Genomic DNA, 72,089 nt, shown 5'->3' with positions numbered 1-72,089 from the left:
CTTTAAATTGTTCACTCTGTTTCATTGCAGCCATTTGCTAAAATAAAAAAGTTCATTTTATTTCTCATTAATGTAGACTCAGCACCCCATATTGACAGAAAAAAACAGAAATGGAGAAATGTTTGCAAATTTATTAAATAAAAACTGAAATATCGCATGGTCATAAGTATTCAGAACCTTTGCTGTGACACTCATATTTCACTCACATGCTGTCCATTTCTTCTGATTGTAAATATTAATCTGAATTATTGAAGGGACTGTTATGTCTAGGTCTCTGCAAACTTCAGAATAAACAGCACAGCAGCTGAAATATGGGCCTGATAAAGAAATATCATGTCTGCATTTCAAGGCTCGCTACACGCCCAACAGAATTCAACATTCAGACTTGCCATCAGTATTTAAAGTAAACCTTTTCTGATCTTAGCAAATGGCTGCAATGAAACAAAGAGTTAACATTTTAAAAGGGGTCTGAATACTTTCCGTACCCACTGTATGTTCCTCTGAACAAGACCAGCCGACAAAAGCATTCAAGAGCAGCACCACACAGATCAGTCAGCAGTGACACACTGAACCGCTTCTTTGCCCGCTTTGAAACACGCCACAGCGGAGAAGAACCAGCCCAAGGAGGAAGAGCAGACACTCTTCCTCCAGCACCACCAGGTGAGGTCTGCTCTTTGTAACACAGTAACAATACAATATGTACCTGTGATGTAACACAGTAACAATACAATATGAACCTCTGATGTAATACAGTAAAAGTACAATATGTACCTGCGAGATGTATCGTAGTAAAAAGTATGACCGTGTTTAAATACTGCAGTACAGTACCTGTAACTCCACCTCAGTACATGATGTGAATACTTCCTCCAGAACTGGTTCCATCAGGTTAACGTGATAAACAAAGAGAACCCACCTGCTCGTTGCAACCGGACTTCCGGGTTGAACACGGCGTGCAGCAGCTTCCGGTGCCGCTCGTTCTCCTCTTTTAAACTACACAGTTCCTCCTCGTACTCTGCGATCGTTCCTTCAAACAGCCCGCAGATCTCCTGCGCAGCCGCAGTGAGTCGCTGGTTGACTACACCTCTCAGCATTTGGGCTTTAGACATGTTCACGAGCTCAGAAACGTTTCCTCCAGACAGCTCCGTTAAAAACGCTCCGCTCACTCGGCTCCGCTCGGTGTCGCTCGGCTCCGCTCGGGTCCGTGTATCTCCTGCTGGCACGATGACGTCATGAGCTCCGCAGGACACGAGGACACAATCCGGACGTTTCCGATGAAGCGGAACAACACAGAGTCGCTCGCACAGGGTCACGTGGGCATCGTGGGCGATGAGACGCGCCGTTTAGTCTCCAGAGAGTCGCTGCGACTCGCGCCGTGTGGCCGAGTTCCGTCTCCGTCTCCTTCCTGTTGCCACGCGACGCGAGCTTCGTGAGTCTGAGGTTACACTTTCTACAAAGTCCACTTCAACACGTGTGTCCGCACATCCGGGCTCTGGTGGGCAGCGACGTGTCCTTTGTCTCGAGGCTTCCACACGTGTCTCGAGGCGCAGGAAGATGTTTCGTGAAGCGGGTGTCGAGGCGCCTGTTGATGACGTATGTGATGACGAGCCGACTGTACCACGTGACCGATTCAGAGAATGGTTCGTATTTGGTGCTCGATTAGAAATAAAAGTGTCATTAAAGCGCAACGGATTCCCAATCACATTCTGTGGACTCTGGACTTTATTGCGCATTTGTTTGTAAAGTATTCAAACTTCTTTTTTTACGATGGAAGCAGCAAGAAAGACGAGAGTTCCTCTGTCTGGAGCATTTTGAGCTGATCTCTCCTCGTAAGGGATGCACACAGTGGCGGGCCGTCAGGGCCAGCAAGGCCTTCTCTGCTGGCCTAAACATCATCAGAATATATATTTTTTTCTAAATATATTTGCCCACAAATATGTATTCAATTATTTCCCAGAGTAAGAGTTATTCTCTTAATTTCATAGCGTTCCTCTTGGTTGCCCTGCTGCCAGCGCCAGGTTGAGATTTGGAGGGCTGGTCTTTATGTTAGATCTTTTAGCCAATCATATTCAGCCATCGTGTGTTGCCAGGGGGCTAAAATCTGCCCTTAGGCCTTCAGAATCAACATTGCGGGTGCTGGTAGCTTCAAGTGAATGGGAATGAACATTTTGTGTCAACCAATCAGCTTTAGAGTTGGCTCCTGTAGGCCTTCTAGAAGGCCCCAGAACCGGCACAGGAGCAGCTAGCAGGCGGAGTGCTGCACGTCTTTTGATTGGATTACCAATATTGAGAGGCGGGTCCTATGGGCAGGTAGATGCAGAACCTCAGAACTAGGAAACTGAATTTGATAAACGAAATAATTTGCGTACTACTAAGCTGTTTGTTCAACCCACAATGGCGGAAGGAGGAGAAGATATCGATTTGGGAACTCTCATCTTCATCATATTTATATCGATGTATGTGTGTATTTATTAAATACACACACATACATCGATAGAAATATACATATACATGTACGATATGATTCTCTGAATTCTCAGTGTAACTGAGGGTTTTACGTTACTTAATAACACAAGAAACACGACAACTTTATCTTTTTCCGTCTGCTCCTTCACAATAAAAGCCCCGCACCGGAACACTGGTGAACTAATATCTTACATTAGGTTGTTCAGCTGTAGTAAGACGGCATTGAAGGCCTAGATAGAAAATGCACGGCCCGCCACTGGATGCACATAGTAATAATAACTATGGTAATTATTATATCCATCCAGCTTCATCTGTGCCCTGTGAAAGGGTATTTCATAGGCACTGTGGATATGTTGATATTTTTTAAATACAAATGTATAAATTGTTGTCCATAGTAACATAAGCACAGTCTCCCGAATGTGTTTCCACTTTCTCTTTTGACCCCGTCATTGTATCATAAAGAGTCAGAGACAGAAAACACTGGACAGCGCCCGAGGTTTGATCCCAGGGACGGAGAGAACATCGTAATCTGATAGATTTGAGGAAGTAACCACTGAGCTAAACCAGTGCAAGAGCTGCAGCAGGAAAGTGGCTTCATGACATAGACTGTACATAAGAAGCTCCCCTCAAGGGGGCGCTAGAGATCCCAGAGGACTAAAATATCTAAAACACATTTACTCAACCTTTTGTTCAAGTCCTTCATCAAATCTCTCACCACTGGACGACTCTGTAACGGATGTGAAACGGCATAGAAGAAGTCGACTCCGATGGTGGTTTTTCCCAGCATTTATTTATGCTGCAGAAGACAACACAACACACTTATTGCCTTCTGGTCCGTCTTTGCACTTCCCTCTGCAATACAAAACCATTGTGTATGGAAGGCAGGACCACACTAAATACAAATAACAACAATGATCAAAAACATGGAACGTACAAGGGGAAAACAGCGACCCCCAATGGACAAAACAAATAACTGCATGAGCTAAAGTAATTTCAACAGAAACAACGAAAATTCCAACATTGAACAAAAGGGAAACACATACCTGCAGAAGACAACACAACACACTTATTGCCTTCTGGTCCGTCTTTGCACTTCCTATACAAACAAAACAACATTTAGACAAGGAAAACATACGTCGGGACGACCGGATGTGGCCAGACAAACGGCGCCAAAGTGGCTCAATGAGACCGTCACAAAACATTAACTTTGACCGTCCAAATCATACAACAGCTGGACACCGTGATCGTATCAGCGACCGTTACCGTGTGTAACATAAATGGTTACTTTCCATTAAAGAATAGAGCCAAAACAGTGCAACATAATTTTCCACTCGACTCACCCTCTGCAATACAAAACCATTGTGAGGGAGAGACGGACTCAGGAGCAGGAAGTGCAACAGATGGAAAGCAATTTCCGCAGGAAACAGAATTTTTAAAATAACGCGAAATAAAAATGGCTCATTAAAATAAAATTCACAAACACTCAAGAATATTGTTGAACAACAAACAAAAATAAAATACAACACATTGAAAACAAGAAATAACAGAATGTATTTCTAACTCCGTTACATCTCCTCCGCTTGAGGGTTGTTTGCTCTCCTCACAGGACACCAGGAGGGAAGATGTTTGTGATACTTACCAGTAAATTATTATTAAATTGATCTAACGCCTCTTTGTCTGAACTTAACAAGCTTTAGGTTCATTTAACGTTCATTTTTGTTTTATATTTTCATCTTTCACAGCTTTTATTTCACCTTCACGGCTTTTTGAACCCACAGAGCCGTTGAATAAATAATCCCACGTGACGCTCCTCTGCCAATCCGATCCAGTAGGAGACGAAGCAGCAGCGTTCTGAGCAGATGAGTCGTGGTCATGAAGCCAGTTTCCTGCTGCTGCACTGGTTTGGATCACTGGTTACTTCCAGCACTTCTCTGAGGAGGGACTGACTCTCATTCTCTCCCCGGGATCGAACCTCTGGCGCTGGCCACTGTTTTTATTTATTCTGAACTGTACCACAACAGCTGATTTGTACATGAAGGTGTTTTTGAAGAGGATGAAGGTGAAGTCAGCGTCAAATAAATATCAGTATTATATTATAACATTAATATAAAAGTGGAGGCTGATTGATTCTGATCCTTTGTTCCAAAAGTTAAATCAATTCATTTATGTTGATGAATCTGAAGAGTTATATTTCTTAAAGAAAGTTGAAACAATAAAAACAGAATAACTCAGAAATCAGTCCATGGACACTGCTCCATTGAAGAGGCGTGTCAGCCAAGACAGTCCAACAATGTTCAGCGCCTTCAGCATCTAAGGAGCTTTTCGACCACCTTAGTGACCTCTGCCACACTCAAAAAAATAAATTGTTGGTGTTGTAAATTATACTTAATTAATTGGTATATATTCTACATTGTATTAATATGTTTCACTGATTACTAGACTTTATTAAGTAAAAGTTACACATTTTAATCATACAATAAATTAACTCTGCGGGAAGAATAAATGTTACTCCCCAATTTCTCATACTGTTTACATGTTTTATAATGACTGAACATAAACTGAAAAAGGTAAGTACATTTTAATTAATCTAAACATCTATTGCGTTTGAATCAATCGACGCGCGCAATTCGCATTCAAGGCGGCAACGCGACGAGACGAGACGTTGGACGAGACGTTGAAGGAGACGTTGGAGGAGAGCTTCATGCCAGAACAAGTAAGTCGTCTACGTTTTTGAAAATATATGGTCCTTGTTACGCGTGTGAGAGAGAAAGACGTTTGCGAGCCGCAATATTCCAACAGCTGCCGGCGTTATGTTAGTAACGCTCGGTACATTGTTTGAACATACTGAAATAAGACTGAAACATGCTAGCTATGACAGCGCTGTGTGAGCTAATGTTTGCTGTCTGGTTCTCTGTCGGTTTCATTCAGTGGCGGCTGGTGACATTCTTTTTGTTGGGCGGCGCGGTTTAAATAGCACTCGACAATGAGAAGAAACAAGGCTTTGAGTAGAATATTGTAAAAAACAAAGCTTTATTTCAAGAAAACACCGTGCTCAACTGACTCCTGCTCGGTCGGAAGTGCAACTGAAGCCTCGCCATCGAGACACAACTCATGGAGTAGATGGTGGTGTTCGCCGTACTCTTTCCTTTCTTTTTTTAAATATCTTGAACCCAAAATCAACGGTTGGTTGCGCACGCAGGTCCGCTCCACAGGTACACCGCGCTGTTTGGCCCGGCAGGTTTTTGACAAGACGTTTTTGGTGCGGCTGTACACGCACACGCACGTTTGGCCAGCGCCCGTAAAAGGGGGCGGGGCTTTCTCTCAGTGATGATGAGTGGTGATATATTATTTGTAGTCACATTTAACTTAAATGGTTGTTGACAGGGGCTTACTCCTACTCTGTTGCTTCTATGTTCCTCCACACTCCATGCTTCCACAAATGAGTCGTGCTTTCACTGTTTCTGCAGATGTATGCAGTTCATTTTGCATGAACAAGGGGTTCAGTATTGACAACATATTTATTTATTCACAGAACCAAAGCATTGGGATGAAACGAGAAACTATTATCCGCAGCCTTATCCTGTACCTTGGTGAGAAAGAGGAGGCGTTATTTGAAGACTGCCTGGTAAGTTTTTTAAATTGATTTATTCATTTTATTGTATCAAAGTTTGTGTAATGTTTAATTAGCTGTTAGTTAATTAATATGTTGATACCATTGTCTAAATTCTTATTGTATGTTATATACAGGTGGACAGCCGCAGTGATGCATCTCAACACATCGTGAGGATCGTGGTTGTCCGTGGCAACGATGGAGAACATCCCGTTGACGTATCGATCCTCCTTGAAGGCAAGGAGATGTTGGCGGGATGCAATTTATTTACTAAAAGACTGGTTTTAAGCATCGTACAAGGGTTATTGGCACGGTGACAATTTTCTCTTGTGAAGGTTTTGGAGGGGATTCCCCCCATGACCTCAAAGTATTATATTTAGGTAAGATATAATATATGTAATATAAAGCAGGAGGGTTATATCTGAGAGACAATTGGGAGGTCAAGGGTCAGTCTGCAGAGTATGCGTGCATGTGTATATGTGTGTGTGTCTCTGCCTGTGTGTGTCTCTGCCTGTGTGTGTATGTATGTGTCAGAGTGTGTGTCTGTGTGTGTGCGTCTGTCATTCTGTGTGTGTGTGCGTATGAGAGTGTGTGTCTGTGTGTGAGTATGTGTGTCTCTGCCTGTGTGTGTGTGTGTGTGTGTGTGTACGTATGTGAGTGTCTATGTGTTTCTGTCAGTGTGTGTGTGTGTGTATGCCTTTTATATTGTATTGTTTGAATAAATATAGACGTTTTATACTACTTCCGCTTAACAGATAAATCTGACATTTATTTTGAAAGGTTAAAAGGAAGCGCACTTTGTTTTAGGTTAAAATGCAAACTTTATGGTGTAGATTACGGACAGATGCGCATTTTATAACAAGTTTAATCGTTGATTTGACCCGTATGGGACTGACTCTGTTGAGGTGGTGATAGTTTACGAGTTTTAATTAATGTATTGTCACCTAAAGAAAGAAAATAAAGGAGAGTCACCAGCAGTAAGTCTTCACGCCAATTCATATGATCCGTTACAACGCTTATTGCTGTCATAATACGCAGGCGAAACAACATATAACATAATAATAAATAAGACCAGAGGACGCTTTTTACAATTCATAACAGAATTGTAGAAAAGAGAGACAACAAACGGCAAAGATACGTTGATTAGAGACGTAATTGTAATATGTCACGTAATCTGGAGAGAAATACGTTTCAGTCAAACAAAACTGCAAATTGAATTTTAGGTCTGGGGGAACGTAATTTTTGTGATGCAGGGTTACATAAATGTACACAGACTGTAAATGTTCAGCAGCTGTTTCAACATGCATGTTGGTGTTGTGTCAAGTTAGGCACCTGTTCTGTCACTTGATTGCAGATTAAAACAAATGTTTATATATTTGTATTTTATTTTTCTTTATTATCCTAAGTGTGAATTTCTTGACACTGAATTTTTATTTTAGAAAAACAAGAGTTTTTATAAAATTGAATCTTATTTGCTGACAAAATAAATATTTTGAATTGCATTGTGGCTGTGATTTGTGATGTATAAAGATTATGGTTATTTACTCTAAAATTAAGTATGTTATACTTAACACTGTCTAGTAGGATTTACTTATTCCTTCAACAGTAAAAGTTACTTTGTTAGTGTTAGTGCAAATTGTTACGAGGATTTTATTAAGTAAATCCTAACTTATAAAGTATAATAAAATCTACTTAGTTAATTCATGACTCTAAATGATAGATTTTACTTAATAATTTCATAACATTGAAATTTCTGTTTGTGAAAAAGTTAAGTAGACTTTACTTAATTAGCTAAGTAAATATTAGTTATGTTTAAACATAATTAAGTAACAATTACTTAGTATTTTCATGGTTATTTACTCTAAAATTAAGTATGTTATACTTAACACTGTCTAGTAGGATTTACTTAATCCTTCAACAGTAAAAGTTACTTAGTTAGTGTTAGTGCAAATTGTTACGAGGATTTTATTAAGTAAATCCGACAAGTTATTTCTTTGAGTGCAGGTGTTTGGGTGAACCCTCCCCGAGTCTTCAGGAGCTGCCTCCTCTCGAGTGGACATGTTGGCCGGGCTTATGAGCTCCTCAAAGTGCTCTTTCCACCGGTCGACGATGGCCCCATCCACAATAGTGGTCTCTGCTGACCACCAGGGGGTGACTCCTCTGGTTGTATAGAAGTATATGCTTCATGTGTTAAAGCTGTATTCTCTCTACTGACCACCAGGGGGCGAGTCCTCTGGTTGTATAGAAGTCTATGTTCATGTGTTAAAGCTGTATTCTCTCTACTGACCACCAGGGGGCGAGTCCTCTGGTTGTATAGAAGTCTATGTTCATGTGTTAAAGCTGCATTCTCTCTACTGACCACCAGGGGGCGAGTCCTCTGGTTGTATAGAAGTATATGCTTCATGGATAAACCCTGTCTCTGTTCCTGCAGCCCTCCCTGAACCCAGATGGGGGTCTGACTGACGTGGTTCTGCTGAACCGGTGGAGCGTGAGGAGCTCCGAGGTCCACGAGGAGACATCGTCTCCTTCATGTGAGTCCCACGTTTCCTTTGATTAAAGACGAGAAAGCCTCTAATACACAGAGGAACACATTCAACTGGTTTAGTGCAGCAGGAACACTTTAAAACACTTTTCATATTAAAAGCTGCAGCTTTATGAACGGAAGTCAACATGTATATGTATGTAGATATATATATATATTGTAGCGTTATGGAATAATAGGGTTCGAGACCGTTGTATCTCGAAGTATCTTTTATTAGCTTAACCATACATAACACCGTGACTGACTGGATTCAGGTAACTCCAAGAGCAGACTGACGACTGTACACGCCCCCCTCTGATAACACATGCCTTCGTATCACTCCGCATGTCTATAAAGTAGTACCATTACATTACATCACCCTTTCTTTGAGTTATTGTTACGATCTCAGACACTTAGGAAGTAGGACCCAATTGCACGACCCGGGAGACAGAGATAAAGTATTTGTAAGTACTTTATTTTTCGGTTCTGCAGTGAACAAAATGAAAGCGCTCACGTAGTGAGGGATCAAAAACTTTTCAAGAGCACAACATAACCCGACCTGATCATGGCAAAAGACCAGACGAACTGACAAGGAACACTGGGAGACAGGGAATTTAAGCACATGGTAACAAGACACAGGTGGGACCAATCAGGGCGGGCTGACACTGATGAGCATAGGAGACAGGTGTGATGACAGGTGAAAACAATCAGGAAGCCTGGAATGAGAGAAAGCGAACATAAATGACCTGAACCTCTCTAGCATATCTGTCGGTGCACAACAGTACCCCCTCTAGGGCCAACTCCTGATGGCCCAGGCTGATTGTAAAAGTCGTGGATAAGAGTCTTGTCTACGATAAATGAAGCAGCTATCCAGCTTCTAGCCTCAGGACCGTAACCCTTCCAGTCTACCAGGAATTGCTTGCCCTCCCCTATTACGGACCTCCAGTAGCTTACGGACCTTGTAAACGTCACCCCCTTCAAAGAACTGGGGCGGTGGAGGGGGCGGGAACAAGTGTGCTCTCACACACCGGCTTGATTCTACTAACGTGAAACGTTGGGTGCACTCTCAAGGTCCTGGGCAGTTGCAAGCGTACCACGCCGGGTTGATGACTCTGGACACTGGAAACGGACCCACAAATCTCGGAGCCAGTTTCTTTGAGGCGACATGGAGTGGTAAGTCTTTGGTAGAGAGCCAAACCTTTTGGCCTGGACTGTAGGAGGGAGCGACCCTGCGATGAACGTCCGCAACAGCCTTCATCCGAGCTGACCTCCGGAGAAGAGACTGGCGAGCACCAGCCCAAACTCTGCGACAACGTCTGATCATGGCATGTGCCGATGGAACCATCACCTCTTCCTCGTTGTTAGGGAAAAGTGGAGGCTGGAAACCATTGACACAATGGAATGGAGAGAGACCTGTGGCCGCCGTGGGAAGGGTATTGTGGGCAACCTCGACCCATGTGAGGTGGTCACTCCAGGTGGTCTGGTTCCGGGAGGCGAGACAACGTGGCGTAGTCTCTAGTTCTTGGTTCAGACGCTCCGACTGTCCATTTGACTGAGGGTGATATCCTGATGACAGGCTGACGGTGGCACCTATGAGTCGACAAAACTCTTTCCAGAAGGCGGAAATGAATTGTGGACCCTGTCGGAAACAATGTCATTAGGGAATCCATGGATCCTGAATCGTGATTCATCATGACCTCTGCGGTGACTTTGGCAGAGGAAGCTTGGTCAATGGGATGAAGTGAGCCATTTTGAAAATCGATCAACCACTGTTAGAACCGTAGTCTTGCCTCTGGATGAGGGAAATCCTGTCACAAAATCCATCGAAATGTGTGACCAAGGACGATGGGGAATCGGCAGCGGCTGGAGCAAGCCCATCTTAACTTGAGATGAGGTCTTATTACACGCACACACCGGACAAGCCGCTACATACTCGGCCACATTTTTCTTCATGGATGGCCACCAGAAACGTTGTTGAATCCTGAACATTGTTCTTGCTACTCCCGGATGGCACGAAAGCACAGATGAGTGAGCCCAGTGGATGACCTTGGAGTGAAGAGCCTCAGGAACAAACAGCAGATTGTTGGGACACTCGCTAGGCGCTGGATTCATGACATTTGCCTCTTTAACGTCTGACTCCACTTGCCAGGAAAAGGCTCCGATCACCCGGTTAAGTGGAAGGATGGTCTTGGGCTCTACCGCAAGTGGTTCGGGATCGTAAAGACGAGACAAAGCATCGGGTTTTTGATTCTGAGACCCGGGACGAAAAGAGAGTGTGAAGTTGAATCTACTAAAGAAAAGTGTCCACCTGGCCTGACGGGAGTTGAGACGCTTAGCCTTTCTTATATATTCTAGATTCTTGTGATCTGTCCAGACTAAACACGGTTGCTCTGCACCCTCCAGCCAGTGTCTCCATTCCTCGAGGGCAGCTTTTACAGCTAACAATTCCTTGTTTCACGTCATAATTCCGCTCTGCCGTTGTCAACTTCCGCGACAGGTAAGCACATGGATGCATCTTGTTGTCTTCTGCAGAACGTTGAGACAGTACTCCTCCAATTCCCTCATTGGAAGCATCCACCTCGACCATAAACTGGCGCTGGGGATCTGGAATGGTGAGTATGGGAGCTGATGTGAATCTATCTCTGAGAAGTTTGAAAGCAAGATCCGCCTGGGGTCCACTTGAAGGGAACCTTAGGAGAAGTCAGAACATGCAGAGGAGCAGCAACAGAACTGAAATTCCTAATAAACTTCCTATAGAAGTTAGCAAATCCTAGGAACTGCTGAACCTTTTTCCTGGAGTCTGGTGTGGGCCACTGGGATACTGCACTGACTTTCGCAGGATCCATTTGGATATGATTAGGTGAGACTATGTATCCTAAGAAAGACACCTCTTCTGTGTGGAACTCGCACTTCTCTGCCTTGACATATAGCTGATTATCCAGTAGTTTCTGCAAAACTTGGCGGACATGGTTAACATGAGATTTAGCGTCTGGGGAGAAAATCAGTATGTCATCCAGATACACAAACACTGAAATATTCAAGAATTCCCAAAACCTCATTCACAAAAGCTTGAAAAACAGCGGTGCATTGCACAGTCCAAAAGGCATTACCAAGTACTCATAGTGACCATTCTGAGTGTTGAATCCAGTCTTCCACTCATCCCTTGTTTTATTCTAACCAAGTGATATGCATTTCTTAAATCCAACTTGGTGAATATCTTGGCCGTTGAAGCAGTTCAAAGCAGATGACATGAGTGGCAGAGGATAGCGGTTCTTCACCGTAATGTCATTTAGTGGACTGTAGTCTATGCAAGGTCTCAGAGACCCGTCTTTCTTTCCCACAAAGAATCCCGCTCCGGCTGGAGACGATGAAGGACGGATAATCCCTGATTTGAGTGAAGAGGAGATGTATTCATCCATTGCTGTTCTCTCAGGTCTCGAAATCGAGTAAAGTCTCCCTTGGGAATGGGGCTCGGTAAGAGATCAATGGGACAGTCAAAATCTCGGTGAGGAGGTAGCGACAAGGCTTTAGACTTGTTAAACGCTTCTTTAAATCATGGTAACAGGAAGGTACCTTGTGTAGATCAGGATAGTCAGGGTGATCTATAATGATCCTACTAGAGTCTGTTGGTGCATTAACAGGTTGCGAAAGTTTACACCTGCCCTTACAATCCTCTCCCCATTCCTTAACTTTCCCTGAAGGCCAGTCTATGTGAGGATTGTGGATCTTCAACCAAGGAAACCCCAAAATAATCGGGTGCTGAGTCGACTCAAAAATATGAAATTTCATGCTCTCGGTATGGTCCTTATTTATAGTAATCTGTATGGGCTCAGTGCAATGGGTAACTGTGAACAACAAGCGGCCGTCTAAGGCACTGGCACTAACAGGATGAGATAGCGGGACAGTTTTTATTTTTAGCTGTTTGACTAGGCCCCAGTCTATAAGGCTTTCGTCAGCCCCTGAGTCTATTAACACACCCTGGTCAATGGTCTGATTGTTAATACAAATGTCTACCTGAGTAACAGGTCGAGGAGGGAAGTCTGCGGGAAACTTGCTCACCAGCGCCCTCCTTTTGACTGGTGAGCACGATCTTTTCCCGGGCATGAAGCGAGTTGATGACCCGGCTGGCCGCAGTAGAAACAGCAACCCTCCGTGAGCGGCGCTGCCTCTCCTCCAGAGAAAGCCTGGTTCTTCCAAGCTGCATGGGTTCACCGGAGTCATTCGGAAGTGTAGTCCTCAGATGGTCCGGTAACATGAGCTGGAAATCCTCCGCTGGCGGCGCGACCCTCCGAGGCGAATTCTGGAAGCTGGGAATAACATCTCGGTTGCGTCGACGCTCCTCTCTCTTTCGAAGACGGTTATCGATCCGGATGGCCACAGCGATGAGGATTCCAGATCCCGGGTGTCTCCAGTGGAGCCAGCTGGTCCTTTATCGGTTCGAAAGTCCTGTCATGAAGGCGTCACGAAGAGCGGAACATTCCATCCGCTGTCCGCTGCTGCTGTACGAAACTCGATGGCATAATCAACCACCTGACGGTTGAGCTGACGTATTGAAACAGTCTTCTGCTGGCCTCCGTAGCAGGCGATGAGTGGTCAAAATGCGCCTCATAGTCTCTATGAAATCGGCCAATGAGTAACATAGTTCGGTGTCTCTAGACCATTCTGCAGTAGCCCAGGCTGCAGCTCTTCCGTTAAATGAGACACAATAAACGCCACTTTACCATGCTCAGATAAAAAGCTGCTGGGTTGTGTTGAAAATGCAGATCACACTGTACCAGAAAGGCTCTGCAATTGAAGAGTCTCCGGAAAATCTCTCCGGAAGAGCCAGCCGTAACGGGAGGAAACAGCCTGACCTGGGTCGTCAGGTGGAGTATTGACAGGCAAATTCTCAGCTGTGGATGACGTCACCGGAGGAGCAGTCTGTTGATGAGTGAAAAATTATACATTTGGGCAACCAGTAGTTGAATCTGGGTAGATAATTCTTCCTGAACCCCGGCCTGGCGTCCTCTCAGCTCTTGGATTTCTCGGGTGACTTTGTCCAGTTTTTCCTCGTGATGAAAAATCGTCACGCCCTGTACCGACAGAGCGGCGTGAAGCGTTCTTGGGTCGGCTGGGTCCATAATGTGGTCAGTTCGTTCTGTTACGATCTCAGACACTTAGGAAGTAGGACCCAATTGCACGACCGGAGACAGAGATAAAGTATTTGTAAGTACTTTATTTTTCGGTTCTGCAGTGAACAAAATGAAAGCGCTCACGTAGTGAGGGATCAAAACTTTTCAAGAGCACAACATAACCCGACCTGATCATGGCAAAAGACCAGACGAACTGACAAGGAACACTGGGAGACAGGGGAATTTAAGCACATGGTAACAAGACACAGGTGGGACCAATCAGGGGCGGGGCTGACACTGATGAGCATAGGAGACAGGTGTGATGACAGGTGAAAACAATCAGGAAGCCTGGAATGAGAGAAAGCGAACATAAATGACCTGAACCTCTCTAGCATATCTGTCGGTGCACAACAGTTATTTAAAGACATACATTCAATTTCAATATCCATTCAATTTCAATATCTCTTCAGGATATAAACTTGTTGTGGCACTAGCATTTAACAGTTTAATTTTTTTTATATATATTTTTTTCATCAGTGAAACAGTTATTTCACATAAACTTGAACTATTGGGATCTGGGTAGACTACCAGTCACCAACATAGCTGCAGTGGATTATTCTGCCACTTGATGCAGGCTACGTCCTAACTACTGAACACACTCTCCGTATCGGTCTGGTGGTTTTACAACTCTGCCGCTGCGTGTTGAAGTCTGTGTCACAGTATCTTGAGGTATAACTGGAGGTGTGTCTTCATCAGAACCAGATGAACTCAATTCTCCATCGTTCACCATACATCCGTCGCTTCCCTCCTGGACAGTCTCTGAAGGGCTGTGGAGAGGTCTCAGATGACGACGGTTTCTGCGTAGTACTCCTTTATCCGTCTGGACCAGGTATGACCTTGGTGTGTCACCTTGCTTCTGGGTTGACGCAGACTTTGTCCAACCGCTCTCATCATCCAGCTTCACAGCAACGCTGGTTCCAGGCTGAAGGTCTGGTAGAGTTCTGACGTTATTCTTGTCGTTGTAGGCCCGTCTGTAGCTCTGTTTCATCCTCTCATCGCTCCGTCTCACTTTGTGGAGGTCTGGCCATCCAGGTTGTAGATTAGCCTCCAGTGAAGGAACTGTAGTACGGATTTGCCTTCCAAGCATAAGCTGAGCTGGGCTCACACCTGTGGCTTGAAGCGGTGTCGCTCTGTAGACCAAGAGGGCTAAGAAAGGACCGTTTGTTTCAGGATCCGTTTGGCTGTCTGCACGGCTCTTTCTGCCTCACCGTTTGCTTGAGGGTAGTGAGGGCTGGAAGTGATATGTCTGAAATCATATTCTTTAGAGAACTGCATGAAAGCTCTGCCTGAAAATTGGGGACCATTGTCTGTGACAAGTTCATTTGGGCACCCCCATCTAGCAAAGATGTTCTTCAACTTTGCTCTTGTAGTTTCACCGGACATTTCGTTGAGGTAGGCTATTTCTATATATCGTGAAAAATAGTCGACGACTACCAAGTAGTTCTGTTTGTTCAGCTCACATATGTCGGCTCCTACCCTTTCCCATGGTCGATTGGGTAGCGGGGTAGTGATCAGAGGTTCTTTTCTCTGAGTTGGCTTGGACTCCTGACAGTCCTTACATGTGCTGACAGCATCCTGGATGTGCTTGCTTATTCCAGGCCACCACACACTACACCTAGCCCGCTCCCGGCACTTCACTATTCAATTCAATTCAGTTTATATAGCCCAATTTCACAAATTTGTCTCGGAGTGCTTTACAATCTGTACACATAGACATCCCTGCCCCAAAACCTCACATCGGACCAGGAAAAACTCCCAAATAACCCTTCATGTCCATCATGTATGCGCTGTAATATCTCAGACCTCATCATTTGTGGCACTACTATTCTATCATTATACAACACCAGTCCTTCTGAAACTGTGAAGTGATGTCTGGAAGTGTAGTAGTCTTTTACCTTGGCAGGCACCTTGACAGCATACTTGGGCCATCCCGACACCACGTAGTGTTGAACCATCTGCAGTTCTGCGTCCTGTAAGGTCTGCCGTTTGACCACGTCGAGCTTGGTGGGTGAAATGGGCCATGACTCGTGGATTGCTTTCTCATAGGCTTCTATTTCACTGGTCAGCTCCGCGATTTCCTGTGTGACAGCAGCCTGGGGATGTCTAGACAGTGTATCTGCTACGACAAGTTCTTTCCCCGGCACATACACGGCTGTAGGGTTGTAACGCATCATACGTAGTCAAAGTCTCTGACTGTCACAGAATCACACGGGTAAGCTCAAGTGCAGAAGGAACGTCCGACTCTGGGTTTGAGAAACAAATGTTTTACTTGAAAAATGAGCAATTTGACACGAGGGGCAAAACACACAACAATCTGGCAGGGAACAAAGCAAAGACTGGGAGAATATATAAGGTGGGGAAACACAGGTGTGGGACATCAGGGATCAGCGAGACGGGAGTGGCTGGGGCAGGTGACGGGAATGACACAATCAGGAGAGGCTGAGGGCAGGTGTAGGGAATGACAAATTACTGGGGAGACAGACACAACATTTAACAGGGTGTGACAGTACCCCCCCCCCCCCCCCCCTCTAGAGCCGGCTCCAGACGGCCCTGGCTGGTTTGGGTGTCGCCGGTAGAAGTCATGGATGAGGGATTTGTCAACAATGTTCTTTGAGGGAACCCAGGACCTCTCCTCAGGCCCGTATCCCTCCCAGTCGACCAGGAACTGGTGACCTCGGCCCCGGGGGCGGACTGCTAATAGACGCCTCACAGTAAAGACCGGGCCTCCGTCGATGATCCGGGGGGGTGGGGGGGACTTGCAGGGGGGAACCAGTGGGCTGGTCCTTACAGGCTTCAGCTTCGAGACATGGAAGGTAGGGTGGACCCGCATGGTCCTAGGGAGTTCTAACCGGACTGCTGCCGGGTTAATCACTCGGGAGATGGGGAATGGGCCAATGAATCTGGGTGCCAGCTTTCGAGACTCCCCCCGAAGGGTAAGATCCTTTGTGGACAGCCAGACCTTCTGTCCCACCCGATAGTGAGGAGCAGGGGTGCGGTGCTTGTCGGCTGCTTTCTTGTAGCGGTCTGACGTCCGGAGCAACACAGCCCGCGCCTTTCTCCACGTAAGGTGACACCGCCGCACCAGAGCCCGTGCGGACGGAACCGCAACCTCTCCCTCGAGGTCTGGAAACAAGGGGGGTAAGTACCCGTAGACACACTGGAAGGGGGAGAGACCTGTGGCAGAGACGGGAAGAGAATTATGGGCGTACTCCACCCAGTTGAGTTGTTGGCTCCAGGAGGTGGCGTTCTGGGAGGCCATACAACGAAGTCCTGTCTCCATCTCCTGATTGTACCGCTCAGTCTGACCATTGGACTGGGGATGGAACCCGGAAGAGAGGCTGGCCGTAGCCCCCATTTGTCGGCAGAACTCCTTCCAGAAACCGGCCACGAACTGGGGGCCCCGGTCGGAGACCACATCCTGTGGGAGACCATGAAGGCGAAACACCTGGGAGAGCATAATCTCTGCAGTCTGTTTGGCAGAGGGGAGCTTGGGCAGGGGCACAAAGTGGGCCATCTTGGAGAACCGGTCTACAATGGTGAGAATAACAGAGTTACCTTCGGACAGGGGCAGGCCGGTGACGAAGTCCAGGGAGACATGCGACCAAGGCCGCCGAGGCACAGGAAGAGGGTGTAGTAGCCCCGATGGTCACTGGCGGGACGTCTTATTCCGGGCACAGACCTGACAGGCGGCCACAAACTGGCCTACGTCCTTCTCCAGTGATGGCCACCAGAACCGCTGCCTGAGGAAGCTGACTGTCCGCCTTACCCCTGGATGGCAGGTGAGTCTGGAGGAATGTCCCCACTGCAGGACTCTCCGGACATGCTGTTCATGCTCCTTCTTATCCTTGGAAAAAATCTAAATGTCATCAAGGTAGACAAACACAAACTCATTCAACATATCCCGTAGGACATCGTTAACCATGGCCTGAAACACCGCTGGGGCATTAGTGAGGCCGAACGGCATGACAAGGTACTCATAGTGGCCACTGGGGGTATTGAAGTCTGTCTTCCATTCGTCCCCCTCCCTGATTCTGACGAGATGATAAGCGTTTCTTAGATCGAGCTTAGTGAAGATGGTGGCCCCTTGCAAAAGCTCAAAAGCAGAGGAGATGAGTGGAAGAGGGTACCTATTCTTAACAGTGACGTTGTTGAGACCTCGGTAGTCGATGCAGGGCTGCAGTGACTTGTCCTTCTTGCTCACAAAAAAGAAACCGGCCCCTGCTGGGAAGGAGGAAGGGCGAATAATACCAGTGTCAATGGAGTCCTTGATGTAACTGCACATCGCCTGCGTCTCCGGGGCAGATAGAGAGTAGAGGCGTCCCTTGGGAGGGAAGGCCCCAGGGAGGAGGTCGATAGAGCAGTCATAGGGTCGATGAGGAGGAAGACAGGTGGCACGGGACTTGCAGAACACCTCCATGAGGTCCTGGTATATGGGGGGAACCCCAGAGAGGTCTGCATCATCTCTAGGGGGTCCAGACGGTCTAGAAGGCATGTTATGGGAGGCAGACCGGAGACATGAAGAATGACATTGGGTACACCACCCCAGTATGGACCCTGTGAGCCAATTAATGTGTGGGTTATGTTCCAGTAACCAGGGATAACCAAGAATGATGGGTAACTGCGGTGAGTCAATGACATGGAAGGTGTACTTTTCAGAGTGGTTACCTGACATGAGGAGGCCTAGCGGTGGAGTACAATGAGTCACACGACAGAGCAGACTGCCGTCTAGGGCGTGGGCAAGCAGGGGGGTCTCGAGGGGTACCAAGCGTAGCTGAAGTTGCTCTGCCAACCCGCGATCAATAAAGCTCTCATGAGCTCCAGAATCGACAAAAAACGCTAGTTCCAGTGAAACAGTCCGGGAAGACAAGACAGCATGCGTCAGGGGCCTGGAACAACGCGAGGAGGAAGAGGCGTGGCTCACCAGTACTCCTCCTAATGGCGAGCCTGGTCTTTTACCGGACACCTCGCCAGGAAGTGTCCTAGCTGCCCACAGTAAAGGCACCTCCCCTCCTTTAGTCGGCGCCGCCGCTCCTCCGAGGAGAGATGAGTGCAACCCAGCTGCATGGGCTCCTCCCATCCCCCAAGAGCCCCTGTAGGGTCGGCTTGGTGACTCCAACCAGGGCTAGGTTGTAGGTCTGGCCGACGCGGTGGGGAAGATTGCTTCCAGGAACCAGGGGGTCTCCTCTCGGCCTGGCGTCTCTCACCTTCTCTCTCATGCAGACGGTTATCTATTCTGATAACCAGGGCAACCAGCGCATCAAGGTCAATGGGTAGGTCGAGAGGTGCAATCTGATCCTTGAGGTCCTCAGAGAGCCCACTCAAGAAGGCATCTGAGAGGGAGGGAGCGTTCCATTGACTGTCCGCTGCTAGGGTACGGAAGCGGATGGCATAATCTGCCGCCCGGCTGCTCCCCTGTCGGAGAGTCAAAAGTCCCCGGGCGGACTCTCTGCCCGAGGTTCGGTGGTCGAATACCTTTCTTAAGGCTCCGGAAAAGTCAGCAAAAGAGTAGCAAATATCGGCCTGATTGTCCCACTCTGCTGTAGCCCATTCACGTGCCCTCCCAGAGAGGTTGGTGATCAGGAATACCACCTTGGAATGTTCGGTGGGGTAGGACGAGGGCTGGAGATCAAAGGTCAGGCCGCACAGAGAAAGGAAAGAGCGACATGTGGCAGCGTTGCCATCATACCTCTCGAAGGGAGGAACTCGGGGCTCCGGCGGTGCTGGCCCAGCTGGAGACTGGGAACTGTGGCCGGCCTGCACTGGCTCCCTCTGGAGTTGGAGATCCCGGACCTGCTCCATCAACACACTCTGACGGTCGTGGAGACTCTTGCAATCGCCGGGGGGAGAAACTTCTCGATGTTAGATAGACGCTCCTCCTGCATCTGGAGAGCTGAGTGGAACGCGCCGTCCTCTGCTGAGCTATTCATGGCCAGATTGTAACTGTCACAGAATCACACGGGTAAGCTCAAGTGCAGAAGGAATGTCGGACTCTGGGTTTGAGAAACAAATGTTTTACTTGAAAAATGAGCAATTTGACACGAGGGGCAAAACACACAACAATCTGGCAGGGAACAAAGCAAAGACTGGGAGAATATATAAGGTGGGGAAACACAGGTGTGGGACATCAGGGATCAGCGAGACGGGAGTGGCTGGGGCAGGTGACGGGAATGACACAATCAGGAGAGGCTGAGGGCAGGTGTAGGGAATGACAAATTACTGGGGAGACAGACACAACATATAACAGGGTATTACACTGACACCTCATAGGAACTGTGTCCAAATCTTTACAGTTTATCAAGGGAATCAGTGGCTTGTGATCACTCTGTAGAGTAAAGGAATCTAATCCATAGAGGTACCTGGAAAACTTCTCACATGCCCAAACTGCAGCAAGGCACTCTTTTTCAATTTGCGCATAGCGCTGCTCAGCATCTGTGAGTGTTCTTGAACAAAACGCTATTGGTTTGAACTGTTCACCATGTTTCTGAAGCAGGACTCCACCTAAGCCATAACTACTAGCATCTGCACTGACTATGGTAGGTTTATTCACATCGTAGAATGCTAGGACAGGTGACTCTGTGATGAGTTGTTTTACCTTCCTGAAGGCCTCCTCCTGCATTGCACTCCATGCCCATGTCACATCGTTTTTTAGAAGGTCGTTGAGGGGTTTTGTAACCTCAGACAGGTTTGGCAGGTACCTGCCTAGGTAGTGTATCATACCCAGGATCCTTCTCAGATCAGTGACGTTGTTGCTCGATGGTGTGTGCGTATGAGAGTGTGTGTCTGTGTGTGAGTATGTGTGTCTCTGCCTGTGTGTGTGTGTGTGTGTGTGTACGTATGTACCTTTCAGCGGCTGCCTGGAAGGTGCCGGAAGGTGGTCCCGCCCCCCAGAACTCTAATCCAATCAATGCGCTACCCACTTGGAGCGCATATTCAAACCCACTTGGAGCGGAGCGCATATTCAAACCCACTTGGAGCGCATTTGGAGCGCATTTAACCCACTTGGTTCAACAATTTCAATTTCAAAGGTACGTAGCTAATATATTTATATTTTTTGGGCCGGCTAATGTTGTGGTAATGTTATTTCAACCTGCTAGCTAGCAGATAGATTATGCTAATCTTAGCTGTGGTAATGTCATTTCAACCTGCTAGCGAGCTAAATCTGGTTAAAACATTAGGTAACAAAGTAAGATTAATTACTGCAGATTAATCACTGTATTTTAGTGATTGTTAATGGTTAGTGGTTATCTTTCAAATGATGCCTGTGAGGCACTTGACGTTGAGACTGGTTGACTTCCAGGCTGCTTTGGAATAAGGATACCTCTGAGGCAGCCACCAGTTTTTGGATAACTCTGAGGCATCATAGGTAGTGTTGACTGCCAGGCTGCCTAGTCGTTGGTATACAGGTTAACTCACAGGCATCCAGTTGGTTTTAGATACCTGTAAGGCATCTAGATGGACATTAAGAGGGGCTGACTCCCAGGCTGCTTACTAACACTGGTTAGCTCTCAGGCAGCCAATTGGCTTTGGATGCCTGTGAGGCACTTGACAAAAACAAGTGGGTTTGAATATGCGCTCCGCTCCAAGTGGGTTTGAATATGCGCTCCAAGTGGGTAGCGCATTGATTGGATTAGAGTTTTGGGGGGCGGGACCACCTTCCGGCACCTTCCAGGCAGCCGCTGCCTGGAAGGTGCCGGTGAGGGCTCAAAACACCATCGAGCGACGTTGTTGGGTGGCTCAAGCTCAGTGATAGCTTTAACCTTAGCCTCGTCTGGCCGAATGCCATGCTCATCGATGCAGTGTCCATGGTACTTGAGTCGGCGCTGACGCAGAAGACATTTGTCGTGGTTTAGCTTCAAACCAGACTTCTCCAGTGTTTCCAAAGTCTTTTGGAGTCTCACTTCATGGACTTCTTCAGAGTCTGAATAGATAAGGATGTCATCCATGTAAACCGCCAGGCATTCTTGATCTTTCAAGAGCTCGGTCATTTCACGTTGCAAGATTTCCGGTGCACTTGTGATTCCAAATGGCAGTCTATTAAAGAAATACCTTCCAAAGGGAGTTATGAAGGTCGTGAGTTTGGCACTCTCTCCATCTAGTGGTATCTGCCAGAAACCACTTGCTGCGTCCAAAAGGGAAAACACTTTTGCCCCTGCGAGTTTAGGTAGGATGTCATCTATTGTGGGTAGAATAAACTTCTCCCTCTTCACGGCTTTATTCAGGCGTTTTAGATCAACACAAATCCTTAGCTGCTCTTTGTTCTTCTTGGGTACAGCAACCATCGGAGCACACCACTCTGTGGGCTCCTTGATTGGCTCTATCACACCACTGGCTACCATGTGGTCAAGTTCTTTTTTTACTTTAGAGAGCATATGCACTGACACGCGTCTTGCTGTAGTCACGCTGTAGGGTACAGCATTCTCCTGCAGTCTGATTTTGATGGGCTTTATCTTCAGTCTGCCTATGTCTGCTGGGCTGGCTTCACTCAAGTATTCTGTGCTTTTAATCTCTTCTATTCTCTTGACTAAGCCCATAGCAACAGCTACATTACGGCTCAGCAAGTTGCTTCCATGCGGCCCCTTGATCACGTTTACTTTAAACCTAAATGTTTGCTTTTTCCACTCTGTGGTAGCTGTGAAGTAACCCTTGCAGTTCACTCTACCTCCTGGGCTGCCTAATTTGGTTAAACCAGTTTTCAGTTGTGGCTTATTTCTCAGCAGGTTAAAAGTCTTTTCTGATATTACACTTAAATCTGCCCCTGTGTCGACTTTAAATTCGATTTTAATATCCTGCACCGGCAGTTTTACCGTCCATGCCTTGTTTGAGTCGTCCACGTCTGTAATTTCCCCCAGGAATTGAACGTCTCTTCTGTCTCCTCCCTCGTAGGGTGCAGTGACCTCGTTGATCACGCGGGAACGACACACTGTTGCAAAATGTCCGAGCTTCTTACACTTGTGGCATTCTGCATCACGTGCGGCACATGCGTCTTCTTTAGCATGTATTCTGTTACATCGAGAACATTTGTGTCCCTTGCTGTTAACACTGTGTTTTGCTCTGGTCCCTGTTGTCTGCCAGTTTCTCCGTTTTTCATTATTTTGTGCACGCTGCTTGTAAGCTACTTCACTCACTTGAGTACAGTTAGCGTTAGCTCCCTGCTGGCTAATATGCCCCTTCACCTGCTCAGACTGCCTCACTAACTCTACGGCTTTATTGAGCGTCAAGTCTGGCATTAGCTGTAGCTTCGTTGATAGCTCTTTATCTAATATCCCAATGACTAACCTGTCCCGGATATTTTCATCTTTCACATCTGAAAATGCACAGGTATCAGCTAGCTCATACAGGCTTCTGATGTACACCTCCGAGGTTTCTCCGTGCTTTTGAGTGCGCTGATGGAAACGTGCTCTTTCGTGAATCGTATTCACCTTCGGTACGAAATAACTGTCCAGTTTTGCCAATACAGTCTCATAATCATCTTCATCCTCCTCTCCGACAAACGTCTACGTATTGAAAACATGTTCGGCTTCTTTCCCCAGCGAGTAGAGAAGCGTACAGGCCTGTACTTCTCCCGGTTCATGATTGAGTTTCGTTGCTATCCTGAAGCGATGAAACCTCTGGCGCCACTCCGGCCACTGTTCCGGGCGAGAGAAGTCAAAGTTTTCTGGAGGTGGGAATTTCGCCATCTTCTGACACCATGTAGCGTTATGGAATCATAGGGTTCGAGACCGTTGTATCTCGAAGTATCTTTTATTAGCTTAACCATACATAACACCGTGACTGACTGGATTCAGGTAACTCCAAGAGCAGACTGACGACTGTACACGCCCCCCTCTGATAACACATGCCTTCGTATCACTCCGCATGTCTATAAAGTAGTACCATTACATTACATATATTATGTGTATATATAAATACATATATATTGATGAAGCCTCCTGAAGCTTTCCATCCAGTTGGTTTGCTCATGGGCCGAAGCTTCATGGCGCTTCATCTGCTCTACTGCCCCATCAAGTGGACAATAAATGTAAAACAGGCAGAGGGATTACAACGACACCGTGACTTTGTGAAGCTTTGAATTGAAAAAAATTTATGAATGATGTTTGTGATGCCAATACATGAATTATGAACTTATTAATATGGTGTCTGTCTTTATGATGCAATGACGGGGTCAAAAGAGAAAGTGGGAACACATTCAGGAGACTGTGCTTATGTTACTCTGGACAACAATTTATACATTTTTATTGAAAAAATATCAACATATCCACAGTGCCTATGAAATACCCTTTCACAGGGCACAGATAAAGCTGGATGGATATCATATTTACCATTGTTATTATTAGGGCTGTCAGCGTTAACGCGTTAATCTATGCGATTAATTTGGCCGCGTTAACGCACTAAAATATTTTAACGCAATTAACGCAACTTTTGTTAATTAAAAAAAATATATACTTTATTAATCCACAAGGGGAAATTAGTTCTCTGCATTTAACCCATCCTTAGTTATTAAGGAGCAGTGGGCTGCAGTGATGCGCCCGGGAAGCAACTGGGGGTTCAGTGCCTTGCTCAAGGACACTTCGACTTGCTTCCGGTGTTCGTTGAAGTTTTTACACTCCTCTGAGTACGGTTTGACACTGTTTCCGTTTTAAAAACAATTATTTCTCCGCGAAAATAAGGAGCAGAAATCAGTTTAACTCGTGGATGAATCAGTCGGGTTTCCTCCTGCTCCTCCTTCCTCCCGTCTCCCCCTCTGATACTCAGAGGAACGGAGGGGCGACGTGTCGGGGGACGCCCGCGGAAAGAACTCGTCACACGAAACCTTCACCGTGATTGGTCAATCCGTTTGTCTGTCAACATTTAGCGAAAAAACAACCAATGAACACTCAGTAAATCACAAAGGACCTCCCACCACTCATGTGAGGCTCATGAGCAACCTGTCAGTCAGAGAGCAGAGAACACGGTGCGAGGACAATGTGCCTCAATATATAGAGCTGAGATTGTTCTGGAATGTTTGATGTAGAACATGTGGGTATGTGTCATATGCAAAAGTCTTTAAAAGGTGAATTTACATTTTTTTGCAAAATGGAGAAAATGCCCCCAGCCTCCAGAGGGTTAACGTGACATATTTGAATCTCAGTCAGTTCCCAAGGCCACTGGTTCTGCTGTTCAGTGTTAAAGATGACAGGACCAATGGGGTCTGAATATACTTCTTTTTTTTAACGAATCTGGATGTTTCACTGAAGAAACAATTTATCATCCACGATATTAAATACCTCGCTGGCACTTTATAGGTAGGAGCCTCTTTGAAAACACAGCTGTGTGAAGTTTTGTCTTTAAAAAGAAGAAGAACAAATACTTTTAATCGCAATTAATCGCGATTAATGAATTTTAAAATGTGCGATTAATTAGTTAATTTTTTTTAATCGATTGGCAGCCCTAATATATACATAATATACATATATATATATATCTATTGATGAAGCCTCCTGAAGCTTTCCATCCAGTTGGTTTGCTCATGGGCCGAAGCTTCATGGCGCTTCATCTGCTCTACTGCGCCACCAAGTGGACAATAAATGTAAAACAGGCAGAGGGATTACAACGACACCGTGACTTTGTGAAGCTTTGAAGTGAAAAGAATTTATGAATGATGTTTGTGATGCCAAGTACAGTGATGATTACTGTGTATTTACTAGTATTAGTACAGTGATGATTACTGTGTATTTACTAGTATTAGTACAGTGATGATTACTGTGTATTTACTAGTATTAGTACAGTGATGGTTACTGTGTATTTACTAGTATTAGTACAGTGATGGTTACTGTGTATTTACTAGTATTAGTACAGTGATGGTTACTGTGTATTTACTAGTATGAGTACAGTGATGGTTCTATAAGTCTCTTAGGTCAACTCCTTATGATCAGGCTGCTCTATAAGTCTCTTAAGTCAACTCCTTATTATCAGGCTGCTCTATAAGTCTCTAAGGTCAACTCCTTATTATCAGGCTGCTCTATAAGTCTCTTAAGTCAACTCCTTATTATCAGGCTGCTCTATAAGTCTCTTAGGTCAACTCCTTATTATCAGGCTGCTCTATAAGTCTCTTAAGTCAACTCCTTATTATCAGGCTGCTCTGAGTCTCTTAAGTCAACTCCTTATTATCAGGCTGCTCTATAAGTCTCTTAAGTCAACTCCTTATGATCAGGCTGCTCTATAAGTCTCTTAAGTCAACTCCTTATTATCAGGCTGCTCTATAAGTCTCTTAGGTCAACTCCTTATTATCAGGCTGCTCTATAAGTCTCTTAAGTCAACTCCTTATTATCAGGCTGCTCTATGAGTCTCTTAGGTCAACTCCTTATTATCAGGCTGCTCAATAAGTCTCTTAAGTCAACTCCTTATTATCAGGCTGCTCTATAAGTATCTTAAGTCAACTCCTTATTATCAGGCTGCTCTATAAGTCTCTTAGGTCAACTCCTTATTATCAAGCTGCTCTAATAAGTCTCTTAAGTTAACTCCTTATTATCAGGCTGCTCTATAAGTCTCTTAAGTCAACTCCTTATTATCAGGCTGCTCTATAAGTCTCTTAGGTCCCTCCAGTTGATCCAGAATGCTGCAGCTCGTGTTCTCACTAAAACTAAGAACAGAGATCACATCACTCCTGCACTAGCTGCTCTGCACTGGCTCCCTGTAAAATCAAGAATCACTTTTAAAATGATTAACCTACAAAGCCTTGATTGGTGATGCCCATTATATCTTAAGGAGCGTGTCGTACCATATTGCCCCACTAGAGAGCTTGTAGTACCATGTTACCCCACTAGAGAGCTTGTAGTACCATGTTGCCCCACTAGAGAGCTTGTAGTACCATGTTACCCCACTAGAGAGCTTGTAGTACCATATTGCCCCACTAGAGAGCTTGTAGTACCATGTTACCACTAGAGAGCTTGTAGTACCATATTACCCCACTAGAGAGCTTGTAGTACCATATTACCCCACTAGAGAGCTTGTAGTACCATATTACCCCACTAGAGAGCTTGTAGTACCATGTTTCCCCACTAGAGAGCTTGTAGTACCATATTGCCCCACTAGAGAGCTTGTAGTACCATGTTACCCCACTAGAGAGCTTGTAGTACCATGTTACCCCACTAGAGAGCTTGTAGTACCATGTTTCCCCACTAGAGAGCTTGTAGTACCATATTGCCTCACTAGAGAGCTTGTAGTACCATGTTTCCCCACTAGAGAGCTTGTAGTACCATGTTACCCCACTAGAGAGCTTGTAGTACCATATTACCCCACTAGAGAGCTTGTAGTACCATATTACTCCACTAGAGAGCTTGTAGTACCATGTTTCCCCACTAGAGAGCTTGTAGTACCATGTTACCCCACTAGAGAGCTTGTAGTACCATGTTTCCCCACTAGAGGGCTGCCTCACTAAATGCGGGGCTACTTGTGGTTCCCAGAGTTTAAAATTAGGATGGGAGCCAGAGCCTTTCGTTATCAAGCTCCTCCTCTTTTATGAACCAGCTTCACCTTCAGTCCTGGAGGAGACTCCGCCCCCTCATGGAGACTGAAGACTTTCCTCTTGATGGTCTGATCATTAGACCTGAACCAGGTTCACCTGGTCCAGACCTAGAGATGCTGCTATAGGCTGAGAGGCTGCTGGGGGACGTTTAGGATACACTGAGCTCCTCTCTCCTCTCCTCTCTCCTAATGGACGTTTAGGATACACTGAGCTCCTCTCTCCTCTCCTCTCTCCTTATGGATCAATCTCCATCTCTTCTTTGCACATTATTAACTCTGCTTCCTCTCCAGAGTCTTTGTGACTTCACGTCTCAGAGGGTCCATTGGACCTGCTGGGTCTGATGTCATGGCGCTGCTGAAGCCCCGCCCACTCCTCCTCTCTAGCTCCACCTGATGGATCATGGAGGTCTGGATCGTGGTCCATGCCGACTACCAACTATTCATACACTCTGTCATATTCATTGAATGTGTTGTTACTCTGTAATGATTCCTTCTGTACACATGACATCTATTGTTCATCTGGTCACATGACATCTATTGATCATCTGGTCACATGACATCTATTGTTCATCTAGTCACATGACATCTATTGTTCTTCTGGTCACATGACATCTATTGTTCATCTGGTCTCATGACATCTATTGTTGTTCTTCTGGTCACATGACATCTATTTTTCATCTGGTCACATGACATCTATTGTTCATCTAGTCACATGACATCTATTGTTCATCTGGTCACATGACATCTATTGTTCATCTGGTCACATGACATCTATTGTTCATCTGGTCTCATGACATCTATTGTTGTTCTTCTGGTCACATGACATCTATTGTTCATCTGGTCTCATGACATCTAATGTTCATCTAGTCACATGACATCTATTGTTCATCTGGTCTCATGACATCTATTGTTGTTCTTCTGGTCACATGACATCTATTTTTCATCTGGTCACATGACATCTATTGTTCATCTAGTCACATGACATCTATTGTTCATCTGGTCACATGACATATATTGTTCATCTGGTCTCATGACATCTATTGTTCATCTGGTCACATGACATATATTGTTCATCTGGTTACATGACATCTATTGTTCATCTGGTCACATGACATCCATTGTTCATCTGGTCACATGACATCTATTGTTCACCTGGTCACATGACATCTATTGATCATCTGGTCACATGACATCTATTGTTCATCTGGTCACATGACATCCATTGTTCATCTGGTCACATGACATCTATTGTTCATCTGGTCACATGACATCTATTGTTCATCTGGTCACATGACATCTATTGTTCATCTGGTCACATGACATCTATTGTTCATCTAGTCACATGACATCTGTTGTTCATCTGGTCACATGACATCTATTGTTCATCTGGTCACATGACATCTATTGTTCATCTAGTCACATGCCATCTATTGTTCATCTGGTCACATGACATCTATTGTTCATCTAGTCACATGACATCTATTGTTCATCTGGTCACATGATATCTATTGTTCATCTGGTCACATGACATCTATTGTTCACCTGGTCACATGACATCTATTGATCATCTGGTCACATGACATCTATTGTTCATCTGGTCACATGACATCTATTGTTCATCTGGTCACATGACATCTATTGTTCATCTAGTCACATGACATCTGTTGTTCATCTGGTCACATGACATCTATTGTTCATCTGGTCACATGACATCTATTGTTCATCTAGTCACATGACATCTATTGTTCATCTGGTCACATGCCATCTATTGTTCATCTAGTCACATGACATCTATTGTTCATCTGGTCACATGACATCTATTGATCACCTGGTCACATGACATCTATTGTTCATCTGGTCACATGACGTCTATTGTTCATCTGGTCACATGACATCTATTGTTCATCTAGTCACATGACATCTATTGTTCATCTGGTCACATGACATCTATTGTTCATCTAGTCACATGACATCTATTGTTCATCTAGTCACATGACATCTATTGTTCATCTGGTCACATGACATCTATTGTTCATCTGGTCACATGACATCTATTGTTCATCTAGTCACATGACATCTATTGTTCACCTGGTCACATGACATCTATTGTTCATCTAGTCACATGACATCTATTGTTCATCTGGTCACATGACATCTATTGATCCTCCTCTGTTCTCTCCTGAAGGTTTCTTCCTTTTTTCCCCCTGAAGGGTTGTTTGGGAGTTGTTCCTGATCTGATGTGAGGTCAAAGGTCAAAGGTCAGGGATGTCTATGTGTACAGATTGTAAAGCCCTCTGAGGCAAATTTGTAATTTGTGAGAATGGACTATACAAACAAACTGAACTGAATTCAATTGAATCAGACAGAACTGTGGCACTAAAACGCATCACACTCAATAGAATCAGGAAGTAAAAACAACAGAGACAAATGAACACAACAAGAAGCGCACTAACAAACTCCCTTCACTTAAAGTTATAGTCCATCCTCCTCTCTTTGCCAACACACAGCTCAATGACGCGGTCGTAGAGCTTTAAGTCCACGAACAAATCCTTCTGATGGCCATGGACGGAGGAAAGTCGAGTTGTGTTTCAGGGCTGAAAGTTGCTGGCTCAAGCTAGCTAGCTGTGGAGTCTGGCTCAAGCTAGCTAGCTGTGGAGTCTGGCTCAAGCTAGCTAGCTCTGGAGTCTGGCTCAAGCTAGCTAGCTGTGGAGTATGGCTCAAGCTAGCTAGCTGTGGGGTTGGCCGGCCGTTGGTTATGTCCTTCTTTTCAAAAGCTTCGAGATTAAATTCGCCACCAAGTCCTCTTCTCCTCCTTCCGCCATTCATAGTTAAAAGCAAAAAACTAAAACTGTGGTGACTTCTTGACTTCTTGACCCCCGCTAATCTATCTCCTTCTCCTCTAGTTGAACTGCATGCGGCCCACTGACCAATCACAGCGCAGGTTACTCTGACGTACTTTCATGAGCTTCCAGAAGGCCACAGACCTCAAAAATACACCCAGTAAGTCAACCTAGCGATATGATTGGTTGAGGATGATGTCACCGATCAGGCCCCCATTCAGCAGGCTGTACTCGGCCTGAGATGAGCTGCTCTTCTTCCATAGAGGCTGAGGAGCTGACATCTGATTGGATACAAGCTCCCGTTCAAATAAATTGGACTGGAAGCAGCGCTGCCGGATGGAAGCGCAGCAACAGAGGAAGACAATAGAAAATAAGACAATACAAATTAAGAAAATATTTGTTTCCTTCTTTAAATTTTTTTTATAATATAGCTTTAACTTTGTAATTATGTTTAGGCAGAGAGAGAGAGAGAGAGATACTCACTGCTGACCCCTGGTGGTGACAACAGGTAACTGCACCAGACTGTAACGAGTAGAAAAGGCACACAAACACGTTTCAATGTAAAATAGCTTTGAACCTGTCAAATTAAACTGACATTATTTAAAATCAAGATTTCTTGTTCAGTATGAAAACCAGAGAAGTACACAAGTAGAGGAAAGTACACACAAGTACACATATTGAGAAACGCCGAAAGGGTGCATGAAGGACTCAAATGGTTCGAACACTTGGCAGTCTGACAGCGAGACGACCACCATGAGAACCAGCTGCGAGTCTCTTAACACGGTCCTCCTCTGACCCAAGCCCGTTGGTTCCTACTGATCCATTCAGTAATAATCAGGAGGAATGTGTTTACATTCTTTACTTGATGGGACAAAGTATGGATTCATTAAATAAAGTCGGACAGATTTCAGTTTCCTTCAGGAATAAGCAGCAAGCCAAAGAAACGGTGACATCCAGCTCGAGCTTCTCGTTGATCACGTGTTGGTGACGTCAGAGCAGGCGGGCTCACGTCGGACACGCACCCCCGCGCATGCGTAGTGCGCAGGTGGACTCTGGCTCCTCTCCAGCGAGCCGCTGTGTTGTCTCCGTGTCTCCAGGAGAAATGCTGAGACTGTTGGTGAAGCAGCAAGTCGACGCGGTCGTTGAAGAGGCTTTTGTGCTGTTGGACACACTAACAGCAGCTTATGAGGACACCGTGTCTCGTCTCGGAGAACATGAGCTACACACATCAGGTTGGTGCTGCTTCACGATGGTTCCCGGTGTTACACCCCTACTGGTTTTCAAACCTACTGGTTTCCCTACGCGTGCGTGTGTTGTGTTCTCTTAACATTTGCAGCGGGGCTCTGTCTCGCTCACCAGATTCGTCACACATTCACAAACATATTGCTGGAGATCTTCAAGCCTCCGTTCAATTCCATTTCGGCGATTACGATTGTATAAGTGAGCAGTGCATCACAGCCACGTAGGAATAAATACGCAAAATGAGACTGCACTCCAAGCCGCGCAGTCTGTGCGCTGCGCCACCAGATATTAGTTTCAACTCAAGTAATTTATATATTCAACCATTACGTCACATCTTTTGTTTCATGGGAACAGTTTGGCGGAGGGGATCTGAAACAACTGGTTACCTTGTTCGGATATTTACACTTTGAAACATGTTTAGCGATGCTTGTTCGCAACGCAACAGCCACACAATACCGACAACAACTAATTGACTTTCGTGACGAGTATATAATGACGATGGTTCTGTGAACAGAGATTAGAAACATTGCGAACACTGAACAACAGGAAGAATGGAATACTCGTAATGTTCCATCTACAAAACAATGTAGAACATATTGTTGGAGCTCTTGAAGCCACATGTCACATCTATTTACGATTGTACAAGTGAGCACTACACGTCACACATGAAGAAACACATATTTTTATAAATGTAACACCGGGCTTCATCTCGTTTGACGGCTTCAAGTCACATGGAGTCCGTTTCCAGCTCGTGGACTGGAGTTAGCGGGACTTGTGGTGGATGTGGTTCGTTTCCAGCTCTCCTCTGATCTCATTCATCAGGGAGGAACTTTAAACACCTCACGGTGCTCGAGGCAAACTGGTTACGGGATCTGCAGGTGGACATCTTTTGGGACGGTCTTCAAAATGGCGGCCAGAGCAACTTCTGGAGGAGGAAGCCGGCCGTAAAGTGAGCAGACTGCCGTAAAGTGAGCAGACTGCCGTAAAGTGACCGTCAAGATCTTGACTAGCATTAGTACAGTGATGAACAGGGTTTTTCCTGGGTCAAAATGGGTCTTCGGTGCTCCCTAAAAAAAATTTTTTTGCGCGCACGGCCTCTGTTGCTATATCAACGTAATTAGCAGGCATCTATGTATTTTTTTTGCTTTTTCCCCCCCATAAATAATGGAGGCAATGGTTGAGGAAATCATTTTGCTAAAATAGATAGGCTAATAGATTGACAATTAGAGATGCACCGATCAGGTTTTTGGGTGCCGATCACCGATCACGGTGTCGATTGAAGCATTCTATTTATTGTGTAGCATTATTGCCTAGGACTATGAGGAAATATATATATAAAGCACCTCAAACATTAAAGAAATTACAGATTGCTTTAAACATTTAGGACTTTTACTTTGAAAAATTTCATAATTGATACATTAAAATTGTTTGATTGCTATTGTAGGAGATTTCAGATATGTATGGAACACATCTGCATCATTCATTTCCTGGAACTCTTGGGGAAATCTATATACAGGACTTTTCTTAACATACAAAAGTCTGACTTATTTTCATCAACTCTTCCTTGGTACAGTAAAAATGTTTTAATGTTAGCATAATTTAAGCTAAATCTCAGAAACGATCTCTAAAGATACAAAATCAGTTCATTGTTTACTTGTATATGTTCGTGTATGATTTGTCGACATCTTATTTTGAAAAACGGATGTTGTTTCACGTGATTCTTTCCGCTAATTTTGCAAAACCGGATGTTGTCACTTAAATCCTTCCGCTAACTTTATCAAACCCCTCGCGCGCTCCCGATCGAATGCGTTTACCGTGAGCATCAGTCTATAGGGGCAGACATGTGAGAGTCGGCTGAGTTGACCCAGAGATTCAACTCGGGGGACGGGGACGCCGCTCGGTGGTGAGGATCCCCTCTGACCTCTCACTCTGCGGCCCTCGCCGGGCGCATTTACTCCGTTGAGGTGCGCAGCGATTGAAAATTCTCTGATAGTTCTCGCAGATTTTATGTCATCTGATCGGCCGTTTTGAGAACGCCGATCAAAACCGATAATGGGAATATCAGCCTATATGGATCGACGCCGATCAGATCGGTGCATCCCTATTGACAATAGTCCAGGTGTATTCGTGCAGGTCGGGCTGTTGAGTGAGTCATCAGCAGCTGGCCGATCTGGCCATTCGCGCACCTCACAGTTGCGTATTGATCAGACAAGACACGCTTATTAACTCGATTACTGTTGATCAAAACAGAACGAGGGTTCGGCTGTAGCTTACTTGAAACATACTATTGAGAACATATTCGCTGACATGCACGTGATGAACACAGTTTTTTTTCTTCTTTTTTTTTTCTCCCTTGCGGACTTTTTTTTGCCTTAGGCGCTCGGGATTTGTCATAGGCGCTCGGGGAAACGGCTTAGGTGCGCGCCCAAATTTTCTCTATGCAGGAAAAACCCTGGATGAATACTGTGTATTTACTAGTATTAGTACAGTGATGAATACTGTGTATTTACTAGTATTAGTACAGTGATGGTTACTGTGTATTTACTAGTATTAGTACAGTGATGGTTACTGTGTATTTACTAGTATTAGTCCAGTGATGTTACTGTGTATTTCCTAGTATTAGTCCAGAGGGTGAGCCGTCTGACCAGAGGTGGTGCCCCTGTGTGTCGGAGGCTCTGGTGACTCTAGTCCAGGTCTCCTTCGGGTCTGTTTGATGGACTCGTTCAGACCATTTGGGCTTTGTAAATGATGCTGGCTTCTTTAAGGCTGATGCGGTTGTGCAAACTTCAAAGCGTATGTTTGTTCAGGATGTGGCAGTGATGATGGGTTTACGGTTGCTTGTCAAAGACTCTGAGTGCTCTCTTATACAGAGATTCTATGGGCTTGAGTGCTGCTGTGCATGTGAGTGACCAGCTGGTCAGATCATGGACTGTAGGAATGACCTGGCTGCGTTCTCTGTCGAGCTGTTTCTGATGTGCCTGAAGTTTCCTAGGTTGAATGTGATGTAGGTCGCTACCTTTTTGACATGGCTCTTAAAGGTCAGGGTGGAGTCTAGAGTTACTCCTCGGGGCTTAAACTCGGTCACTAAGTCTAGCTCTGTTCTCTTTACGAATATGTTCGAGTTTGTTATTTTTTTGGGCACGTTTGGAAAAAGCCATACATACAGTTTTGTTTAGCATTCAACAGGAGGCAGGATTGAGTGAGCCACGCCTGGACATCAGACAGAGCGGATGATAGGATGCGTAAAGCTTCTTGGTTGTTTTTAGCTGATGTAAAGATTACAGCATCATCCGCATACATCTGTGTATGTATATTCTGACAGGAGTTGGGTAGTGTGCAGTGGTGTATAAAGTACCCAAAAGTCATACTTGAGTAAAAGTAAAGATACTTGACTGGAAAATTACTCAAGTAAAAGTAAGTCACCTATGAGAATACTACTTGAGTAAAAGTATTAAAGTATCTGATTTTTTTTGTACTTAAGTATCAAAAGTAATTTTCTGATATTAAATGTACTTAAGTATTGAAAGTAAAAGTAAATGCTGTTAATAAAAAAAACAAAGGGTCAGAATTTTGAGAATTATGAAGTTTATTTGTTTGGGTGCTGTACGCCATGAACAAGGAGTATGAGCTAGGATGAACTTAGCAATATATGAATACTATGAAATTACTAAAATATAAAAACACGATTAACACAGAAAAAAGCAGAACCAAAAGTAACAACCAGAATCATCACTTTAAAGTGAAAAATGTATTGTTCATCTTCAAAAGAAGTTGATTTTCAAAATGGACAGATTTCAGTGTCGCTCTTCTGGGGCTGAAGACGAGTCCTGCGATGCTGAAGAGCCGTTCACATGGTGCAGGTAGAGGTGTGTCTAGCTTCACAGGCCCTGGTGCAGGTAGAGTGTGTCTAGCTTCACAGGCCCTGGTGCAGGTAGAGTGTGTCTAGCTTCACAGGCCCTGATGGTGCAGGTAGAGTGTGTCTAGCTTCACAGGCCCTGATGGTGCAGGTAGAGTGTGTCTAGCTTCACAGGCCCTGATGGTGCAGGTAGAGTGTGTCTAGCTTCACAGGCCCTGATGCAGGTAGAGTGTGTCTAGCTTCACAGACAGCAGCACACAGTTGGGAAGCATTTCAGCAAGTCAACGTGATCCACGTCTCCATCCAGCTGTTTGCTGCTGTCATGGCTTGAGATGACGAAGAAGAAGTCCTCTTCATCAGATGAACTGGACCTGGTGGCATCACATAGCTGCAGGGAGGGTTCTTCCATGTGCTGCTTGATGTAGTCCATTCCTGAAATAAAGTGAGAGTATTACAGACATGATAGAATTAATAACACTTCCTAACATGTCATGACCCCAACCTAAAGTTTTGTACTAAATAGTTTGTTTTAATTTGAAGTTTATACATTTAGTTTCATGCACTGTCCGTGCATCCAGAGTTGATTTGTGAATATGTACTTGTATCTCTGGAGTTAAACACAACAACAGTCCCAAATCAATATCGTCGCCATTACTGGACCGCCACTCTTATAATATTAATACAAATAATGATAATAATGCTGAAATGATTCGCATTATATTATAGCCAAGACGACTCAAATCAACAAATTATCACAACTGTCAACACTTCTTCAGCTCATTAACTCGCTAGCGATCTGTCTGCTGCACTCACGCTAATTGTCTCATTTAATTGACGATAGCTAGCGAACGTTCGCCTAACGTACAACATGCGTAGGACAATCAGACACCTGTCTTCCCCTCTCCTGCCAAAGATATATCGTACTCCAATTCTGAGGACAACACTGCTAGATATCTTAACAGGTTTATGATGACTAAACATTAACGTTGCGGCTCATGGGATTAATCTTAATTTACCTCAATGTGTTTCCTGAGGTTGGTGAGTTGTTGAAGGCCAATATCTCCGTAGCTTTCGGTCGGCATAAGAGGCACTTCATCCGGTAGGAAGAAACTTTCACTCCGACAAAAGAAAAGAGTTCGCCCAAATATGGCCATGGACGTTGATCTTGGTCACCGTGGTTGTTCGAGTAGCCGGCGCTTCCATTGCTGCTCCACATGAAATGAGTCGTATCTCAAGAGATTCAAGATTCAAGATGTTTTTATTTGTCACATACACACACAGGGTGTGCAGTGAAATGAAAGTGGCAATGCTCAGCAGGAATGTGCAAGGGCAACAAGTACACACTATTTACAATAAAAAACAACACAATATTTACAGTAAGTGTGTGTGTGTGTGTGTGTGTGTGCCTAAGAGGGGCAGTTGTGTGGGTCTATGTGGGGGTCCTGGTGAGGTCGGAGTTCACAGTCCTGATGGCCTGAGGAAAGAAACTCCGTCTCAGTCTCTCTGTTCTTGCAGCGTGACTACGGAGGCGCCTGCCTGACCGCAGCAGCTGAAACAGTCTGTTGTTGGGGTGGTGAGGATCCTTCATGATCCTGCCGGCTCTGGTTCTGCACCTCCTGGTGTACAAGTCCTGCAGGGTGGGAGTGTAGTTCCAATAGTGCGTTCAGCCGAACGCACTACTCTCTGCAGAGCCTTCCTGTCCTGAGCGGAGCAGTTGCCAAACCAGGCTGTGATGCTTCCTGTCAGGACGCTCTCTACAGCTCCAGAGTAGAAGGACTGAAGGATCCTCTGGGAAACTTTAAATTTCCTCAGCTGCCTGAGGTGGTAGAGGCGCTGCCTTGCCTTTCTCACCAGAGTGTCTGTGTTCTTGACCATGTCAGATCCTCGGTGATGTGGACTCCCAGGTATTTATACCCGCTCACCCTCTCCACAGTAGTCCCGTTAATCCCCAGTGGTGAGTACGTCCTCTGTTGTTGTACCCTCCTAAAGTCCACAATCAGCTCCTTAGTTTTGGTGACATTCATGATGAGGCTGTTGTCCGGGCACCAGAGTGACAGATCAGCAACTTCCTCCAGGTAGGCCTTCTCGCGTTGTCGGAGATCAGGCCCACCACCACTGTGTCATCCGCAAACTTGATGATGGTGTTGAGCTGAACCTGGCCACACAGTCATGTGTGTACAGGAGTACAGTAGGGGCTGAGGACGCAACCCTGGGGGATCCTGTGTTCAGGGTGAGGGGTTTGGAGTGTGTCTGCCCACCCTGACCACCTGTGGCCTGGCGGTCAGGAAGTCCAGGATCCAAGCACACAGGGGTGTTCAGTCCCAGCTCAATCAGCTTGCCGGCCAGTCTGGAGGGACTATGGTGTTGAAAGCTGAACTATAATCAATGAACAGCAGTCTCACATAGCCCCCTCTGGCTGTCCAGATGAGAGAGTGTGGTGTGCAGTACCTGGGAGACAGCATCATCCGTGGATCTGTTTGGGCGATAAGCAAACTGCAGCGGGTCCATGGAGGAAGGGAGGAAGGCGCAGATGTAGTCCTTTATCAGCCTCTCAAAGCATTTCATGACCACCGAGGTGAGGGCCACCGGTCGGTAGTCATTCATACATGCTGGAGAAGCATTCTTGGGCACAGGGACAATAGTGGATCTCTTGAAGCAGGCGGGGACCACGGACTCAGCCAGGCAGAGGTTGAATATTGTGGTGAACACTGGAGCTAGCTGGTTAGCACAGGTCTTCAGTACTCGCCCAGATATGCCATCTGGACCTGCAGCTTTCCTGGTGTTCACCCTCAACAGAGCCCTCCTCACACTGTGCTCGGTCACAGAGAGTGTGTGTTCATCCCCAGCGGTAGAACTCACCTCGGCTACGCTAACGGTGTTGTTGTTAGCCGGCGAGCTAGCGCTGTTGTTGCTAGCCTCAAACCGTGCATAAAATGAGTTCAGGTCGTCCGCTAGGGATGCGTCGGCACTCACCATTGCGGGGTCTGCTCTGGTAGTCTGTGATAGTCCGTAGCCCCTGCCATAGGCGCCTGGTGTCGCGCTGCTCCATCTGTGATTCCACTCTGTCTCGGTACCGCCTCTTGGCCTTCTTCACCGCCCTCCTCAGTCCATAGACCGCTGCCTTGTACTCGTCCATGTTGCCGGATACAAGACCGGAGTTATAGGCAGCAGTACGGGCGTTCACAGCTTCACGGATGGATCTATCAACCCACGGCTTTTGGTTAGGAAACACCCTAACTTTTACCGTGGGGACGATGGTGTCCGCTAGCGTTGCTATGAGGCTCATTGCTACTTCCAAAACTCGCTGACGTCACTGGAACTGGATTGGATCATGTCCCAGTCGACGACACGCAGAGCGTCCTGTAGCTCAGCCTCTGATTGGTCAGACCACCGCTTCACGTTCCTCGTCACTACCGCTTCCCGCGCGATCTTTTGCCGGTACTCCGGAAGCAAGAAAATGGCGGCATGGTCCGATTTGCCGAACGGAGGGAGAGAGACAGCCTTGTAGCCTCTCTTGAATGGCGTATAGCAGTGGTCCAACGTTCTTTGCCCTCTGGTAGCACACGTAATGTGCTGGTGAAAGTTCGGCATGACTTTTTTTAGGTTTGCCCTATTAAAGTCCCCAGCCACCACCACAGCCGCGTCGGGATACTTGTTCTGATGCCGACATAACACATCATGTAGGTCCGATAGTGCTACGTCGGTGTCCGCTTGTGGTGGTATGTAGACGGCTGTGGTGATGACCGAGCTGAACTCCCGGGGAAGGTAGAATGGACGGCATGAGATCGTCAGATGTTCCAGGTTCGTGAGCAGGAGCGAGAAAGAGTCTTAATGTCCTTGGGGTCGCACCACTTGTTGTTAGTCATGATTCCACCCTTAGATTTACCAGACTCTTCCGTTCTGTCTGCACGGAAAACAGAGAAGGACTCGGTTGGGCATATGACTCGATCTGGCACCAGCGGGGTCAGCCATGTTTCCGTCAGACAAAAGATGTTACAGTCCCTCATGTCCCGTTGGAATCTGATCCTTGCCCTAACATCATCCATCTTATTTTCCAGAGACTGGACGTTAGCAAGAAGGATGCTGGGCAGAGGTGGACGGTGGGCTTGAACTCTCAGTCTGTTCCGAATTCGCTCCGTTTCCCTCGATGTTTTCGTCTCCCCGTAGTAGCGGCTCCACTGTTGTTGCTGTGGTTCGCTCGTACGATCTCTGCCGGCCACGCTGGATCGATGGAAAAAGTGGACAAAAACCCTTGTTTTGCGCAAAAGTTTATGTCCAAAAGTGTGCTGCGGTCGTATGCTGTTAGTGCCGATGTGTTTGTGGCAAAGAAAATATTTAAAAAAAACACAAAAACTAAAAGAGCGCACAATCTCCGCGGAGCTACCTCGACGGCGTCTGGACACAGCCGCGCCATCATCTGTAGCCGCTCGCTCGCTAGCATCCTGGGCATCACTGGGAAGAGAAAACACGCGGCAACTGGCAAGGACCACTGAGTCCCAACCTGGTGTTCGTGCTGCGTTCAGGTGCGCTGCGCTGTGTTCCACAACAGTCCCCGATGTTTCTCATGATTATTTTTTTCCGTAGTAACGAGTAACGATACTGTTTCAGGGGAAATGTATCGGAGTAAAAGTACAAGTTTTCATTGCAAAATGTAGTGAAGTAAAAGTAAAAGTAAACAGAAATATAAGTAGTAAAATAAAGTACAGATACCCAAAAAAACTACTTAAGTAAAGTAACGAAGTACTTCTACTTCGTTACTATACACCACTGGTAGTGTGTTAATAAACAGGGGAAATAAAAGCGGCCCTTGAGGAACACCTACAGACAGGGAAACCTAGCGCCATCAACAGTAACGGTTTGTTTTCTGATGGTCTTTGTTGAGATGCTCGACAACAAGTTAGGCAACCTATTTCTCTGCTATTTTAGATATTATCGGTAAGATTCAAATTGGTCTGTAGTTAAACATGCCAAACATTTTTTCCCAGACTTGAAGATTGAGGTACCACTGCCACCTTCCAGGCTGAGGGGACCCCTGCATGTTTGAGGGATAGGTTAACCAGATGAGTTACGGGTTGGACCAAGGAGTCCTTCTGTTCCTGCAGCAGGTACCATGGGGAAGAGAGACAAACCATGGTCCACTCGCCATCTTGGAGTTCACTACAGATCTCAGACACATCAGTCAAGGAAAACCTGGTGGCAGACCTGTCCAGTTAGGACCATAACAAGATGGCCGGGGCTCAGGTTACGGAATTGAGGAAGTCAGTAACGGGGCTGAGGTTGGAGGAGGTCCCGTTGGGCCCCTGTGTGACACCCTGGCAAGACGTTGGTGGCAGAGAAGTTCGTCTAGCACGGATGTACGAAGGTGGGCCGGGACTTGTGTTGAGTGGCAGCGCGCCACGGTCCACCGTCACATAGAGGCCTCTTTGGCTCAGTTCTTGGTACCAGAGAAGAGGTTTGATCAGGTAAATGTGGACTTAGTAGGACCGTTGCCCCATCCCGTGGGTTCACCCACCTCCTCACAATGGGAGACAGCGCCGCTCGCTGGCCAGAAGCTGTTCCGTTGTCATCTAAATCGGTGGATGAGGTGGTTTGGGCTTTTGTTCGGACCTGGGTCGCCAGGTTCAGAGCCCCAGTGCAGTGGCAAGAAGCCTGTGTGTGATGCTCCATCGAACAACGGCCTTCCACCCGCAGGCTGATTGTTTATGGGAGCGGTTCCATCGCTCTAGTAAAACTGCTGGGAATGTTGCTGATGGTTTTGTGGATTGAAATAAATGGCCACAAGTTGCGGCCAAAGGGAATACTTCCCTCTTCGTTATTTCCACGCTCCGACACTAGCTTGTTATTCAGAAGGACCTCTGCTATGTCATGGTTATTTTGGTGAGAATTTACTGTCCAGTTTTTGAGAAATTCAGATGTATTTGAGAGTGTAGGTCCTGTATGAGGTGAGAGAATGAGACCGTTGAGTAATAATAATAATCATTTCTTTTATATAGCGCTTCTCAAGGCACCCGAAGTCGGTTTACAGAGTCCAGTAGTCATACACACACAGTCATCCTGGTGGTGGTAAGCTACATCAGTAGCCACAGCTGCCCTCGGGCAGACTGACGGAAGCGTGGCAGCCAATCAGCGCCTACGGCCCCTCCCCCACCACCAACATTCATTCACATCCATACGAACCGGGGTGAGGCTGCGGTGCATGTCTTTATGATGGTGGGGGTAACCGGAGGACCCGGAGTAAACCCACGCAGACACGAGGAGAACATGCAAACTCCACACAGAAAGGACCTGGAACGACCGGGACGACCGGGATTCAAACCCAGGGCCTTCTTGCTGTGAGGCGACAGTGCTAACCACTGAGCCACCGTGCTGCCCGTAGCTTTGTTCTCTCTGACATGTGGAGCTTCTTGCTGACGTCTCCCCGTCTCTTATTATTATGTCAGAGCATCCCGGCCCTCGCTCTACAGTCTCCTTTCTACCGGTTAATACTGGAACAGCACACGGTCACTGTGTCTCTCTACGTCTGGCGTTCTTGTAACTCGTGTCTGGGAGAGAGATGTGTGTGTGCGCTTTAGGTCATTTTTGCAGTTGTAGTATAAGCATAATATAAAGCTATGCACAGGTATAACACACTTTCCTCTGATGTTGTGGCAGCACACAAAACAACACATTTTATCTTCCACATATTCCAACCACGGGGTCCATCCCACATCTCTTATTTAGTCATTTCCTCACTTCAAGCTGAAGTTGTTCTGAGTCGCCATATTGACCTCCGTCCCAAAGCTCTGATTTCTGATGTGAGGAGGGAGGAGGGATCTCTGAGGAGCCATGAGGACGCAAGAGAGCTACCAGGAAGTGTAGGGTTAGGGAATACTTCTGTTACTCATGGTATTACTCATGGTATTACTTATGGTATTACTTATGGTATTACTCATGGTGTTACTCATGGTATTACTCATGGTGTTACTCATGGTATTACTCATGGTGTTACTCATGGTGTTACTCATGGTATTACTCATGGTGTTACTTATGATATTACTCATGGTGTTATTTATGGTGTTACTTATGGTGTTACTTATGGTATTACTCATGGTGTTACTCATGGTGTTACTCATGGTGTTACTTATGGTATTACTCATGGTATTACTCATGGTGTTACTTATGCTGTTACTCATGGTGTTACTTATGGTATTACTCATGGTGTTACTTATGGTATTACTCATGGTGTTACTCATGGTGTTACTTATGGTGTTACTCATGGTATTACTCATGGTGTTACTCATGGGCTGTCTACTACCGCGCACTTGAGCACTTCGAGCACTGACTTTCAGTGTTCGAAGTGCGCCACTGAAAAAACCAGCAGAATTCAGTGCACTGAAAGTACCCGGATGGTGCACTGCAAACGGGCAAAAAATGTAGTGTAAAACGATGGACACTACTGCCTAAACGCCGCCATCTTGGCGACGTAGCGGAAGAGGAGGAGCCCTTTCGCCAGCTTTTCATTTTATTTCTAAAACAATGGCGGACAGCACAAGCGGTAGACCACGAAGCTACAGACCGTAAATGTAAGTATCAGCGGTAATTACACATTGTACTGGTATTCAGTGGCGGCTGGTGACATTTTTTTTGGGGGGGGCGCAGTGGTTTAAATATCACTCAACAATGAGAAGAAGAGAGGTTTTGAGTAGAATATTGTAAAAAACAAAGCTTTATTTCAAGAACACAGCGTGCTCAACACTGTCCAACAACAACTATCAACACACTGTAACTTTGGGCATGAGAGGTTCAGAGCAGCTTTAAGGAACATTGGGTTGGGTTTCAGAGGTTTGCAAAATAAAAGAGTTTCACCCTCACATGAAAGAGGTTCAGAGCAGATGTAACTGATGTGGAACGGGCATGGAAGAAGTCGGCTCAGATGGTGGATTTTCCCAGCACTTATTTATTCTGCAGAAGACAACAGAACACACACATTTGCCTTCTGATTTGTTTCTGCACTTCCACTTCCCTCAGCAATAAAAAAAACATTGTCCATGGAAGACAGGACCACATTAAATCTAAATAATAACAATTCTCATCAAAAACCATGACATGTAACATACAAGGGGAAAACAGAGACCCCTAATGGACAAAATAAATAACTACATGAGCTAGAAAGTGGCTCAATGAAACCCCCACCAAACGTATATTTTGACAGTCTAAATGACACGACAGCTGGACGCCGGGATCGTATTAACATTCCATTACTGTATGTAACATAAACGGTTAATTTTATTAAAGAATATAGCCAAAATATTGCAAAATCGTTTTCACTCAACTCACCTCGGCAATATAACACCATTGTGACGGAAAGACGGACTCAGGAGCAGGAAGTGCAACAGATGGAAAGCAATTTCCGGAGGAAACAGATTTTTTAAAATAACGCTAAATAAAAATAGCTCATTAAAATAAAATTCACAAACACTCAATAATATCGTTGAACAACAAACAAAAATAAAATACAATACATTGAAAACAAGAAATGACAGAGTGCATTTCTAACTGTTTGACAGAGTAGACCCACTATATGTAAAGAAAAGTAGCCTCCTCTCTTTAAAGTGGTCAAACTTCTCAATAACTCTGGTTAAAGTAAATCATGTCTGTAACCAGCCTGTTTCCATTATTCTGGAGGGAATGTGTCTGTTTTTCAGAACTTCTTCGTTGTGTTTTCGATGCCAGTTCGGTCTGCAAACAGGGTTGGCTTCATGCTGTTAGCGAGTTAGCTCCATGTTCTTAGCTAGATAACTTCGGCAAGATTCGTGCTTTACACTTGTCTGAAGCTCTGTAGATCCCTCACCCCGTTGTAGTCCAGAGAGTTTCCGTCCCAGGACTTTGGAAAACAGACAGGGGAAACAAAAAACGAATTACTCATGGAGCATTCAGCTAATCAGCTCCTGTTAGCATATAGGCTTGAGGAGAACCTCCGGGTGTACGTCCTCCCGCGGTCAGCGCTTTGCTGCACAATTTTTAAATCCGGATGTTCGGGTCCCAACTCTTTCAGCCTCTTCTTGTCAATATCTGACCGTCGATTGAAAGGTGTTTGGTGTAGAGATACCAGAGTTTTCAGTCGCCGACGCCATACTAACATAAAGCTTCTGCTAGCTATGTTGCTCGCGTACCTCCGTGGAGCTCTGGGCAGCAGGGTTGCCAGGTCTGTGTGACACAACCAGCCCAAAAACCAGCCCAATATCATTACTCAAAATATGCCCGTGCCAAACCATATACACTGCTTTTAAAGTTCAACAGCATTGCTATCATTGCCAAATGTATTGTAATATCTACAAAGTAACAACATATGTTTAGTTTGCCAGCATTAAAAGCAGTTTTCCCTCAAGTTATTTCACCTAGGTCCTAAAATGGCCTTGTGTAATTAGATACAGTATATTATCATAAATAAAATGTGTGGATGTGCTGATCTGGAGTCAGTTTGGTAGGATTTGGGTATGAATAAATTATTTCATTTAAAATATGGATTTTTATTGAAAGATATTCATGTAATTTGCATGCAAAATAGGTCTACCCGAACCAAGGACACAAAATTCAACCCGCGCAACACTTCAAAAGTGGCCCGATTCCGCAGGAAAACCGCGGACCTGGCAACACTGCTCTATGGGCTGAGGGAACATACGGGTCTCTGATCTGCCGAATAATCCAATCGCGTGCGCCCCAAGATTCCCGGTTTCATCCGCCAATGTGAAGCCGGTCATTGCCAAAACGACTGAAATGTTGTATCGATGCCGTACACACACGTTAGACCAGCGCCTCGAAAAAGGGGAGGGGCTTCTCTCCGTGATAATGGCGATATATTATATTTTTTCACATTAACTTAAGTGGTTGTTGACAGGGGCTTACGGTCTCCCACACACATTTAGCGCGTCAACACGGTATATTTACTATTTAAATGATTTGGCATATAATGTTTTTTGACAGAATTTTTTTTTCTTCTTCTTTTTTTTTCATCTCCAAATTTTAAGAGGGGCGGCGCCCTAGCGCCCCCTATGGACGAACCGCCACTGCTGGTATTACAATGTACTACTAACATGCCATTCTCAGATTAGTGAGCATACCTAGGTAGCATTAGATGCCATTGGATCTGCATGGCAGTTATGATAAGCTAGCTGGGTAATCCACCACCCGGTCCTCTTGCCAGTCCGACGAAGGTGCACTTTTATCGGACACTTTTCGCTTGACGAGCGGGGGCAGGTCGGCTCCAGGCGCTTTCTCCAGCGGCAAGTCCGACGACAGATAGCTATGTCAGTCATCGGACAGTGTTAAACAACGGCTGTTCTGTTAAACAATCGAAATAGCAATTTTAATAATGGATTAACAATGGATATGCTCAGTTTAATAACGGGTTAACATGACACCGCGAACGTTTGCCCATACTCATGGTGTTACTCATGGTATTACTCATGGTATTACTTGTGGTATTACTCGCGGTGTTACTCGCGGTGTTACTCGCGGTGTTACTCATGGTGTTACTCATGGTATTACTCATGGTGTTACTCATGGTGTTACTCATGGTGTTACTCATGGTGTTACTCATGGTATTACTTATGGTATTACTCATGGTATTTGTTACGCCCGGCCTAGGGGTGCCAGAGCGTAGCACCAGGTTGGTCTCCCCACCTCCCAAATTAGGACCAATGCTGCAGAGTCAGGAACAATGATCTTTATTTTGGTTCGGGTGTCCACAATTCTTCAGGGTGAGCCTGGCCCAAAACAACAAACAAAACAATCTAAGCAAGTCAGCTACCTTCCCTAGACCATAACCGAAACAAACAAAAATACAAATCACTTACCTAACTCCCTACTGAAAAACAAGAGAAAACAGTATCAAACAAAAAGGGCTTCTCACCCCTACCGACACCCGTCATAACCCCCCCACCCACAATCAGAGCTGTGCAGCATGGCCTGGTTGGAAGCTGGAGAGAGAGAGAGCCAGCCCCCCACAGGTTCCCTCTTATCTGCTCCGTCCAATCACCTGTAAGGGGAAGAGAAAAGCAAAACATCATAGCACCCCCCTCAGGCAGGGAGGTGAACAACATTAAGGGGAGGATTTACTCTCAGCCATAACATCCCCCCACTTAAGATCAAACATTTCTTCCATTTAAAGAAAAGTGTGTTCAACACCCTATCCGGGACAACGCATCCGCCACGACATTATCAGTCCCATTTGGAAACCCAGCTCATAGGGCAGAGGCACTTGTAGACCCTCTTGTACCAATCACAGGGAGCCACATCCTGGTCTTTGGCTGACAGGGCCTTATTGCACCTGTGGAAGTCCAGGTAGTTCTGAAAACAGTTGCGGGTCTGGTTGGTGTTCGGGAAGCGGGCGTCGAAGGGCACCGTCCTGTAGTTCTTGATCTTCTCCTCGATGGTGTCAGACATCTTTGGTAGCTGCAGTCGCACGTCTAGATGATCCTTGGGACGTTTCTTGATGTGTCCTCGGTGCGCTCCGGAAACATACCCTGCCTCGTCAACGCGCAAAGGATGCTGGGATACGGGCTTACTGGCACACCTGACTGGAAAAATGGGCATCCTGCTATGCGACCCAGCATTACTAACAGGCACCCCAGCTGTAGGTTTCTCAGTTACCTCAGGAGTAGTGGGAAAAACTTTAACCCCAGCTAAATCATTCCCGAGAATGAGGTCAATCCCTGCGATGGGCAGTTGATCTCTCACGGCCACTCGCACTGGGCCAGACACAAGGTCGGAGAAGAGGGTAACGGCATGAAGTGGCACACGTAACACACTCAATTTAATTCCCCACACCAACAGGTCAGACCCAGAGTAGGACTGGTCAGAGAATGGCACTGCAACACGTCGAGCCACCGAATGCTTTGCCCCAGTATCTCTCAAAATGGTAATTGGGACCTTGTCCCCGTCACAGCCACCCAGAGACAAGTGACCCCGTGAGATAAAGGGTTTAAAGGAATCATCAATACCTGGTTTTGGAGATTCCTCTGTCCAAAGCTCATACGGACCACTAGTCTCTGGCTTACCCTGAATTAGACCAATGGCAGAAGGGCTTTTCCCCTCAGACCTTTCTTTTTGCTGTAATACTGGACAGACTGCGATAACGTGGCCTGGTTCACGACAATAAAAACACTCACGGTTTTCATTCGGGGCCGAAAAGTTACTGCGACGTAAAAATTTAGGCGACCTCACATTATTTACACTAGGTTCCGCCGGCTCGCGATGCATAGAAGATGTAAATACACTTTTGTGGGTCAGGACGAACTCATCCGCCAGGACAGCTGCTTCCGCGACTGCAGTGTAAATACACTTTTGTGGGTCAGGACGAACTCATCCGCCAGGACAGCTGCTTCCGCGACTGCAGTTACTCTCTGCTCATTTAAATACAGACTAATGCGCTCTGGCAGCCACTTTTTAAACTCTTCCAAAAGCATCATTTCCCGCAGCTGCGCAAAGTCTGTAACTCTACTGGATTTACACCACTTATCAAAAAGCATGCCTTTTTCACGCGCAAACTCTACATATGTCTGGCTACCCTCCTTTCCACCACCTCTGAACTTCTGCCTATATGCTTCAGGCACTAGTTCATAAGCCCGTAGCACTGTAGCCTTAACCACATCGTAGTCAAGACTCTGCTCCAGTGTTAGAGTGTTACACACCTCCTGAGCTTTACCCACCAATTTACACTGGAGCAGCAAAGTCCAAACCTCCTTTGGCCACTTTAAAACGGACGCGATACGTTCAAATGCACTAAAGTAGGAATCTACTTCAGACTCCCTGAACAGTGGTACCAGTGCTATATGCCTGCTGACATCGAAGCCATCTTGGGGAGACGGCGGCGTTGGATTTGCTATAGGTGCCCGGCGTGGGCCGCCAGGTTGGCGTTCCAGCTCTAAGGCTCTCACCCTAAGGTGCATCGCTTCCACCTCTAACGCTTTGATACGTAGTGTCAGCTGTAGCTCCCCAGTCGCCATTACTCACACCCAGCACCTGGTCACAGGAGGCCTCTGGAACTGTCAGTCAGCCAACCGCAAGGCCGACTTCATCTCTGGCTTTGCTGTGGAGCAGTCGCTTGACTTCCTGGCTCTCACTGAGACCTGGATCACAGCAGAGAACACGTCTACCCCGGCTGCTCTCTCCTCGGCCTTCTCCTTCAGCCACACACCCAGACCCTCTGGTCGGGGTGGAGGTACAGGTTTACTCATCTCACCCACATGGTGTTTCGCTCCCTACCCGCTTCCACTCTTTATCCCACTGACTTTTGAGTTTCATGCTGTGACGGTGACTCATCCGGTTCAACTTCACATTGTTGTTCTCTACCGTCCCCCTGGTTCTTTGGGAGATTTCTTGGAAGAGCTAGACGTCCTATCGAACTTCGCGGAACACGGCCCCCCGCTCATCCTTCTGGGTGACTTCAACATCCAGACAGAGAAGTCATGTGATCTCTTACTCTTACTGTCTTCCTTTAACCTCTCACTCAGTCCCTCCCCTCCTACTCACAAAGCCGGCAACCACCTTGACTACATTTTCACAAGAAACTGCTCTACCTCTAACCTCACTGTAACTCCTCTCCATGTCTCTGACCACTTCTTCATCTCTTACTCTCTCTCGCTCTCTGGTACTGACAACCCACCCTTATCTACAGACTCTGCACCTGTACGGCGCAACATTCGCACCCTCTGTCCCTCCTCCCTGGCCTCCTCTGTCCTATCTGCTCTCCCCTCAACTGACTGCTTCTCACTCATGCAGCCTAACTCTGCCGCAGACACTCCTCTTTTTCCTGTCTTCATCTCTTGATTCTCTTTGTCCTTTTAAGACACGATCGGTTCGGAAATCCTCTCCGGCTCCGTGGTTGTCGGACTCGGTGCGCGCCGAGAGAGCCACCCTGCGAGCGACGGAAAGAAAATGGCGCAAGTCGAATCAAGCGGAAGACTTGCTCTTCTATCAATCTCTCCTCTCCTCATTCTCTACCTCTATCTCTGCAGCCAAAAGCTTGTTCTACCTGACCAAAATGCAGTCTTCCTTCTCTAACCCCAAAAAACTCTTCTCTATCTTTTCCAACCTCCTTGATCCCCCCTGTCCCCCTCCTCCTTCCACCCTTTTGCCGAGCCACTTTGTCGACTACTTTACAAACAAGATAGACGACATACGCTCCTCCTTTACTAATCCATCTTCTATCACCTCACCAACACTAACTTCTTCATCCCCCTCTCTTTCCTCTTTCACCCCCCTGTCTCCCAATCAAGTTCTTAGCTTGGTGACCTCCGCTCGACCGACCACCTGCGCCCTTGACCCCGTCTCCCATCCTCCAGGCTGTTGCTCCTGATCTTCTGTCCTTTCTCACCCATCTTATTAACAGCTCACTCTCAACTGGTTGTTTCCCCAACTCTCTGAAGGAGGCGAGAGTCAACCCTCTCCTGAAGAAACCCACGCTCGACCCGTCTGAAGTCAGCAACTACAGACCGGTCTCTTCTTCCTTTTCTCTCCAAAACTCTGGAGCGAGCTATCTTTAACCAAGTGTCCTCCTATCTCCACAGTAACAACCTTCTTGACCCTCACCAGTCTGGATTCAAGGCCGGCCACTCGACAGAGACTGCCCTCCTGGCTGTCTCTGAGCAGCGTCACACTGCTAGAGCGGCCTCTCTCTCCTCTGTCCTTATCCTTCTAGACCTTTCTGCAGCATTTGACACCGTGAACCACCAGATCCTTATCTCTTCTCTTCAGGACCTGGGGATCTCAGGCACTGCACTTGCTCTTTTCTCACCCCTACCGACACCCGTCATAACCCCCCCCCCCCCCCCCCCAACCACAATCAGAGCTGTGCAGCATGGCCTGGTTGGAAGCTGGAGAGAGAGAGAGCCAGCCCCCCACAGGTTCCCTCTTATGTGCTCCGTCCAATCACCTGTAAGGGGAAGAGAAAAGCAAAACATAGCACCCCCCTCAGGCAGGGAGGTGAACAACATTAAGGGGAGGATTTACTCTCAGCCATAACAGTATTACTCATGGTAATCTTAAATACTGCAATGTGGCTCCAGCAGAAGGAGCACTTTCCCCACCCAGGGCAAAAGGGCGTGGGCACCACTAGGGGTCTATCTGTGCTAGGCCTGATTGTATGAAGTGACATCTGCTGACCTTGTATAAAATCAGCCCTTTGCACTCGGCACTACTGTCCTGCATAATGTCACTGATATTATTTTGTATTTCTGTGTTTGTACATAAGGAGCAACAAATATAAATTTCGTGAAAGTCCTTGAATGCCTCCAGTAATGAAAGTTGATATCGGTCTGAAGTCACCGTTGTTCATCATGTGCTCCCTGCAGATGTCCAGCAGCTGTTGGCTATTCAAGCAGATCTCCCCCCTGAGGACCAGGTCCAGGCTTCAGGATCTTCTGAGACTGAAGTCATTCATGGTGATTGGCAAGAACCGTTGTCAGATTCTGGACCTGAAAGTGAAGACGGGGATGATATCTGGAAGGAGACCAGGGAATCCTTCAGCTTCTTCAAGTGTAGTAAACGGTGTTACTACAAGGGGTTTCTGCAGAAACACATGAGGTGTCATTTTGGAAAAATATCCTCCAGCGGTTTGTTTGGAAAGAAATGTTTTAGAGAGAAGCCAAAGAAAGAATCACAGGTAAGAGCTCGTACAGTAGAGAAACCATTCAGTTGTGATATTTGTGGGAAAAGATTTCCAAAACAGGGAGCTCTGAAGAGACATATGAGAGTCCACACAGGAGAGAAACCATTCAGTTGTGATGTTTGTGGGAGAAGATTTCCAGAACGGAGCCATCTGAAGAGACACATGAGAGTCCACACAGGAGAGAAACCTTTCAGTTGTGATGTTTGTGGGAAAAGATTTACACAACAGGGGAGCGTGAAGATACACATGAGAGTCCACACAGGAGAGAAACCATTCAGTTGTGATGTTTGTGGGAAAAGATTTACAGAACGGGGACATCTGAAGAGACACATGAGAGTCCACAAAGGAGAGAAACCATTCAGTTGTGATGTTTGTGGGAAAAGATTTATACAACAGGGAAGTGTGAAGACACACATGAGAGTCCACACCGGAGATAAATCATTCAGTTGTGATGTTTGTGGGAAAAGATTTACAAGACAGGTATCTTTAAAGAGACACATGAGAGTCCACACAGGAGAGAAACCATTCAGTTGTGATGTTTGTGGGAAAAGATTTCCAAGACAGGGATCTCTGAAAACACACAGGAGAGTACACACAGGAGAGAAACCATTCAGTTGTGATGTTTGTGGGAAAAGATTTACAGAACAGGGGAGTGTGAAGAGACACATGAGAGTCCACACAGGAGAGAACATTTGAAATAAATGTAAATGTTTCAAATGCAATTTGTTTCTGAATGAGATGGAGGGCAAAGTGTTTGTTCAACAGCTGATGAATCTTTTAAATAACAATGACAACATATTGTTTGTCTATGATGGAGGAAACAAAAAACTCTAAGAATATATCTTTATTTAAAATGCATAATTCTTTGTAATGCTTTTAAATCTACATGTGGACTCGGCCGTGTTACGGCTGAGTGTCGGCTGACTGCTGTGGTCCGGCTTGATGCGGCTACATGTGAGCCAGCTTTGGCCTTTTTCATTTTAGCCATATATATTGTAAGAGCCACAAGTGTGTTTTTAGTAAATTGAAATTTCAGAATTGTTTATAATGTTATATTCAGAAATATGCTCACGGTGTAGGAACTATAGGTGAAATATATTGAAAGATGTTTATGTTAATGACTGATGCTCGAGTCAGGTGATTTAATGACGTCATGACGGCAGCAGGTGTAAGGAAAGAGCCGCATTAGACAAGAGAGCAAATCTTTTTTTACCAAATGACCGTGTGATCGTTTTGAACGTTTATTCATTTTGTACTTTGTCAGGGTTTTTTCTGCTCAAAATAAAATCCAAAGAAAAGGAAATGAACGGTCTCCTGTCGTGCTCATGCAAGGGAACTCACTGTGTCTGCAGCTCTTTAGTGGCTTAATGAAAACTACACCGATGGAACGCCGCTACATATATATATATATATATATATATCTTTATTCCAGACTCATGGGTCCATAAAACAACAAACACAAATACAACAACAATATATAAAATACAATACGAGGACACCGGTCCAGCCATTGCAGCCAAAAAAATCACTCGGGATTAAAAAACATACAAACATTTGTTCCATTGCTTCCAGAAACAAGACGAATAACTGGTATCACTCAGTGCTGGGTCAGCCAAGGCTTTTATAACTACATTCTCTGAGACATTTAGTCGACATTTAAATTTATACATAAAATTCCTCAAAACAGCATGAAAAGTGGGAACATTCCGGCTCACAAACATCTGACTTGCGCTTGTCCATCTCGGAAGCTTGAGCAGGATCCTGAAGGCATCATTGAAAGCTACCTGCATCTTTTTCATTTTCCCTTTACTATAACTGCACCACAGGTGGGCTGTATACAGAGGAGTACAGTAGGCTCGAAACAGAGCAGTTTTAACGTCTTCTGTACACATGTGAAATTTACGTGCCAGCATGTTGGCTTGTGCATACAGTTTGCAACACTGCCGCTGCACATCGTCATCATCACTGAGGTCGTTCCTGATGATATGACCCAAATACCTATATTTCTGAACCACATTTAACTCCTGGACTCCCAAAAAGAATGAAGGAAAATGTAGCTTCTGATCCTCCCTGGTTTTTGCTATCATAATAACACTCTTTTTGGAGTTGAACTCGATATCATAGTCCACCCCATACCTTGAGCACACTCTGAGCAATTGCTGTAAGCCAGCACTATAAGGTGACAGGACCACCAAGTCGTCAGCGTAGATGAGATGATTAATGAGACTTTCTCCCACCATACATCCTGTCTTACACTTTTTTAACTCCTTAGAGAGGTCATCCATATAGAGATTAAACAGTGCAGGGGACAGTATTCCACCTTGTCGGACACCATTTGTCACTAGGAAGGGTGCAGATACACTCTTACCCCATCTAACTCGCATGGTTTGACGTGCATACCAAAAGTGCAAAATCCGAATCAAATATGGTGGCACCCCTCGCTCTTGTAATTTGACAAACAATTTGGAATGATTAATTCGATCAAAAGCTTTAGATGCATCCAGGAAACACATAAATACTGTGGTGTTATGTCTCCTGTACTTACTAACAACTTCCTTCAGTGCATATATACATAAGTCTGTGCTATGTTTACTTTTAAAACCAAATTGATTATCAGTGGTTAAGATGTAATCTTGAAGCCTATCTAAGAGGATTCGTTCTAATACTTTAGAAAGTATACTGGCCAGAGCAATTGGTCGATAGTTGTCAATGCTAGATATTTTACCAGTTTTATTTTTGATTACTGGCACTAACAACACAGTGAGCATAGAATCAGGAAGTACGCCGTGCATTAAAAACCCAGAAAAACATACAGCAAGTAACACTGACAACCTGTTGCTCGCATGCCTCAGATGTTCTGCTGTTATTTGGTCAAGGCCACATGCTTTGTTCAATGACAATTTTTCAATAGCATACAACACTTCATCAGGTCTAATACACACACCAACATCATTGGGAACATTACCAATATTAAATGTGTCACTCTTAACACTATTGAAAATGTCCCGATAGTGTTTACTCCACAGATCAGCAATACTGTCCGAACCAACTGCCCCATCAATACTGGATGGCAGAGGCGTCTTCATGTTATTGACAACTTTAACTTCTTTCCAGAAGTCAAGGGCATTATTCTGCTGAAAATGTTTGGCCATGGAGTTTGCCCTCATGGCCTGTTTATTTCTTTTAATGAAGCGCACAGCATATTTAAATCGTGCATTTGTGTGTTTCTTGTGTTCGCACTCTGGACCATGTCTTGCTTTTCCTGATAAAACCCAGTTTTTAAAAGCTTCTCTTGCTTCTCTATGGAGTTCAGACACATATTCATTCCATCCTGGCCTAAGATTATGTTGTTTAGCCTTTTTTTTACCGAATGATTTGCTTATATTATTTAGACAATTCACAATGTTATCATACATTACACAGAGATTATTATTGTGGTTTTGATTTTTACAGTTGATGTTGCCACACAGAATCGCATCAAGCGGTATATCAATATTTCTGAGGCTCTTATCAGTTTGTGAATTGTAATACAATAAATCATCTTCTGTGAGCTTTGACCAATCTACTTTAAAGTGGTGTTCATGGTTATCATCATTACTGGTCAACTCAGGTAGACTCTCAACATGCAATATCATAGAGACAGGTATGTGATCTGCTGTAGCCAGCTCATACAAGATTGCAACCTCCTGGAGACATCATGAGCATCAGCTGTACATACACAGTGATCCAGCCAAGACGTTGTATGCCACGCTTCACTGGTATACGTGTAGCTATTTACTGGCAAGAGCACTTTGCTGGAAAGAACCAACTTATTATCTTGACAAAATTGCATTAGGTGTTGACCAAACAGGGAGTTATTATCTGAAATATCAGCGTTCATATCCCCCAAAATAAATATATTTGTATATGCACTTTCTTAGACAAAAGAACTAATAAAAGCGAGCCTATGAAGGTATTCATCCTCGTTTTGGTTACTTTCATAAGGGGTGTAAACATTTAAAATGACAAAAACAGTCTTATTATGTACAACTTTAATTGCTATGCACCAGTCCACCTCTAGTCTAATCACACTGATCAGGGGATCATACTCTTTATGCCACAGAATGGCGACCCCACCAGGTATTCTACCACGCACTATTCTCTGGCTTAGATCTGTTGTGGATTCTCCTGCCCCATGAAAGTCTGTATTGATAGAATTAAGTTTATCCAGGTCTTGTTTGGCTAAAAAAGTCTCCTGTATACACAATATATCAGCACTCTGCATTAAAGTGTCAATAACAATGCGTCGCGCTTTGTCCCCGGCGGACTGTCCTAGGCGCAAGCCACGCGAGTTATAGGACACAACTCTGATACTCATGTTTTCACAATCATAACTGCATGGCAGCAGATGTCCCAACCTCAAGCATGTCCCTTACAGCAACACGTGTTTTTACCCCCAGGGACCCCACAGCCGCAGCCTTGCGGGCTTCATAGAAACGCCGTACAAAAGTCCCTTCAGGCCAAAGCTGTGGCTCATACATTTCGCCTACGTCATTGCACTCGGCGGTAATTTTAAAGGAGCTAAACCGGCTTGAAGCCGTGTCTATCTTTTGACAGGTTACATCGCGGCACAGTTTATCCCTTAGATACCTTGCCAGAGCCTCAGAGTCCAAATCGGGCGAAAATTTTGTAGCGAACACACTCACCAGTTTAGTCTTTATAGTTTGTATGTTTCCCCCAGCACCAGTTCCAACAATACCAGGAGTCTTCTTCTTTCTTGGAGGATGTGGACGAGCTCCAGGCTGTAATTCAGTGGCAGGTTTCAGGCGGCGACCCTCTCTTACCACACGGCTCCACACAGGTGACATTGCCGCCGCGTCGTTTTTCCGCTCCGCACTCCAGGGTCCTTCTGCTGCGCTGGCATCCAGGGCGGAGGACCCAGTCGCCGGCGCTACACTCCGCATACTCCGGCTTGGTGCCTCCTCGTTCTCGCAGTAAATGGGCGCAACCCCTCGGCTGAGATGATATTGCTCCAGCACCGATGCTCCATGCACCTGAGTTACACCTTCCATACCCCGACTCGGGGTCTCCTCGTTAACCTTGCGAATCGGTGCATCCCTTCCGCTCAACACAGGCTGTTCAACCCGGCATATGCGTTGATTCATATCCGCCGTTATCTCTCGGAGATCCTCACAGATATTTGTCTGCATACACATAGCATGTTTCATTGAGGTCATGTCTGTACTTAGACGCTCAATTTTCCCAAGCAGGCAAGAAACATCAAGGGAGTTGAACGTCACAGGCGGAAATTCGTCTATGTAATGAGACACAAAACGAGGGATATTCTCACCCGCCTCATTTAGTAGTTTCAAACAACTTTTTACGTTATTTACGTCTTTTTGTGCCCCCTTATGTGCTACAAATCGTTGACTGGAGCTTGGACAGAGCTCAAAAATAACTTTCTTTGAACTCTCAATCCAATCCGATCCGAAGTGGTTCACAACTAATAAAATAATATCGTCATGACTCAGAGTCTTCATTTTTATGACGAGGAAGTTTAAAAGTTCATCTTCCACAATGACTTTACCATCAATAGTCTTGTAGATTTCTGGTTTAATTCGAGATCTACTCGGAGCAGCTGCACTTCCACCAGCTCCCTCCACCAGCTCCCTCCGCCATCATGTCATGTATATAATGTGTGTGTGTGTGTATTCTGTTTTTCTAGTAATGTAACAATCTAAAGTTGTGACTCTAGTCCTGCTTATGTAACCCCTGTGAGATGTCTCCTGTTCAATGAATCTCCCTGGAGCTGGGCAGGCTGGTAGCAACTGTTTATTCTGCATTCACACAAAGGGACAGAGGACGTTGTCAGCTTCTGTGGGCAACGTGCTCCGCTCTAGAGAGACGGAGCCACGTTCGTGTTAGCTAGGTTAGCTACTATTAACATTTATGACTGGCGACGAAACATATAAAACTAATACATAACCTAATGAAAACATGACGAATACAATCTAAGACAATTACTAAACAAACAAATAAAGCCAGCTCACTTTTCATTCACTATTCCATCTATTACCCCGATATAGCCCACAGACCCGATCAGACAGACGTTACCTCTTGAGGAATCCCGAGTCGCTCTGGGGATCCCCCACAATCCCTTGCGTCTTGTTATGAACTGCAAGTGCACCTTAACCACAGCAGGTGGCGTAAATTCCATTTTAGCTGGATTTAATGCAGACCAGATTGACTATGTTACATACACCCCTCTTAAATTCTGCTAAATTGGGGCACATTAAATGAGAAAAACACAAAAGATACTATTTACAAAAAAACTATTTACAGTTGTTTAGCCACAAGAGCAAAACCAGTTCAAGTCAGTTCAAAACTTTTCACTTAGAAATAAGTCAGCAAAGGATCGGCCAATCCCCTTACCGACAGAGACCCAAAAGATGCCGTGTACACCTCTCATTTTGTAAACATTGCTCTATGACAGACAACTGTGAGATACCTCAGTTCAGTTTGAAACTTCTCAAGCTAGTCTGAATTTTACCCAGAAAACATATTCCTCACAAAAGAAAACAAAGAATCAACTCATGACTCTGAGTCATCTACAATCTGTTCGTTCATTTCACAAATGAGCCGAACTGGGGTTTTTACAGTTCTACCTGCCCGAGTGCAAAGTGGAGGCGGCTGTGCACAAACTACTTGGTCCTGTTGAGGGGAGATCTGTAGAGCTTCCTCTGCTGAAGGCTGGGAGGGTGCATCCTGGGACACCACACAGTCAGCAAGGGGCTCGGGGGAAGGCAACTGTGCAGCTTGTACTGACGAATCCGAGGTATTCAAAACCTCATCCATAGCATGTGGGACGACAGTCACTTCAGTCTCTGAGGGTGGAGGACTCACAGCAACAACAGAAGAACAGTCGGTTTGGCTGGCAGCACTTGCATCATCCATTTGTCGGAGCCAGTCGATCGTCTTTGTCATCCTGTCCTGTACGTCAACAGGAACCACTGGTTCACACTGTTCACTGCCAGCTACTGAAGAGCAGCTTGAATCCAAGACGTCATCACCTCCCATAGGGAGAAAACTCACAGGTAGGAGGAGGTTTCTATGAACAACCTTTTCTTTGGATGTCACAGGGTCTCTGATGCTGTACACATTGATTCCAGGCCTCACGGATGTCACTTCATGGACTGTGGATTCCCATTTGTCTGCAATTTTCCTCTTGCCTCTCTCACCGCGATTTGCAAGCAAGACTCTGTCACCAACAGTGAGGGGTGACCCTTTTGTCAAGTCAAGTCAAGTCAAGTCTTTTATTGTCAGATACACAGAATGACACAGGGTCAGACTGGGCACTGAAATTCTTAGGACAAGGCACCACACAACAACTATCATAGCCTAACATAATATAACATGACATACACACTGTACAAGAACTCTGAACATAATACTAACATATATACATATAATACACATAATAACTAAACTACAGACAAATGGGAGTAGCAGGTAGTGAAAGCAGGTAGTGCAATAGAAAGTGTAAGTGTAAGTACAAGGCTGAAAGTGACAGTGTATGTAAAGTGACGAGTGTGTAGTGTCGATCGTGTGTCAGTGTCCATTGAGCAGCCTGATGGCTCTCGGGAAGAAACTGTTCTCCAGTCTCTGTGTGCGAGACCGGATGCTACGGTACCGCCTTCCAGAAGGCAGCGGGGTGAACAGTCTGAAGGCTGGATGATGGCAGTCCTTTAGGATCCTGCCAGTCTTCCTGAGGCATCGTGTGGTCTGTGTCCTGCAGGGCTGGGAGCTCCCTACCGATGATGAACTCCGCAGTCCTGACCACACTACGTAGGGCCTTGCGGTCCTTGGCTGTGCAGCTCCCACACTGTGATGCACCCAGTCAGGATGCTTTCTATTGTGCATCTGGAGAAATTGGTGAGGATGACTGAATCCATGCCAAACTTCTTCAGTCTCCTCAGGAAGAAGAGGCGCTTCCGGGCCGCTTTGACCACCTTGTCTGTGTGAGCAGACCAGGTGAGGTCGTTGCTGATGTTGACCCAGAGGAACCTGAAGCAGCTGACCGTCTCCACTGCAGAACCGTTGATATGCAGGGGTGCTCCTCCACCTGCCGTCTCCTAAAGTCCACAATCATCTCCTTTGTCTTGCTGATGTTGAGAGAGAGGCTATTATCCTGACACCAAGTAGTCAGGGTAGCAACCTCCTCTCTGGAGGCTGACTCATCATTGCCAGTGATGAGGCCCACAATGGTTGTGTCATCAGCAAACTTGACAATGAGGTTGGAGCTGTGCGTAGCGACACAGTCATGTGTGAACAAGGAGAACAGGAGGGGGCTGAGCACACAGCCCTGGGGGGTGCCTGTGTTGGTGATGACTGTAGATGAGGTGCGGTCACCGATTCTCACCACCTGTGGCCTCCCCGTCAGGAAGTCGAAGACCCATTTGCATCGGGAGGTGCTGAGTCCAGGTCCACGAGCTTGGAGACGAGTCTGGAGGGGATGATGGTATTGAATGCTGAACTGTAGTCAATGAACAGCATCCTCACATATGTATTCCCTTTGTCCAGGTGGGTGAGGGCGGTGTGCGTGGTCAGGGCTATGGCATCGTCTGTAGACCGGTTGGACCGGTATGCAAACTGCATAGGGTCCAGGGTGGGAGGCAGCAAGGAGCAGATGAATGATTTGACCAGCCGCTCAAAGCACTTCATGATCACAGAGGTCAGTGCTACCGGGCGGTAGTCATTCAAGCAGGTGACCTTGGTGTTCTTGGGCACAGGGACGATGGTGGTCCGTTTGAAGCATGTGGGGAGTACAGACAGGCTGAGGGAGAGGTTGAAGATGTCGCTGAAGACCCCCGCTAGCTGGTCAGCGCAACCCCTGAGGGCCCTACCTGATATGCCATCCGGGCCAGGTGCCTTGCGAGGGTTGATCTTATTGAAGCAGCGCCTCACCTCTGCTACAGTTATAGTAGGCACACCACTGGTTGGGCCCTCAGGTAGCTCCGCTGCAGGGGGGTCGCTGTCCCTCTCAAAACGAGCGTAAAAAGCATTCAGCTCGTCTGGAATAAGGACAGAGGACTGGGTCTCACTGCAGCCCCTCCCTTTGTAGTCTGTAATGGCTCTTAATCCACTCCACATGCGCCTGGGGTCAGAGCCATGGTAGCTGGACTCCACCTTGCTCCTGTATGTCCTCTTTGCAGCTTTGATGGCCCTCAAAAGGTCGTATCTGGACTTCCTGTACTGATCAGGATCCCCGGAGTTAAAGGCAGCAGACCGGGCTCTAAGGTGGGTCCGGACCGCGGCGTCAACCCAGGGCTTCTGATTAGGGAAAGACCGGACAGTCTTCTTCGGGACGATGTCCTCAATGCAATATTGGATGTAACTGGAAACAGTGTCTGTATACTCATTAATGTCCCCATCTGCTGCTTCCCGAAACATCAGCCAGTCAGTGGTGTCAAAACAGTCCTGGAGAGTCGCCACACTCTCGTCCCTCCATTGATGGACTGTCCTCTCAGCCGGTCTGACCTGTTTTAGCTTTTGTCTATATGCGGGGAGCAGAAGAATGGAGGTGTGATCAGCTTTACCAAAAGCAGGGCGTGGGAGGGGTTTGTAACTGCCCCGGAATGTCGTATAACAATGGTCAAGGGTCTGATCTCCACGTGTGAAGAAGTCAATGTGCTGATAGTATTTAGGCAGGACTTTCTTCATGTTGGCTCTGTTGAAATCACCAACCACAATAAAGGCTGCCTCTGGGTGCACATTCTCCAGACCGTTGATAATTCCATACAGTTCATCCAGAGCAGTAGCCTTATCTACTTGGGGGGGAATGTAGACTACACTCAGAACGACTGCAGTAAACTCCCGCGGTAGATAGAAGGGTCTGATTTTTACAGTCAACAGCTTGAGGACTGGAGAGCAGTGAGATGCTAGTACTGCTATGTCCGTATGCTTTTTTGAGACAATATGTATATATATACAATATATATATATATAAAACAATGTAATAAAATATACACCGTGGCCATAGATATTCACAGAATATGTTCTGGTGTATAGTGTTAATGAGGGTCCTTGTTCAGCAGCCTGATGGCCTGACTGAAGAAGCTGTCCCTCAGTCTGTTTGTGCGGCACTTGATACTGCGGTATCGCCTGCCTGACGGTAGAAGGGTGAACAGTTTGTGGCCGGGGTGGTTATTGTCTTTCATCATCCGTTTGGCCCTGGCCACGCACCGCTTGGTGTATATGTCCAGGATGGAGGGAAGCTCACCTCCAACGATGTACTGTGCCGACCGCACCACCCTCTGTAGTGCCCTACGCTCCAGGGCGGTGCAGTTCCCGTACCAGACGGTGATGCAACCTGTCAGAACACTCTCGATGGTACTGGTGTAGAATGTTCTGAGGATGCGGGGCCATGTCGAATTTCCTCAGTCGCCTAAGGAAATACCGGCGTTGTTGGCCCGTTTTCACCACGTGAGTGGTGTGCGTGGTCCATGTGAGGTCCTCGGAGATGTGCACGCCGTGGAACTTGAAGCTGCTGACCCTCTCTACTGCAACTCCGTCTATGGAGATGGGGGTGTGCTCTCCTCTCCACTTCCTGTAGTCCACGATCAGCTCCTTGGTCTTCTTGACGTTGAGGACGAGGCTGTTCTCCTGGCACCACTGTACCAGTGATCCAACCTCCTCCCTGTAGGCTGTCTCGTCGTCGTCGGTGATCAGCCCCAACACTGTTGTGTCGTCAGCAAACTTGATGATGACGTTGGAGCTGTGCATGGCCGTGCAGTCGTGGGTGTACAGGGAGTAGAGGAGAGGGCTCAACACGCATCCCTGAGGGGCTCCCGTGTTGAGGGTCAGCGGCTCTGAATGGTTCATTATTCTGTGTTTTTCAGTGATGTATAAGTTTGCTGAGGCACAGCATCCACAAAGCTTTCCCAGGTTCCCGGTGTCAGAACGTTGAGTTGTAGCATCCATACGGCATCGCGGACGTGTTGTCATGAAGTCTCCTCTGCAGCACGTTCAACCTGAAGGAGGCGGAGTGAGAGATATGAAAGAGCTTGAGTTATATTCAAGGTTAGCATCCTCCCCTCCCTCATACTGAACACATGCTACACAAACAAACTCCACATGACAACGCCCACACACAAGGAGCAATACATGCAGATCATAATCATAATAATAATACATTTTATTTGGAGGCGCCTTTCAAGTCACCCAGGATAAAAAAGCGTAAACACCACCTCGTGGTGAGAAGGAAACTGAACGCCATGTGTAAAATCTGTGGAGTGCCCCTTTAAAAAATGTCGCCGTGGATTTATTTATTTATTTATTTGTATGCGTGTTCCTCGCATAACTCAAAAAGTATTAAACCGAATCGCATGAAATTTGGTGGGATGATTGGTTATTATCCAGGGACCATTTGATTAGATTTTGGGATCGATCGGGTCAAAGGTCAAGGTCATGAAAAGGAACAGGTGGAGACCATCAATTCAATTCAATTCAGTTTATTTGTATAGCCCAATTTCACAAATTACAAATTTGTCTCGGAGTGCTTTACAATCTGTACACATAGACATCCCTGCCCCAAAACCTCACATCGGACCAGGAAAAACTCCCAAATAACCCTTCAGGGGAAAAAAAGGGAAGAAACATGCAGGAGAGCAACAGAGGAGGATCCCTCTCCAGGATGGACAGAACAATAGATGTAATGTGTACAGAAGGACAGATTTAGAGTTAAAATACATTCAATGAATGTGACAGAGTGTATGAATAGTTCATAGTAGGCATATTCCACGATGGAGACCTCCACGATCCATCAGGCAGATGGCGGTGGGGAGGAGGAGTGGGCGGAGTCTCAACAGTGGGCGAGTCTCAACAGGACAGTGGCGTAGTCAGGAGCAGGAATTCCACACCCAGACCTCGATGATCCATCAGGCAGATAGGATCTATGCCGTCTCATAGGGTCCGATGACCCCATGAGACGTGAAGTCAAAAGGACTCCGGGGAGAAAGCAGAGTTAGTAACGTGTGATTGAGAGATGAAAATTCATCCTTAAGGAGAGAAAAAAGAGGAGATAGGTGCTCAGTGCATCCTAAACGTCCCCCGGCAGCTATAAGCCTATAGCAGCATATCAAGGGGCTGGACCAGGGCAAACCTGATTCAGCCCTAACTATAAGCTCTGTCAAAGAGGAAGGTATTAAGTCTACTCTTAAACGAGGTGACTGTGTCTGCCTCCCGGACTGAAATTGGAAGTTGGTTCCATAAAAGAGGAGCTTGATAACTAAAGGCTCTGGCTCCCATTCTACTTTTTAAGACTCTAGGAACTACAAGTAGTCCCGCATTTAGTGAGCGTAGCTCTCTAGTGGGGCAATATGGTACTACAAGCTCCTTAAGATATGATGGAGCATCACCAATCAAGGCTTTGTAGGTTAAGAGAAGAATTTTAAAAGTGATTCTTGATTTTACTGGGAGCCAGTGCAGAGCAGCTAGTGCAGGAGTGATGTGATCTCTTTTCTTAGTTTTAGTGAGAACACGAGCTGCAGCATTCTGGATCAACTGGAGGGACCTAAGAGACTTATTAGAGCAGCCTGATAATAAGAAGTTGCAGTAATCCAGTCTCGAAGTAACGAACGCGTGAACCAATTTTTCTGCATCTTTTTGAGACAAGATGTGCCTGATTTTTGAAATATTACGTAGATGAAAGAATGCAGTCCTTGAGATTTGTTTTACGTGGGAGTTAAAGGACAAGTCCTGATCAGGGGTCAGGGGTCAGGGGAGACCATCACATGAGGGTCATGGGGAACAGGTGGAGACCATCAGGGGTCAGGGGAGACCATCACACCGGTGACACGTGACCTGAAACGAGAGAAGAAGTCAGGCTTCAAAATAAAACAGGAAGTTACGAGACTAAAAAGCCAAGACCAGACCCACCTCCCCGCGGTGTGACAGTATCAGCTTGCACAGGCCCTCTGTCACAGCAGCTCTTCAGCAGCTCGTTGGTAGACCACCAATTAATAATCAGTTCTTTAAATGATCAGTAAAATTCCCTGACGAGTTGTGTGCTGGAGCAAACTGTGCCGTGGAATCCATCCACAGTGAATGCAGTCGTGTGTGTGTGTGTGTGCGTGTGCTAGAAACCTTCATCTCTAAGTTATGCATGAGTCTGAACCCCAGTGGTATTCTTCTCCCCCACCCGGCTTGCCCCAAGAAGATCTTGTTTCCACATGACTCACCTCTCCAATGCAGTTAGCGCAGGTGAGTCCACTCGGTCACATATCTCCTACCTGCACTCACACACACACACACACCACTGTGACGGCAAATGTTGTCCCCACCCAAGATGGAGTCTTTTTCAACTGAAATGACGAATGTGGAAGAACAAGAACTCGTCTATGAAATCATTTATTGTTGCAAGAAGAGTCGCCGTGACACGGAGTCCCTCAGGAGTCAGTGGAACATCATGGATGTCAGGAAACAGGAAGAAGGAGACTTTAGTCTTCAGGTCATTTGATGAGAAACCAAATGATCCGATCACCCGATGATCAATCAAGTGATCGGGTCGCTTTTATGAGGATACTCAAAGGAAAGATCCTGTGAGTTATAACTCCTCTCAATCAGGCGTCATCATGTCCTCTGGTATCATTTGTCTCCACAAGTGATTCTTTCTTTCCCATCGTGTCAAAGAGAATGAAGATTATATCATATTCCCATCGCACCACTTCAGCATCATTCAAGTCCAGCTCCTGCTCCTTGCACTTGTGTTGTTCGGTAGAAAGGATGGACTCAGAACCCGCTCATTAATCCTGACTCCGGCTCCCACTGAAAGCTCCGGGAACTCGGCTCCTTACCCGAGGTCCGCCAGTTCAAATCCCACCGAGCAGACCGACCTTTAAATGCTGACTCGACGCGGGATGGGAGGTCAACACGGCCACGAGTTCTTGTTCGGATCCCCCGAGGGTAACGTGTTGCAGGGAGCGGAACACTGTGAGGGATTGTCTTCTGCCCGAGCTGCATTTGGTCACACCGTTGTTCTTGAACGCTTCTCAGTGGTCAAAACATTGCAGCTGCAACACCGTGTCAATGTTCTGGAGATAATTGGCAAACCTGCATCATAGTATAAGAGGAACTGAAACTGGGCACCTGGCAGGTGATGGACATCAGGCTCCGTATGGCGTGAATTGAGGTTAACAATATTTAATGGCAAGAAGTGTGAACAAACAATGGAGGCTCAGGGTCGTGGGTTTCGTAGTGATCCGGGCTCAACAGGAACCAGCCTGAAGAACCCGGGTCAAGACCAGAGAGAACCATCTTTCCCCAGTCCAGAGTCTTAGTCCCAGAATCAGCCAATCAGCTCCTCTCAAAGGGAGTTCAGCCTCTAACACCTTCCTGTTGGATAAAAGTCCCGCTATCAGAATGGAGAGGTCAAAGGTCACGACCCCCCGGTCACTTCAGGTCAAGTCACTAAACAAGTATTTTCACAATAAAAGTCCCGTCTGTTATTGTCCTCATTAGAGTCACTTCATGGCTTCAACCGGCTTCAACAATCTGAAATACTAACTAACATTCACTCCATGCAACATACATTCATTCTTGCCATTTACATTTGCATAGAGTAAACAGTCCCCCAATGATCCATCAGGCAAATGTTCATTTTATTTTTATTTTTTATTGTCCTTCACTGTTTTATGTTAGTGTGGAACTTTGTTTTAATGTGCTACTGCTGTCTGGACCAGGGCGCTCTTGTGCGGGACATTTATAATCTCAATGAGGTTTTTCTTGGTTAAATCAATTTAAATAAATAAACATTTATATATATACATATATATTTATTTAAAGCAGCATTTGTATGAATATATATATATATGAATATATATATATACTGAAAAGATTCGTCAACCACAATGTCCCGGGCTCGAGGAAAATCATAATTCAATTAGTTAAGTTAACAATATTTAATGGCAAAAGTTGTATCCAGCATCCATTTTATCTATCATCTCTGAAACAATAAACTAGCATTCATTCATGCATCGTACAGATAATTATTACATTTGTCATTACATACAGTTATAATAAAAAACAGACTTTCTCTCATGCTTCACAATAAATTCACAATACATTCATCTTAATATTCCCTATTTCTCATATATTCCTTTATGTATTAATTTAAAACATAAGACTGTCTCAGCTCTACAATGCGTAGACGGTAAAATGTTCCGTGTGATACGGCCATGTGTGTTTCCACTGGCTTGGGAATGCACAGCGCTGGAGGAGAAGGAGATGCAATGGGACAGTGTCAGGGGGAGGAGGGAGGAGGGAGGAGAGCTGGTTGCCATGGTACCGGAGCTCAGCAACGTCGCAGGAGCATTAAATACCACCGAGGGTCCTTTTGCTTTTCATCCGACTCGTCCAGACGCACAGCCACGTCGACAGGACCCAGACCGGCTGGAGGAGCATCCGCCACCTGGGAGGAGAGATACCTTTCATACACACACACACACACACACACACACACACACACACACATGTATTGTCGGTGTATTGGCTCTCTTCGAAGGCGGTCGCATTTTCTCTCCCTCTCCTCCCCATGACCTTCCCTTCCCTGCTTGGCTTCTCTCGTCATGTCTTGTCTTGTTTTATACTTGAGAGACTCTCTCCTCATCGCTCTTCGAACTAAAAACCATGGACCGATCAACTGATCATCTGATCAACTGGTCTCTCAACGCACTGACACCGCCTTCTCGACGAAGCTTGGGTTCAGGGGAACCTGCCCGTCCTGCCGGGACGTTGCAGCTGGTTACACGATGGACGTGTCGTGTGCCTAGCAGCCCCTTTCCGTGGAGGACGAGATGACATCTACCTATTCGAACTATGATTACAGGATTTCTGCTGTTTGGATTTGGCGTTGCCCTGGTTTATCGGAAAATTAAGGAAACGGTGACAGCGTTAAAAGCCCCTAAGGCTGCCCGACGAAATTGGATCGATTTGAAAATGGGAGGAAAGTGGTGGAATAGTAGGTGCGCAAATTGGATGTAGCTGCTGGAAGACCAAACAATCCCTATCTTATCTGCTGGCTCCTCAACCAGAACGGGCCTTGGCCAAGGCCGTTACTGGAACAACAACTCCTGAAGATCGCTGAAGTGAGAACCTCTCATTCCTTCCCCTATCCACAGACACCTGTGGTTGTTTTCTCCAGGACCTTTCAAGGCTATCTCCATGGCAACGACCATCTTGGACTGAGAACTCTGTCTGTTGTGGCCTGGGGAGGACGACATACCAGAACACGCACACGAACTTTCAATAATACTGATTGCATTCACTACCCCCCCCATCCCACGCCTTCGCCTGCTTTTTACCCCCGGTGCTGGTTACCTTCTGCCCCCAATGGATGGGCTTAGATCACCCAGTTGTTGGATTACCTCCCCTTCCCCCCTTCCTACTCAAGCAAGTCATGTCTAAAATGTATGTGCTTATGTGCTAAGGTGTTTTTCCTGCTCCACACTGTACCCCTCTCGGGGCATAGTCGGGGGGTTGGTGTTTTTTCTCGCCTTCTTCCCTCATGTTATGCTGTAATCTTTCATCCACCCTTTCTTGTAATTTCGATGCTTTTGTACCTGTACTCTGGCAAACGACAAATAAATATATCAATCAATCAATCAAAAACACACACACATGTCATTTATGAAGGCTGTGACGAAATGCAGGCAAATGTATCATGTTGCAAATGACACGTTCCTCCTGAAATACATCCTGTCGTTTTGAAGGAGGTTTCCTCCCCGTTGATTCGGTCAAGTCGGATAAGACACTGTGCATGAAACCAGATTTTCTTTTCTTTGTCTTCACTGCTTCACATTTCATAAACAAAACATTCCCAGCAGCCCCGACATGAAAACATAACCGTGCGGTAAATACCACAGTAAATAATAGGATTGAAAAATGTGTTAGCCAGCCAATGTAAAGCCCAGTGCAGTCAATCACACAGAAACACCAACAACACATCGCTCATATCTCACGCGTCCTACAGGAGGAGGCGTGAACTCCATGAGCCGGGTGGAAATTATGACGAGAATACGCTTTGATGTAAGGTACCAGGGGCCAAGTCTGGATTCTTTTGGGCTTGACATTAAGAAACAAATCATATCTCATCTTAGAATAGCGATACAGAAATGTTTGGAAAGTTAGAAATCCTAATTTTAAGAGCCATTTTGTTTGTTGTTTTGTTGGACCTCCCACCACTAGGGGGCGGAGGGCCACTGTCAATTAAGACGGAAGCCAATATATATGAAGGTGCACTAGGACCCAGGGGTTGCTAGATTGGCAGGAGCACACAGTAGAATAGGTGGCAATGTGTTCACATCCGCTTCACGAAACATCTTCCTGGCGCCTCGTGTGGAAGCCTCGAGACAAAGGACACGTCGCTGCCCACCAGAGCCCGGATGTGCGGACACACGTGTTGAAGTGGACTTTGTAGAAAGTGTAACCTCAGACTCACGAAGCTCGCGTCGCGTGGCAACAGGAAGGAGACGGAGACGGAACTCGGCCACACGGCGCGAGTCGCAGCGACTCTCTGGAGACTAAACGGCGCGTCTCATCGCCCACGATGCCCACGTGACCCTGTGCGAGCGACTCTGTGTTGTTCCGCTTCAGCGGAAACGTCCGGATTGTGTCCTCGTGTCCTGCGGAGCTCATGACGTCATCGTGCCAGCAGGAGATACGCGGAGCCGAGCGGAGCCGAGCGACACCGAGCGGGCCCGAGTGAGCGGAGCGTTTTTAACGGAGCTGTCTGGAGGAAACGTTTCTGAGCTCGTGAACATGTCTAAAGCCCAAATGCTGAGAGGTGTAGTCAACCAGCGACTCACTGCGGCTGCGCAGGAGATCTGCGGGCTGTTTGAAGGAACGATCGCAGAGTACGAGGAGGAACTGTGTAGTTTAAAAGAGGAGAACGAGCGGCACCGGAAGCTGCTGCACGCCGTGTTCAACCCGGAAGTCCGGTTGCAACGAGCAGGTGGGTTCTCTTTGTTTATCACGTTAACCTGATAGTGGGGCAGATGTTAGAATAATCGTGTAATTTATGATGACAGCACGACATTGTGTGGAGTTGTTCTCCAGAGGTCTTCTGCTCGATTGTTTGCCTCTATTCTTATCTTTCTAAGTGTGAATTTTAAACATGCTAATTTATTAGACTTACTACGATACATCTCAGAGGTACATATTGTATTGTTACTGCACTACATCAGAGGTACATATTGTATTGTTACTGCACTACATCAGAGGTACATATTGTATTGTTACTGTACTACATCAGAGGTACATATTGTATTGTTACTGCACTACATCAGAGGTACAGAATCAGAATCAGAATCAGAAACAGGTTTATTGCCAAAGAATGAATGTTTTCACAAACAAACGAGGAATTTTTTTTGGTGGAAGGTGCAACATTTGGACATGACAAACAACAATCAACGCAAGGAGGGAGGAGGAGTGGGAGGAAGAGGGAGGAGGAGGAAGAGGAAGGAGCGGGAAGAAGGAGGAGAGAGGAAGGTGGAAGAAGAGGTGGTAGTCCTGGGGGTGACAGTCAGTCAGTCCGGGGTCCATTGATGAGCCCGACCGCCGTCGGAAAAAGCTATTGGTGTGGCGGGAGGTCGTGGCCATGATGGACGCAGCCTCCTCCCGAGGGAGGGACTCGAACAGGAGTGTCCAGGGTGGGAGGGTCGGCGACAATCTTTCTGGCCCGCTTCAGTGACCTGGAAGTGAACAGGACCTGGAGGAAGGCAGATTGCAGCCGATAACCCTCTCGGCCGAGCGGATGATGCTCTGCAGCCTGCGCTTGTCTTTGGCTGTGGCTGCAGGGTGCCAGACGGTGATGGAGGAGCAGATGATGGACTCAACGATGGCCGTAGAACTGTACCATCATCTTCCTGGCAGGTTGAATTTCCTCAGCTGCCTCAGGAAGAACATCCTCTGCTGGGCCTTCTTGGAGATGGAGCCGATGTTCAGCTCCCACTTGAGGTCCTGGGAGATGATGGAGCCCAGGAAGCGTAGGACTCCACAGCCGACGGGGAGTCACACAGGATGAGAGGGCGGGTGGGGCTGCATTCCTCCTGAAATCCACAACCATCTCCACTGTCTTCAGAGCGTTGAGCTCCAGGTTGTTCTGGCTGCACCAGGTCACCAGGTGGTCAGTCTCCCACCTGTAGGCGGTCTCGCCCGCCAGAGATGAGTCCAATGAGGGTGGTGTCATCCGCGAACTTTAGGAGCTTGACGGACTGGTGACTGGAGGTGCAGCTGTTGGTGTACAGGGAGAACAGCAGAGGGGAGAGAACACAGCCTTGGGGAACCCGTGCTGGTGGTCCGGGAGCCTGAGACGTGTTTCCCCAGCCTCACGTGCTGCTTCCTGTCGGTCAGGAAGTCTGTGATCCACCTGCAGGTGGAGTCGGGCACGTGCAGCTGGGAGAGCTTGTCCTGCAACAGGGACGGATGATGGAATTGAAGGCAGAGCTGAAGTCCACAAACAGGATCCTGGAGGTTCCTCGGGAGTCCAGATGCTGGAGGATGTAGTGAAGGGCATGTTGACTGCATCGTCTGCAGACCTGTTGGCTCTGTAGGCGAACTGCAGGGGTCCAGGAGTGGGTCGGTGATGGTCTTGAGGTGTGACAGGACCAGCGTTCAAGGACTTCATGACCACAGAGGTCAGGCGACGGCCTGTAGTCATTGAGTCCTGTGATCTTGGGTTTTTGGGGACGGGATGATGGTGGAGGCCTTGAAGCAGGCTGGAACGTGGCATGTCTCCAGGAGGTGTTGAAGATGTCGGTGAACACGGAGACAGCTGGTCCGCACAGTGCTTCAGGGTGGAGGGGAGACGGAGTCCGGGCCCGCTGCTTATGGGGTTCTGCTTTTAAACAGCCTGTTGACTGCTCTCCAGGATGACGAGGCGTCGCTGAGTTGATGGAGGGTGCTCCAGAGGTGTGAGCCCTGATGGGCTGGGGAGGGTGGGCTGATGGTCTGTGGCTTGTTGGTGGGGCTGTGGGGATGGTCTCAGGACTGCTCCATTGTCTTTCAAAGCGCAGTAGAACTCATTTAGCCGTCTGCCAGAAGCACATTGTTCATGGAGTGGGGTGATTTGGGCTTGTAGTTGGTGATCTGCCTGAGCCCTCTCCAGACAGAAGCAGAGTCGTTTGCTGAGAGCTGCTGTTGCAGTTTCTCAGAGTACAGTCGTTTAGCATCTCTCACCGCCTTGCTAAACCTGTATTTGGACTCTGTGTACAGGTCCTTGTCCCCACTCCTGAATGCCTGGTCCTTCTGCAGTCTTAGCTTCCTGAGCTCCGCTGAACCAGGGTTTGTCGTTGTTATAACTCACCCTGGAGCTGGATGGAATACAGCTGTCCTCACAGAAGCTGATGTAGGAAGTTACAGCCTCTGTGTACTCATCCAGGCTGTTGGTAGCAGTCCTGAAGACATCCCAGTCAGTACAGTCAAAGCACGCCCGTAGATCCTCCAGAGCCTCACTGGTCCACTTCTTGAACTTCCTCACCACAGGTTTGCAGAGCTTTAGTCTCTGCCTGTATGAGGAATCAGATGAACCATGACGTGGTCAGAGTTTCCCAGTGCAGCTCGAGGACGGCGTGATAGGCCCTGCTGATTGTTGTGTAGCAGTGGTCCAGAATGCTCTTCTCTCTGGTAGGGCATTTAATTAACTGTCTATATTTAGGAGTTCGTGGCTGAGGTTTCCTTTGTTAAAATCCCAGTACAATAACTAAAGAGTCCGGAAGGTCCGCCCACACCGTATCTGTTCAGCGAGTCTGTTGTGCCTCGTTCACGTTCCCCTGCGCATGTAAACTCCGCCAGGATGAATGAAGCGAACTCACGGGGAGTAGAAGGGTTTGCAGTGGATGATAAAGATTCCAGGTCCGCGAACAGTGCTGTAGAATCACCGTTACGTCGTTGCACCAGCCGTTGTTGAGGTAAAGCAGATTCCTCCACCTTTTTTACCGGAGAGCTCCGAGACCCGTCCGCTCGAACAGCTGGAAGCCAGCGAGCTGGAGCGCAGAGTCTGGTATCGAGCCACTAAGCCATGATTCCGTGAAACACAGAACGGAGGATGAGGAGAAGTCTCTGTCTCTCCCACCAGCAGCTGGAGTTCGTCCAGTTTGTTGCACAGTGAGCGGACGTTGGAGAGAAATATGCCCGCAGCGCTGTACGAGATCCCGTTCCGTAGCCGCACAAGCGCTCCCGAACGTTCCTCTCCGCCAAGTT

General features: G+C 46.4%; 3 protein-coding genes and 1 long non-coding RNA gene across 5 annotated transcripts in view; 2 read left to right on the top strand and 2 right to left on the bottom strand.

Annotated features, from left to right (window-relative positions):
- Window positions 1–1,585, bottom strand: part of LOC130203766 (gastrula zinc finger protein XlCGF57.1-like) — a 26,722-nt gene extending 25,137 nt beyond the window's left edge. The window contains exon 1 of one of the 2 annotated variants that reach the window (XM_056430177.1): window positions 914–1,585. In XM_056430177.1, coding sequence (XP_056286152.1) covers window positions 914–1,106 — 193 coding nt within the window. In that variant the 5' untranslated portion in view covers window positions 1,107–1,585. The remainder of the gene's footprint in view (window positions 1–913) is intronic. The other variant, XM_056430178.1, reaches the window with a different exon arrangement.
- Window positions 1,586–5,143: 3,558 nt separating this feature from the next.
- Window positions 5,144–6,309, top strand: LOC130203784 (uncharacterized). The gene is made up of 3 exons (XR_008833534.1): window positions 5,144–5,176; window positions 5,996–6,088; window positions 6,211–6,309. It is a non-coding gene; the product is annotated as an uncharacterized LOC130203784 (long non-coding RNA).
- Window positions 6,310–31,073: 24,764 nt separating this feature from the next.
- LOC130203772 (oocyte zinc finger protein XlCOF6.1-like) lies at window positions 31,074–54,143 on the top strand. Its single transcript, XM_056430183.1, has 2 exons — window positions 31,074–31,340; window positions 50,539–54,143. Exons 1-2 carry the CDS (start codon window positions 31,139–31,141, stop codon window positions 51,549–51,551), a joined length of 1,215 nt encoding a protein of 404 aa, XP_056286158.1. The 5' UTR covers window positions 31,074–31,138; the 3' UTR covers window positions 51,552–54,143.
- LOC130203781 (cytochrome c oxidase subunit 6B1-like) lies at window positions 46,406–46,699 on the bottom strand. The gene has a single exon (XM_056430191.1). The coding sequence runs from the start codon at window positions 46,628–46,630 to the stop codon at window positions 46,406–46,408; it is 225 nt and encodes a 74-aa protein (XP_056286166.1). The 5' UTR covers window positions 46,631–46,699.
- Window positions 54,144–72,089: the final 17,946 nt, after the last annotated feature.

Source organism: Pseudoliparis swirei, chromosome 13 (assembly GCF_029220125.1).
Source record: "Pseudoliparis swirei isolate HS2019 ecotype Mariana Trench chromosome 13, NWPU_hadal_v1, whole genome shotgun sequence".
NCBI lineage: Eukaryota > Metazoa > Chordata > Actinopteri > Perciformes > Liparidae > Pseudoliparis > Pseudoliparis swirei.
This window is presented reverse-complemented; position numbering and strand designations above follow the sequence as displayed.

Coding starts and splice junctions, on each gene's coding strand:
- LOC130203772 (XM_056430183.1), top strand. CDS start 31,139: ATGCGTAGTGCGCAGGTGGACTCTGGCTCCTCTCCAGCGAGCCGCTGT. Junction 31,341..50,538: donor ACATGAGCTACACACATCAG/GTTGGTGCTGCT, acceptor TGCTCCCTGCAG/ATGTCCAGCAGCTGTTGGCT.
- LOC130203781 (XM_056430191.1), bottom strand. CDS start 46,630: ATGTCTGACACCATCGAGGAGAAGATCAAGAACTACAGGACGGTGCCC.